The following is a 72,089-nucleotide window of genomic DNA, read 5'->3' as shown; positions in this document are numbered from 1 at the left end:
GGTACGCTTGCCAACGAGCTGCATGGCAGGTCAACATATGTCTGGTCAAGCGGCTGATGTTTTGGCCACGTGAGATACGCTTGAGACATATGTTGCAAATAGCAGCGGTGCGATCTGATGCACTTGTCCCAAAAAAGGCCCACACCAAAGAACTTTGAGAATAACGCGCAGAGGCAGTGCCCTGCACAGGTGGAGCTCTGTGGTGTGATTCGGTCGGTGTGCTGCCATTAAGCTGGCCCCCGGAGGGCATCCTGCCTCATTGGACATGTGCCTCCTCCTCCTCCTCTCTCCTACCAGGCACCCACGTGGAGTCAGTGCCCTCATCATCCCCTCCCTCTTCATCGCTGGAGCAAACCTGGCAGTACTCTGCAGCTTGTGGAACATGACTGCCAGATTGCTGTCCTTCTTGAGCATCCCCTCTCTCTGCGCTCACACTACTGCCTTCCTCTAGCTGAGAATCATCATCAGAGCCTACAAAACACTGGGCATCCTCCTACAAATGTGATAACTATATTACTCCAGATGTTTCCCTTCTCCACTCTATTCAATGGTTCTGTGTTTTTTCTTGACCTTGTGGTTGTTTTAATGAAAGATACATCTGGGTAGCCACAAACTTTTAAAGCACTCCCGAGATATCTGTGATCTTTGTGTTTATTGTTACCATTTCAGCATGATGTTATGATGTTGCAGTATTCTTATAACAACTACCCCCCTAGTTTTGTTCTAGTGGGTGGTGGGAGTTAAAAAGCAGATACTGGTCTGCGTGGGTGGGTTTCTTGTAGACTTTATTGCTCACGTTACCTCCTCCCCCCTCCTTGAGATATAACACAACGTACAATTTGTTGACATGACTGTGCAGTGCTACCTCAAGAGATGCCGCTGAGTTGTTTTATTATTTCTCTGCACATCTGAAGGTGACACCTCACTCACCCAGCACTTACCAACACACATTTGAGGTACTGTATTTAAACATAGCCTAAGTGAAAAGAGAATTGGCAAGTTTACTTATACAAATAATAAGACAATCACGTTATATCTTTTCAGTCAGGAATGAGTCATTAATGATAATATTATGCAACTCTAGGTGGCAAGTAGTATGTTCCCATATGATTGTGCTCAGCATATTCAGGTTTAACCTTAGTAGGGGATTTCCCCTGACCCATAATGTATTCTATTCATAGGATACAGGTGTAGGTTGCAATTTTGGGTCAAATGAGCATAGTTAATGAGTTCAGTATGTTATTGTTCCTCTGGGAACATATCTCCCATATTAGCTTATAACTGTATTTCTTAAAGAATAGCCTATCAGTCCATTGGATCTTCTTGGCCCTGTGGGGGGGAAACATAGCGACCCCTTTTATGTGTGTGATGAACCCCATTTTTCCCAGTTGCATGGGATGAGTTAGGTATGGAAGAGGTAGATGCTGTTCTTCTACACGAGGTTGTAGCTGCAGATGTTCCATCGATCATTTTAAGGTCAAGTAAGGCTTGTTGAAGTTTGTTCGGTGATCTACAGATGTGTTTGGTACCTTTGTAGCTGAAGCGTATGGAGAATGGAAAACTCCATTGCTATGTGATGTTATGACATTGTAATTCCATTAAATGTGATTTCATGGCATGTCTTTTAGAAATGGTTACATGAGAGAGATCAGCGAAAATCTGAAAATTGTGACCCTGGAAGGTCAGGTTGTCTTTCTCTCTTGCTACAATTAAGAGTTTTTCCTTTGTGTGATAAAAATGGAACTTTGCTATGATGTCACGTGGGGGTCCATCTGCTTTTTTAGGCATGAGAGCTCTGTGCATCCTGTCCATTTCCAGCCTTTCAGTCGCTATTTCTGGTTGCAATTCTTGGTATAATGCTGTTATTGTGGCAGATAAGTCAGTGATCGATTCAGGTATGCCTATGAATCGTAAATTGGACCTTCTTGCACGGTTCTGATAATCTTCCAGTTTATTTTGTAGTGTAATGTTTTCTTCTTTAAGAAGATCTATTTCATTCAAGTATTCAAGTGTTGAGTTTTCTATTTCTTCAACTTTAATTTCCAGCGCAGATGTGCGATTTCCCAATTCTCTGATTTCTTTAGTCAGGTTACTGGTTATTTGTTCTGAGGTAATCTTTAATGCTTTGTTCAGCATCTTCTCAAAGTTTCATAAGGCTTTGGGATGCAGTTAATTCATGTAAAGATTTCTGTGACAGAAATAATTCAGTGTCAGATTCTTGTGAGGAGACTTGCTGAGACCACTGTGTTTTTATCCTGTTTGCTGAGGTGATTGTGCCTGTAGCTGAGGAGACTGGCGCCATTTTCACTGCAGTCTTTGCCTGAGCTCCTCCTCTAGAGGTATTTTTAAACTTATTCCGGGCTCCCCCAATACCATTTTTAGTCCAAATGATTCTCTCACCTCACAGGAATGTTCAGACAGAGTTTCTGTAAGAAATAATTTGGCGGGCTGTCTTTGTTTAGCAGTTCTCCTTCTTCACAGAGCAGAGCTCTAGTGGGACATGTCCATTGAGCTAGACTCTGCCTCCTGAGCCCTCAGCAGCAGCATTTCAATTGTTTTCCAATATACCTGCTTGCTTCAAGCCAGTTCTCCTCCCTTTCCTCCCCAGCCTGCAGACCAATTTCTTCTTGCACTGTTGCATCAGCCAATCGAATCGGACTCAGCCAAGATGGCTGCTCGCTGCACTGGAGACACTCCATAGATGAGCATTGCAAAGTGGGCAAAGATGGCTGCTGCACTTCTGTATTATTTCATTTTAAATTTAACCCTGTCCACACTGCAGAAGGATAATATAACAGCAACTTATTTTCAATATCAAGATCTATAATATTATGTTGACATTATCACACAAATATTTTCTGTATTTTACTACTAGTGTGACATTACTATGTTGTGACCTCTCAACTTTTGATGACTGTCTCCAATCTAGTTACTTCAGATTTCATTATCCACATAAAACAAGGATGTCATTAATGGTCAGCTCTACTATAGAGAAGTAATTCCAGAAATCTACAGGACATTTACTTGTATACAGCAGAAAATAGAAATCTGTGGTCAGTTTGGGCTGGCTGTTAACAATCTAGCTGTGCTACAATTAATAGAGCACTATTGGTAGCTTAGGGCAGAGTAGGCGCTTTTCAAACTCCATCGATTTTAATAGCTACTAAACTTAGTATTGTTACTTGAAGAAATGGCAGGGCATTACAATGAAATGAAGAAGGATTTAGTAATGTAATTGTATAAAGCCTTTAATAGTATGCCTGCTCCAGATGTGCTATTGTTCAAAAGTTTAAAGGTTATGGGTTATTTTACATTTTCTGCTTTGACTGCTTAAGTTTCAAAAGAAAGGCTAACATTAAAAAAAAGTTTCAAAGCCATTGGATAGGCTTCCTGTCTGTCTTTAATTACCCGATAAAGTCATGTATCAGGAAACTGCTTTACATTTTCATGGCCAAAAAAGACCACCACTACAGCCATTTCCCTTTTCAGCACAAAAAATAAATTTAACATTCCAGTTTTGTTTTCAAAGAGTTTTGATAAACAGCATCAACAGAGGGAACAGAAAATAATATTGTTAGAATAATAATGCATAAAACATCAGTCAGAAACTCCATGCATAATTCATAAAACATCAATCAGTAATTTTAAACTGTAGGGTATTTTCTGATGAATTTATTAAAACAATTTAATAGCATTTCAGGTAATTACTGAGAACTTGCTATCCCATAAGTTATACCTACTGTCAGGGTTGTCTTAAAATCTAGGGCCTAATTAGACAAGTAGACAGCTTTGTGTTATTTTTTATATAATCTGTTACCTTGTGTCCTATATGATGTTGATGAAGATGATGATGAAGATTGACAATGATGATAATTTACATTTTACATGCTTTCAGATATCCTTAGGCCAGCAGTTAAGAAATAGTCCTTACCAGATTATTACAATCACAGCATTCACTGCTTTATCAAATATACAGCATTATTTTCAATCATTAGCTGGTCAAGCAATGTGACTTTTGAATCTCGTATGTGTCAAAAACTGTGATAGAAGAGTAGAATTTCTACTAACCAGATATTTTATATATTACTTTTTCTGTTTTATTCCTTTAGATTTTTTTTTGATATTCTCTGATCAGCAAATAAATAATGTAGCCATGTTTTTGAGCATCTTTTACCACCTGCAAGTCCTTGAGGCACTAGAGTGGTTTATAAAAACATTGCTGTATAGCAAAGTATAAGGCTCAGAGCTTGGAAATCCTTGTAAAATGATGCTTACTGGCTTTCAGCTACAGACTTAATTTCATACAAACAGAAAATGGGTTTCTGAATCTTGATTTATTTTTTTTGTAAATGACTTTAAATAAGAAAATAAGGAGAAGTCTGATAATGACCAGGCTAACATTTTTTTCTGCAACACTTGCTGATTCTATGCAGAAAGCAGGCTCATAGTTTAAAAGGACACTAGCTCCATAATATATACACCTGCACTTTATTAAAGCAAAGTTTATCTTCATTCTTGCAGATGTATAGATATGCGCAGATGGACCCTGTCACATTTTTATTTCTGTTTTCCCATTGGAAAATCAACCTCTCTTTTTGTACTAGTGACCATTCTAACTGAGACAGAAAGTGAACAGATATCCAAAATTATAGTTTTCCCCAGTCCAGAATAAAAGGGGAAAGCTTCCAATGGGAACACCTATACCAGGGAATCTGTTTTAGCAATATGAAGTTGTTTCTAGTGCCTAGTCACACTGGTAATTCTGCCTGATTTTTATCCTGTAAATGATTTCTTATCCTATCACAGGGCTTCATACTTGTCTATATTACTTATTTGATCTTACAATGTCAAGACATGCTACAAAGATGACCTAATTTCTCTGTCACCCTGCTTAGTCCACCTATTAGCATGCTCCTTATCAGCACATACAGTAAACTGATTGATTCCTTGTGTTGCTTCACCCTCTTCCTTTCAGTTGTGCTGTGCATTCTAAGGCCTAATTCGATTTGCAGAGACCTAACCGTTTTCATAGAGGGTCCTATGAGTAGCTCAGCAATGCTATTAATCCCTTTCCTGACCCAATGCGTCATCTGGAGATCTGGTATGATCTCCGATAAGCATGCAAGAGGTATCTGCATTGAGGACAGAGGAGTGTTGGTGTGATGCGTATCAAGTAAAAGCTTCCAGGCCTGTAAGGACGCTCGTATTGTTGGGGCCAGGGAGACATTAGGCGTCCATTTGAGAGTGTTAGCCATTAAATAATTATAGGTGTTGGTACCTGAAATGTAATTCCTCTAGCTCCTGCCATTTCGTTTTGGGGGAATTTGGAAACCACGATCTCAGTTGCACGAGAACCGAGGCCGTGTAGTAATCTTTAATTAATACATTTCCCACCCCCCCCGCTCTCCTCACCGCTATCGATTTCTTAAAGGCCCATCTTGCTTTCTTCCCTTTCCACAAGAATTTATTAATTATAGATTGCATTTTGGTAAAATATGAGTTGGGGACCAGAATGGGTAATGCCCTGAATAGATAGATGATCTGTGGTAAGATCACCATTTTAAACGCTGCCGAACGCCCTGACCAAAGCAGCTCAGCCTTTGCTAGATCTTGAAGTTTTGACAGCAGAGAGTTAAGAAAGGGTGTATAGTTGGCCGAGAAAAAGCAGTCAGGAAGATCCTGTGCTGTGTATTCTATTGCAAGAAGCCAATACCAAGTCAATTACTTACCTTGCTTACTCTGAGTTTTGTGACATTTTTGGATAATAGCAAAGAATATAAAGGCACACACATGCAAAGTGGATCAGTTGGATTTGTTTACTGGTAGTTTTATGACAATTAATTAAACCACGAAGAGTTTATAGCATACAATAGGTACAATCAATAAGCTGATGGCAAACCCGATTAGGAATAAGCAATTAGAATACTCCAAGAACATATAACCAGCAGGATGCAACCCTGTGTGGTGTCTATGGCTACAAAAGGGTAGAGGAGGGACTAGGCTTCTGCCAAACCCCTCCCTTTAGTCCCACAGACACCACAGCCCCAGTAATGTGTAAACTCTTAATTCACACTAAACAAAATACCTTAAAGTTCATATACCTGACAAATAAACAAAAGTCCTTGGTTAATATTTGGGCGTAGGTAGACACAAAGTGTTCTTATACCTTGTGTGTGTGTGTGTGTGTGTGTGTGTGTGTGTGTGTGTGTGTGTGTGTGTGTGTGAGTGTGTTTACTCTATAGTCCTTTGAAAAAGAAGGTTTGGGAGAATTTTGAGTCTTTAGCTAGCTCTTTTGAAATGCGCACAATGTATCCTGGCTAACAAGATGTTCACTAGATTCTCTCTCAGTGTGAATTAAAAGTTAACAAGGGTTCTCTTGCAAACTTGGTGGACTGACAAAGGCAACTGTGTATGCATGCAGTGTCCTTTGTTGTACAAAGAATGGGAAAGTGCCCGCTTACCAATCCCAGCGACCTTTAGTGTTGAAGAGTGGCATAAGGACTCCACCGCAGGCCTCTATAGAGTCTGGCTCAATGGAATAGCACCCGACCCCGTGTTGCACCATGCTACCGTTCAGCTGGATGTCGGGTGGATGTGATGGCCTGGTTGGATTCCAGGCTGAGGGTGCCACTTAACACAGATGAGCGACTACAGGGACTTCCCTTTTTTTTCTCTTGAGTTGTAGCAGGAGCTGGAATGAGCTCCATCCCTACAAGCACTTCCAGTAGTGGATTCTTTGAGGATCTGTAAACCACCCCCCCCCCCCCCACATTTTCCAGAGAGCCTGAGCGACACATCAAGTTGTTACAGGTTGCAGTGGATGTGATGATGATGTCCTCCAGGCTGCCACCGAATGGTCAGAAGTGGTTGGCAGTTGGTCATGCCAGTCCAAACTATAACTAAGTGCTTACTGGTTCACTTTTATTACAATTAAAAGCAAAGTCTTTAGAGCCGGATTCCCATGGAGGGGTTTCAACTTCAAAAAGTGTTAACAGCAAAAACAGGTAACAAAAACTACCAAGCCATCTAGCTTATTCTTCATCATCACTGATGCTCTTGTCAGGATCCTCCAGACCCAGCTCTCTGGCACTCCTGGCTCATTCAGAGTTTAGTTACAGCACTTCACTGCTCAGTACCACTCCTGGCCTCTAGTTAGGGGAAGTCTTTGCAGCCTGTGCTCTCTCACTCCTCTGAGACTTCTCTTCGTCTCCTGGGTTTGCGTAGTCACCTCAGCTCTCCCAGTCCCACTTATGCCGTGTACAGAAGACTGGACTTTCCGGCAGACTAGGTCCGAAGGGACTATCCCATGAGACAATCCGACCGTGTGTGGGCTAGTCCGATAGTTTTTCAAAAAAAAATCTGATGGACCTAGAAATAGAACATGTTTCAAATCTATCAAATGAACTTAATTCTGACTGACTATAATCAGGAAAAACGTTTGTCTGTGTGCTGGTCCGACGGACCAAATACGACGCAAGGGAAGCTATTGGCTACTGGCTATTGAACTTCCTTGTTTAGTCATTACGTTAAAAATGAACAACAGACTTTCGCACGGACTTAGTCCATTCGTGTGTGGCCAAGTTCGTCGGAACTCCCCCGAAAGTCCGTCGGGAAGACCGTCAGACCTAGTCTGCCAGAAAGTCCGGTCGTGTGTACGCAGCATAAGTTGTCCTGACTTTCTCAGTCCTATTGGTGAGGAATCTCCTTAGCATGGAGTGCAGTCTCTCTAGTATATCACCTCTCTTAGTGGGAGCTCTACTGTCTCCTGGCTGGAGCACATAGCTCTCTCCTGATAGGGCACCTAAGCTATGTCTAGGCCTTGCTTTTAATGAGCATGCACACCTGCCCACTCACGCAACTTGCAGATTTCCAAAAAGACCTGAACTCAGAATTGAAGGCTTCATCCCACCCAAGATGCTTTGAAGCCTTTAAAATCCAGGCCCTGATCTGGGATTAAAAAACCCAGAGAACACTGACAAGCTGGTCTCTTACGCTCAGACAAAATACTCTGGAGTCTCGTACTCTGCCTTAGTTTGAATCTTTTGTGTTTTCTGTCTATCCTTTTAGATCAAGTGCTGCTCAAGCTGTTGGCGCTATATAAATCCTGTATAATAATAATATTAGAGATGGAGGGGTTACAACTGCTATCAAATTATTTATTCTGTCTGTGTTGTCCTACTGGGGACTTCCCCTCGCCTTTATGGGGAATTCCTGTTTTAGACAGTTGTCACTGAAACATTTGTCCCCATTGGGTGATTTACCTACTTTTTTGCACTGTTGACAAAGCTAAAGTTTTGGATTACTCCCTAGTTTGAGTTTTGCCTTTACACTAAATCGTAGGAGCAAAAGGGCTGAGCATGCCTAGATTGTCATAAATTAATTCTTTGTTGTTATGAATAAAAGACCAGGATAAGATGAATAAAATACATACAAAGCAGACAATTATGGCTAGTAGGTTTTATTACTCGGTATGGTTGATAAAGGTTTGCTATTATGTGGGATACTTGTATACCAAGGATGACATGTTTGTTTTATTTCAGTAAGTAACATTAAGCCCTCAACTACATACAGGGGTCACATCTTTCCTTTATACCATATTAATACTTTATATAAGTAATCTTATGATCTGGGAATCACTTATGCTGACTTGTTTGTGATGCTGTATATCAAATTGATGGCTATTGTCTACAGATGACCATCAATATTTAAAAGCGTAAGAAATGAGAATTCTCTCACTGCCATTTCTTGAATTGAATCCTGGCTTGAAAGTGATACAGAATGTGGAAGTGCTGTGCTACTATAAAGAAAATATACAATAATAATGTCCAATGTGAGTTATACATCAAATCAAATCAATAAAATGTCCATATTGTACAGTGTTTCAAAGACAAAATAAACATCAATCAAAAAATATTGTTAGGTGAGTCCAATAAAGTTTATATGCAACCGTGAAATACAGTAACAAATACTTCAAGCAAGTGAAGAAGGTGTGTGCAAGTTAAAAACCTCCATCAAAATAGAACCTCTTTGGGTATCTCACCCTGATATATTGACCCTTATAGTAAAGGTCAAATCACACTCCCATCAATCAGCTTAGGTAGTGGGTAGATGGATCAGTGTAATTCACATTCTCAAAAGACAATAAAAAAACAGCACTACTATTTTTATTGAAAAAATAATATGCCACTCACATGTTACATCAAGAGTAAAGTGTATATGTCACTTTAAAATCCAGTATTCAGTGTTGCTGGGGTGGATGGCTGCAGGTATAATATGGGTATAATGTCAATTTAGGGACCAGTAACTATGTCTAAGCAAGCTGAGAGTAACAACCCCCGGGCTACACCCTGCTCGTTCCATTGTAATAACATCATCAGGGGCCCCGAAATGTGCAGGGTGTGGCCTGGCCGGGGTTACATGGAGCTTTGCTGAGAGCGAGTTATCAGCCACTGGAGATGGATTGACAAATTACATCCACAGCAACTCTGAATACAGAATTTTAAAGTGATACATGCACTTTAAACTTCATGTAACATGTGAGCAGCATTTTACTTTTTGGTTTTATCTATGAAAATAGCAGTGACCACTAGGCTGGATTTTATTGTCTTTTAAGCATGTGAATTACACTGATCAATCTACCAACAACCTTAGTTGATTGAAGACGATTATGGTCCCAGAGGAGATAACAGGACCTGGGTGAGAATACTCCTGCTGAGGATGTAATAATCGAATTGATTATATGGTTATATAGGGACCGTGATTTGACCTTTGTTGTTAAGGTGAATATATTGAGGTGAGAGCATACCCAAAGGGGTTCTATTTTGGGGGTGGTTTCAACTTGCACACATCTTCTTTACTTACTTGAAGTATTTGTCACAGGATATCACGGTTACTTATGAACTTTATTGCACTCACATAAGAATATTTTTTGGTTGGTGTTTGTTTTGTGATTTAATCACGGCACAATATGGACATTTAATTTTATTGATTTATTGTATCATACACACATTGGATATTAATGTTGATTATTTTCTATATAGTAGCACAGCCCTTTCAAGGACGGGGCCAGGAAGCCAACTGCTTCGTCCTTAACAGCCGATGAGTCATCAGCTGTCAGCGGGGTTCTCCGCCGACAGCTGAATGTAAAAAATAAATGCTAGCAATAAAATATAAAAAAACAAAACAAAACAGCCATTCAGGTCTACTATGGATTCCGAGGAGACCAGCCCCACACCAAATTAAAAAAATCCATGAAGCCGAAGGGCCTGGTATGGATCTAGGGGGGGTCCCCACGCGTTTTTTTATATTTGCCAGGAATTTTTCTTCACATTCAGCCATCAGCGAGGAACCCCACTGAGAGCTGATGACTCATCGGTTTTTAAGGATACGGTGGCCAGCTTCACAGCCCCCTCCTTAGCAAACAGCTATGTACAGTGTCCATCGATGATGTCCAGCGCAGCGCATCCTTTCTTCACCGGAGACACAGCGGTGTCTTAGCTGAGGACGGGGCCACCCATCACGTGACCCCACCCCCCTCTGACACAAGGGGAAACCTGGGGTTCCCCAGTGACATGCGGGTGACCCTGCCCCCCTCTGATGTAACGCAGGTTTCGATTACATCAGAGGGGGTTGGGTCACCAGCACGTCACTTGGGAAGCTCGGGTTTCCCCTTGCGTTAGAGGGGGTGGGGTCACATGACAGGTGGCCCTGTCCTCCTCAGCTAAGAAACCTGTCAGGCTGCCGGGATTCCCGCGGCGCCTCCAGTGGAGACAGGATGCACTGCGCTGGACATCATCGTTGGACCCTGGACCTGGAGAGAAGAGATCATCCATCGCTGGACCCCTGAGAGATGATCACCCATCGCAGGATACCGAGAGTGGATTACCACTGCTGGAATCTTTTTTTTAATTTTTTTTATTTTTAATAAAGGACTTATCCCAATGGTGTCTGTGTTTTTTTTAATAATTTTTTACACTTTCTTTGTGAAATGGTAGGGGTAGAATGTACTCGTTACCATTTCAAATGGGGGGGGGGGGGCGGGATCTGGGGGTCCCCTTGTTAAAGGGGGCTTACAGATTCTGATAAGCCCCCATCCGCAGACCCCCACAACCACCATGCAAGGGTTGTGGGGATGAGGCACTTGTCCCCATCAACATGGGGACAAGGCGCTTTGGGGGGCTACCCCCAAAGCACCCTCCCAATGTTGAGGGCATGTGGCTGGTATGGTTCAAGAGGGGGGGGCACTCTCTCATCCCCCCTCTTTTTCTGCAGCCTGCCAGGTTCTGTGCTCGGATAAAGGGTCTGGTTTGGATCTTTGGGGGGAACTCCGCGTCATTTTTTTTTAATTTGATGCGGGGTTCCCCTTAATATCCATACCAGACCTGAAGGGCATGGTAATTGAATTTGGGGGGATCCCCACACTTTATTTTTTTAATTTTTTTATAAATGACTTTCAATGACTGTGGAGCCGACAATTCATTATAGCCGTGAGTGCTTTTAAATTACCTTTTTTCCTTCAGAAATTACACTTTGTGCAGGGACAGTTCTAAGCATGGCAAACATGCGCCCCTTTACAGGCATACGTTACACACCTCCTAGGTACAAAATTTAAAGGAATATTACACTTTTATCAGTTCACTTTAATCATTATTAAAATCACTGCTCCTGAAAAAAGTCAGTTTTTAAAACTTTTTTCTGCATTGACACATGTCCCCTGGGGCAGGACCCAGGTCCCCAAACACTTTTTATGACAATAACTTGCATATAAGCAATTAAAATTAGCCCTTTAGATTTTTCATGTTCGAGTCCCACAGACTTTAACGGTCTTCAGATGTTCAAACAAATGTATTGCCTGTTTGCATGTTCTGATGCCAACCAAACTGGGGGGTGTTCGGCTCATCCCTGGTGAGGAGTACAAAGACAAGTGTGTCTTGCCTACAGTCAGGCATGGTGGTGGGAGTGTAATGGTCCTGGAGCTGCATGAGTGCTGCTGACATTGTGGAGCTACAGTTCATTGAGGGAACCAGGAATGTCAACATGTACTGTGACATACTGAAGCAGAGCAATATCCCCTCCCTTCAGAGACTGGGCCAGAGACTATTTCAACATGATAACGACCCCAAACACACCTCCAAGACGACCACTGTCTTGCTAAAGAAGCTGATGGTAAAGGTGACGGACTGGCCAAGCATGTCTCCAGACCTAAACCCTATTGAGCATCTGTGGGGCATCCTCAAACAGAAGGTGGAAGATCACAAAGCCTCTAACATCCACCAGCTCTGTGATGTCATCATGGAGGAGTGGAAGAGGACTCCAATGGCAACTTGTGAAGATCTGGTGAACTCCATGCCCATGATGGTTAAGGCAGTGCTTGAAAATAATGGTGGCCACACAAAATATTAACACTTTGGGTACAATTTGGACATTTTTACTTAGGGGTGTACTCACTTTTGTTGCCAGCGGTTTAGACATTAATTGCTGTGTGTTGAGTTATTTTGAGGGGAAAGCAAATATACACTGTTATACAAGCTGTACACTCACTACTTTTCTACATTGTAAAGTGGCACTTCTTCAATGTTGTCACATGAAAAGATATAATAAAATATTAACAGAGATGTGAGGGGTGTAATCATTGAGGTACTGTGTGTGTGTATATATATAGATATATATATATATATATATATATATATATATATATATATATATATATATATATATATACAGATAGATAAAATCAACTGTATGTTCAGCAGCCACGTGGGCTCTGATCAATAAAATTACTATCATATTTAACATTAGATTTGACTAGGAGCATCACCTGGATTGTATCCCGATCAGCATGTCAGAGAAGGCTCCATTGCTGCCAAGCAACCTGCAGGGAGCTCAACTATCTACATCCAATTGTATAGGCTCTCAAGTGCATGAACCCATCAGCTCCATAAAGTAATCAGCACTTGGTCCTAATGTGCTGTAAATAGTAGGAATGGGACAGCAACTCTGAAAGTTCCACCACTGGTCCACAGGGGTAGGATTCCCCCATCCACCTGGAATGTGTAGATATTGGAATTGGATCATATTTTCTTTTCATTCAACATAATAGTTGAATGAAAATAAAATGACCAATGTATGGGCTGCCTAAGTGCTAAGGCCAGCCATAGACAGTTTAAATCTCTGCCAGATCAGCAGGAACTGTCTGAGCCATTAATGGACAGGCTGAATGTACCAACCTGATCAGTCAACTTGGGTACTACCAGCCTGCTGGATACTCTTATTGTTATCGCTAGCTTTTGCTATAGCTACTAGTGATAATCACTGTCCGTCGGGAAAAGACAATTGCTCGGCAGGAGGGATTCCCCTTCCCCTGCCAGCACTGTCTGTGTTGATGGAGGAATCATGCTAATATCTTTCATGCCATCTATGGTTGCAAGAAAGAAATTTGCACCCTCTATGGGCTCCCTAACTGGAACTGAAAGTTTGTGAAGAACGGGGGGGGGGGGGGGGGGATAGATGGGGGAGTGAAGGGAGGGACAGTTCATTGATCACAGTGTACTGCAGTGTGAACACTCACCCACGGGTCGAGGCTGGAAGCAGGCATCATTGACACAGCCAGGAATCTGCAGCTGCTGATTTTCATATTTCCTGCCCACACACCCCCTCTTTCAGATACAGCTGCACGCCGGGGATAGTGGGGGCAGGACGGGCAGACACAGGAGGAACAGGGGCAGGAGGAGGAGGAGCTGTATTCCTCTCTGCTCTCCTATCCGTAAGGGGAGTGGGGGGATGGGTGTGTTCGCTTGGCTGTGTAAGAGTTTCAGAAACTTTCGGCTCAACTTCAGACACAAGTCTCGGAACTTACAGGCTGAATCCCCTGTCCTACAGACAGGAGAAATCAGTCTGTTTTTTCAAACTGTCATTGAGCTAATGGGAGGCTTGGGGTCCCCCACAGTGGTGGAACTCCAGGGCCCCGTCGCAAGTGCGACTTCTGCGACCCTGGTAGTCCTGCCCCTGCGCCAACGAATGGATGAAAAATGGACGAATGGTCCGTATGTGTGAAAGGGGCCTAAGGAAGTTACATACTCCCAGTGAACATGAGAAAAACTGTATTAAGGCTGGTTTCAGAAAATTACAAAAACATTCAGATTACAATATTTCAGTGATATTTCATTCATCTACTTAGGTGCAGTGTTTGATTGATAGCATTGGTAGCTCACCTATTGATTTCAAGTGATGCCTGAAACGTTTGTTTGATAAGATATGTGCAACAACAATGCAGTCAACTATTGCAACTAATCTGATTCAGCAGTCAGCTTTTCTGTAGTCAAATACTGTATACTTTTTTTAGGTGCTTATCACTTCATTAGGCACTACATCTGATCAGTGTATCACACCTTTCTACCCATTAACATTTTAGATTCACCATTCAAAATGATTAAAAGTAACACTAGAGCTGAATATTTCAACATGTCTTCAATTCATGTAGTTATTTTCATGACCTCAATTGTTAAGAGTGTTGCTTCTTCACTTGACACATCTTATTCCTTTATTAATTTTATCCACATTTTGGAATTTTTTTTGGAAGGAAATTGTTTCAGTGTGACTGTTGTTCTAAGCTATCACAGATGAGCTCTAATGTTAAAAAAACACATTCCCTTTGGGGAGATCTGCAAAGCAACATTTGCAAGGTTAAATAATGAAAATAAACACATTGAGGCTAATCTCTCTTCAAAGAAAATACTTCACTGCAATGGGATAACACTTGGAAAAGCAGAGACTGTGACCTAATCTTGCTCTAAAAATGTACAAGTAATTGTGGTAAGATAAATATAAAGGGACACATAGAATAGACTACTGTGACTAACAACTGGCTGTCAACATTTTTAAGGAAAAAGGGCTCAGATGGCCCATCTCAGATGAGATTTTTGGTACAGGACATTCCCCGCTAAAAATAAATGCTTCGATTGACAATTGATACCAGTTAATTGTAATATCCCACATAATAGTTAAAGGAAGTCCAACAAGGACACAGATAAATCATCTCAGTAATGCCGCACACACGACCGGAGTTTCCAGCAGAAAAGGTCCGACAGTCTTCCCGACGGACTTTCAATGGAGTTACGATGGGCTTCCGAACAAACGGACTTGCCCACACATGAACGGACTAAAGTCCGTTTGAAATTCCGTTCGCTTTGAACGTGATGACGTACGACGGGACTAAAAAAGGAAGTTCAATAGCCAGTAGACAATACCTGCCCTTGCGTCGTATTTGGTCTGTCGGACCAGCATACAGACGAACGTTTTTTCCGATAGGAATTGAGTCCGTCAGACAGATTTGAAACATGTTCTATTTCTAGGTCTGTCTGATTTTTTTTTAAAGAAAAACGATCAGACTATCCTACACTCAGACTATGCAACAGAATGATTCCGTTTGACAAGTCTACCGGAAAGTCCGGCATTAGAGGTTTTAACCCTTTCCTAATCTTTTCAAAACCAAAAATGTAATGCCACGTACACATGTTCGGAAATTCCACCAGCAAGAGTCCGATGAGAGCTTTTGGTCTGAAAATGCGATCGTGTGTATGCTCCATCAGACTTTTGCTGGTGGAATTTTGACCAGCAAAAGATTGAGAGCATGTTCTTAATTTTTCAGTCTGAAAAGGTTCCTATCCGAAAATCCATTCGTCTGTATGCAATTCCGATGCACAAAATCCCACGCATGCTTAGATTCAAGTATGAGATGGAAGCCCTCGGTCTGGTAAAAACTACCATTTGTAATGGATATGGCACATTTGTCACGCTGACATTTTTTAAATAGTTTAATGCAGCGCATTCTCTTCTTCTTTAGAATGCTAGAAGAATTAAGTTGTTTTGCTGCCCATATTCACACAGAGTTCTCACAAAATGATTCCTTTAATATTTCTTGTGATCTCATGAATAATATTCTTTTTTTTTTCATCACATCTCCATAATAATGTTTTTTTTTTTTCTAAAGATTTTTTTTTTTTCCTGGTGATCTCCATAATATTATTTCTCGTTTTGTGTCTCAAGTTACCACAACACCATTATTATCTTGTATTTTTTTAACTAAAGGAGGTTGGTGTTGGTGTCCCTTGTTAATTTGACCTTATATTTTTTAAATGTACCTGCCTTCACAAACTGTCCTTTTTGAAGAAAAACACATAGGCAAGTATTTTCAGATTTTCAGATAAAAAAATCTTCATTTATTCTGGCTCATAACAAAATAAAGAGGAAGGCAACGCTGGAGAAACTGCTGGAATTTGCAAAGCCTTTCTACCCCAGGACACACATCAACTATTTGGAAAAAATAAAATGGTAGCTTGAAAAGTCCATATAATAGTGAGCACAATCTGGCCCAGGACTCCCAGAGATCAGGAACAGCAGCAGATGACATATATGTCCCCAGTAGGCATGGGCTTTATGTTCGGGAAAAATATGAGCAAATAAATTTGGGGTGTTCGCGGCGAATTCGAAACAGTGGAACACCCTTTAAAAGTCTATGGGAGAAATCAAAAGTGCTAATTTTAAAGACTTATATGCAAGTTATTGTCATAAAAGTGTTTGGGGACCTGGGTCCTGCCCCAGGGGACATGTATCAATGCAAAATGAAGTTTTAAAAAACTGACATTTTTTGGGAGCAGTGATTTTAATAATGTTTAAAGTGAAACAATAAACGTGTAATATTCCTTTCAATTTTGTACCTGGGGGGTGTCTATCGTATGCCTGTAAAGTGGCGCATGTTTCCCGTGTTTAGAACAGTCCGAGTGGAAAATTACATTTCTAAAGGAAAAAAAGGTAATTCAAAAGTACTATCGCTAGCGCCAGCTATAAGAAATTGTCAGCCCGGCAATACACATAAAAGTTCATTGATAAAAACGGCATAGAATTTCCCCACAGGGAAACCCTGAACCAAAATTTTAAAAAATAAATGTGTGGGTGTCCCCCTAAATTTCATACCAGGCCCTTCAGGTCTGGTATGGATATAAAGGGGAACCCTGCTCCAAAAAAAAAAAAAAGAATTAAACCAAAAATTCAGATCGTCTGTATGCGGGCTACGATTATTTAGCTAGAATAACACCTAAAACTTAACATCCACATGTAACTAGCCACAAAAGATTTTTTAACTTAAATTAACACTTCATATTAACCCTAACCTTTCACAGCAATCCCATTAAACTATTTATATTTATCCATTGCCCTCACCCTACCTCAGATTTTTACTCTAACCCTTAACCCAACCCCTAGCCTGATGCTTAAAATCCCGACGCTTAAAAGACCAACATGGTATCATTGCATTGCTGCTCCCTTTCTACCTGTTGAGATGTTGCATCATTTAACCACTTGACCACTGGGCACTTAAACCCCCTTCCCAACCAGACCAATTTTCAGCTTTTGGTGCTCTCACATTTTGAATGACAATTACTCAGTCATGCAACACTGTACCCATATGAAATATTTGTGCTTTTTTTCACACAAATAGAGCTTTGTTTTGGTGGTATTTAATCACCGCTGTTTTTTTTTTTTTTTGCGCTATAAATCAAAAAAGACAGAAAATTTGATTAAAAAAATAAATAATTATTTGTAGAGTATTGCAGTATTGCACAGTTTTGGCAGAGTATTGCACAGTGTTTCAGAGTTTTGGCAGAGTATTATACAGTGTTGCAGAGTATTGGCAGAGTATTGCACATTGTTGCAGAGTATTGCACAGTATTGGCAGAGTATTGCACAGTGATGCAGAGTATGGGCAGAGTATTGCAGAGAGCAGTGCTGTGGGCACTACACATCCAGCCCACAGCGCTGTTGCCATCTCTCCCCACTCACTGTACTGATCGGTACAGAGAAGGGAGGGAGGAGCCGGCATCATGACGTTATGCCGTATTTTTACAAGTGATCGCTCTGTCATTTGACGGAGATGATCACCATGATCCATGATGCAGAAGGACCCGGCGGTCGCGGATGTTACCGGGTGCGCGCCTCAGGGGGGCGCGTGGAAGCAAGATTCTGTGAGGACATCCCATGGACATCCACCCAGAATAAGCCGACTGCGCCGTAGCCATCTTTCGGTTATGGCCCGGCGGCATGTGGTTAAACCAGTGATGGAACAACCATTAGAGAAGTCAGTTGTATTTCCAATATTCTTCTGCTTGCAAAGTTACAGCTAACAGCTGAAATGCCAGTGTGACATAGCCCTAAAAGTAATCATCACTAAATATTTAAATTCCCCAATCCCTATATACTGTATTGCTAATCTTATGGTAATTCGATTGGTCCAGCAAGCAATTGAGCTGCAAGTTTTAAAATGACTTGCTAAGCTATTGCTAGACTTGTCAGGTTTCATAAGTTTGTTGCACAATTGCATCAAGTCTGTATTGCATGACTCCAGATCAACTTTCTTTGCAAACATTGTGCAAGTCTGCTGCAAGTTCTGGTTCAGTTATGTTGTGCAATAGTCATCCCACCACAGGGGTCACTGTGACTTTCAGAGCTCTTGCTGTAGACTCACCACTGCAACTTTGCTCTTACTAGAGACTTGCCACGCAAATTTGCTTCAAATTGGTGTCAACTAAAACTTCTGGTGCTCTGCAAGTGTACACATTGTTTGAGCTATAAACAAAAAAAGACCAACACTTTTTGAAAATAAAAACCAATATTTTTTATTTTTTGCTGTAACATATATCCAAAAATATATATATAAAAAAAATGTATTCATCACTTTAGGAAAATATGTATTCTGCTACATATTTTTGATAAAAAAAATCCCAATAGGCATATATTGATTGGTTTGTGTCTACAAAATAGATTTATGCAATTTTTATGTCATTTTAATTTTTTTTAATTTTGTTTACTAGTATTGGCGGTGATCAGTGATTTTTAGCGGTACTACGACATTGCGGCAGACAATTGGATTGTCTTGGATTGGACACTTTTGACACTTTTTTGGGATCAGTCACATTAATACAGTGATCAGAGCTAAAAATAGCCACTGATTACTGTATAAATTACACTGGCAGGGAAGAGGTTAACACTAGGGAGCAATCAAGGGGTTAAGTGTGTCCTAGGGAGGTGTTTCTAACTGTGGGGGGAGTGGACTGACTGGAAGTACAGAGAGATTATTGTTCCTGATCACTAGGAACAGACGATCTCTCTCTACTCCCCTTTTAGAACAGGGATCTGCTTTGTGTACACTGGCAGATGCCTGTTCTGGTTCTCTGTGGAGCGATCAGTGGACATCGCAGCCACCGGAAGACATCTCGGCCACTGGCCAAGTGTACCGGTTCTGGCTATGCACGTACCTGCTATAGCTTTTACATGAAGCTCCATACCGATATGGCAATTTGCGCCATAGAGCCGCCCTGCCACAGTATATCTGCGGCGGCTGGTCAGCAAGTGGCTAAAGAGACTCTTCCCAACAATCTCGTCTCTTAAAGTGACCTGTGCCTACAACCTTGCATCTTAAAGGAAACTATTCTGTTAATTCCACATATTAAAGAAACAGAGCCTTGTAATTAGTGATGGACGAACTTCCGACGGGACGTTTCGCGAACGCGGCCGATAGTACGCGAACCGTAACGTTCGCGACGGGCCCCATTGACTTCAATGGGAGGCAAACTTTACAAACCTACAGGTCAAATTTGCAGCCACAAAATAATTACTAACTGTGCACACATAGTCCCACCACATGGCCAATGACATAACACATGTATGAGGTGAATCTGGGATCGACAACTACAAGCATTCTTTTTTTACATGTGAAATTCTGACAATTCAGGACTCAGGAGCGCATGAAGGCAATGGAGGAGAGGGAAGGTCAGGGTAGGCTAAGAAGAGGGTGCAGCACTGACACCTGCACCGTGATAGAGTGATCTGACACCAGCACCGTGATAGAGAGCACTGACATCAGCACCGTGACATAAAACACTGACATCAGCACCGTGATATAGAGCACTGACACCTGCACCGTGAAAGAGTGATCTGACACCAGCACCGTGATAGAGAGCACTGACATCAGCAGCGTGACATAAAGCACTGACACCAGCACCGTGATATACAGCACTGACACCTGCACCGTAAGCAGCCCCAGGAGGAAGTCAGCATAGCACAGGGATGGTGGGAGCCCCTCATAATGAGCATAGCACAGGGATGGTGGGAGCCCCTCATAATATGCACAGCAGAGGTACAGCCACAGGAGTAAGTCAGCATACCACAGGGATGGTGGGAGCCCCTCATAATAAGCAGCCCCAGGAGGAAGTCAGCATAGCACAGGGATGGTGGGAGCCCCTCATAATGAGCATAGCACAGGGATGGTGGGAGCCCCTCATAATAAGCAGCCCCAGGAGGAAGTCAGCACAGCACAGGGATGGTGGGAGCCCCTCATAATGAGCATAGCACAGGGATGGTGGGAGCCCCTCATAATATGCACAGCAGAGATACAGCCCCAGGAGGAAGTCAGCACAGCACAGTGATGGTGGGAGCCTCTCATAATAAGCAGCCCCATGAGGATGTCAGCATAGCACAGGGATAATGGGATCCCCTCATAATAAGCAGCCCCAGGAGGAAGTCAGCACAGCACAGGGATGATGGTAGCCCCTCATAATGAGCATAGCACAGGGATGGTGGGAGCCCCTCATAATATGCACATCAGAGGTACAGCCCCAGGAGGAAGTCAGCACAGCACAGGGGTGGTGGGAGCCCCTCATAATAAGCAGCCCCAGGAGGATGTCAGCATAGCACATGGATGGTGGGAGCCCCTCATAATAAGCAGCCCCAGGAGGAGGTCAGCACAGCACAGGGATGGTGGGAGCCCCTCATAATGAGCATAGCACAGGGATGGTGGGAGCCCCTCATAATATGCACAGCAGAGGTACAGCCCCAGGAGGAAGTCAGCACAGCACAGGGATGGTGGGAGCCCCTCATAAAAAGCAGCCCCAGGAGGATGTCAGCATAGCACAGGGATGGTGGGAGCCCCTCATAATAAGCAGCCCCAGGAGGAAGTCAGCACAGTACAAGGATGGTGGGAGCCCCTCATAATGAGCATAGCACAGGGATGGTGGGAGCCCCTCATAATATGCACAGCAGAGGTACAGCCCCAGGAGGAAGTCAGCACAGCACAGGGATGGTGGGAGCCCCTCATAATAAGCAGTCCCAGGAGGATGTCAGCATAGCACAGGGATGGTGGGAGCCCCTCATAATAAGCAGCCCCAGGAGGAAGTCAGCACAGCACAGGGATGGTGAGAGCCCCTCATAATGAGCATAGCACAGGGATGGCGGGAGCCCCTCATAATATGCACAGCAGAGGTACAGCCCCCAGGAGGAAGTCAGCACAGCACAGGGATAGTGGGAGCCCCTCATAATAAGCAGCCCCAGGAGGAAGTCAGCACAGGGATGGTGGGAGCCCCTCATAATGAGCATAGCACAGGGATGGTGGGAGCCCCTCATAATATGCACAGCAGAGGTACAGCCTCAGGAGGAAGTCAGCACATCACAGGGATGGTGGGAGCCCCTCATAATAAGCAGCCCCAGGAGGATGTCAGCATAGCACATGTATGGTGGGAGCCCCTCATAATAAGCAGCCCCAGGAGGAAGTCAGCACAGCACAGGGATGGTGGGAGCCCCTCATAATGAGCATAGCACAGGGATGGTGGGAGCCCCTCATAATATGCACAGCAGAGGTACAGCCCCAGGAGGAAGTCAGCACAGGGATGGTGGGAGCCCCTCATAATAAGCAACCCCAGGAGGAAGTCAGCACAGCACAGGGATGGTGGGAGCCCCTCATAATAAGTAGCCCCGGGAGAAATATGACACCGCTCAACCTCTTCAAACAGGAGGGTACGGGCATATAGTACGGTGTGCTTTTTTTGTACAAGGATGTGAGCTGAATGAAGAAAGAAGGTCTGTGTGCTCGAATAAAAAAATAGTTTATAGACATATACATGGTCTAATGGTCACATGTGTTGAATTCCTCCAAGATCCATGCCTCATTCATTTTTAGAAATGTGAGGTAGTTAACACTGTCGTGAGCTAGGCAAGTACGCTTATCGGTCACGATCCCCCCTGCTGCGCTGAACGTCCTTTTGGACAGGACACTGGACGAGGGGCAAGCCAACAGTTCGATTGCAAATTGGGCAAGCTCTGGCCAGAGGTCAAGCCTGCCCACCCAGTAGTCCAGGGGTTCATCACTCCTCAGAGCGTCCACATCGGCCGTTAACCCGATGTAGTCAGACACCTGATGGTCTAGGCGTTCCCTGATGCTGGAACCGGCCTCTTCTTGCAGGCGCTGTTGGATTGGTACCCGCAACTCCTTCTCTGTCAGTGGGAATTGCTTCTCTGCCAGCGCACGCAAAAGCAGAATGCAGCAATTCTCGAAGCAAGGCCTGGAAGTGCTCCATTCTGACGGCGGTAACATTTCCTCCATTTTGTGTTTGTACCGGGGGTCTAAGTACGTTGCCACCCAGTACTGGTCCTTGACCCTTATGCTTTTTATACGGGGGTCCCTATTAAAACACTGGAGCATGAAGGCCCCCATTTGCACTAAACTGGAAGCGGTGTGGTGGGCTGGCTCTTGCTCATCATCCAGGATAATGTCGTCCTCTTCATTCTCCTCTCCCCATCCACGCACAACAGCGATCCCAGAAAGGTTTAAAGCATGCTCTTCTTGCTCCTCCTCATCCGCCCCGGCACCATCCTCCTCTGACTCCTCTTCAGACTCCTGTTGTTCACTTGTCTCAGATAGAGTAGACCCCCTGGGAATTCATCCAGCATTGCAACTTCCTCATCTTCCCACTCCTGCTCCTCCACAGCTTGATCAATGCACGCTGCATAAAGAAGGCATAAGGTACCATGTCACTGATGGCGCCATGGCTGCGACTGACCAGTTTGGTGATCTCCTCAAATGAGCGCAGAAGTCTGCATGCGTCGCGCATGAGCAGCCACTGGCGCAGTGAAAAAAAAATCCAGCTCCCCAGAACCTGTTCTGCCGCAGAGTTCATACAGGTAGACGTTAACTGCACGTTTCTGCTGGAGCAGCCTATCAAGCATATAGAAGGTTGAGTTCCATCGCGTCGGACAATCGCAAATAAGACGTCTGACCGGCAGATTGTGTCGCCGCTGAATGTCAGCAAGGCGAGCCATGGCCGTGTAAGATCTTCTGAAATGGGCCGAGATTTTCCTTGCCTGCCGCAAGATGTCCTGGACCCCAGGGTATTTGACAACGAATCGCTGCACGACCAAGTTTAATACGTGTGCCATGCATGGCACGTGCGTCATTTTGCCCTGTTTCAATGCGCTAAGCAGATTGGCACCGTTGTCACACACCACTTTACCAACTGTCAAATTGAGCGGTGTTAGCCACTGATCTGCCTGTGAACGCAAAGCTGAAAGGAGTGCCGGGCCAGTGTGGCTCTTGGCTTCCAGGCACAACAGACACAGCACGGCATGGCAACGTCTCACCTGGCATGTCGAATAGATTCTGGGGAGCTTGGGCGGCGCAGCGGAAGAGAGACGCTAGCAGTGGAAAAGGAGGAGTCAGCCGAGGAGGAGAGGGAGGAGGATGGAGTAGGAGGAGGATGAGGAGAAGAAGAGCCAGGCCTGCATGCAATCTGTGGCGGTTAAACCAAATCTACACGGGTGCCACGGGTTACATGCTTGACGGCATTCAGAAGGTTCACCCAGTGGGCAGTAAAAGTGATATACCTTCCCTGCCCGTGTTTGCTAGACCAGGTGTCTGTAGTCAGATGTATCTTGGCACCGACACTGTGTGCCAGAGATACATTCACTTGCCGCTGAACATGGCCATATAGCTCTGGAATGCCCTTCTGTGAGAAATACTTCCTTCCTGGGACCTTCCATTGTGGTGTTCCAATGGCCACAAATTTTCGAAAGGCCTCCGAGTCCACCAGTTTATATGGCAGTAGTTGGCGGGCTATCAGTTCTGACAAGCCAGCCGTCAACCGTTGGGCAAGAGGGTTATCCGGCGTCATCATTTTTTTACGCTCGAACATTAGGCCTATGGAAGACTGCCTTTTTGCAGAAAAACGTGAGCTTGGCGTGATGGAAGGTGGAGTGGAGGACAATTGTGAGGAGAGAGGAGAAGTAGAAGACGAGGCTGGACGGTGAGAGCCTGGAGTGTGGCTTTGTGTGTTCCGTTGCTCCCACTGGGCTCGGTGATGGCAGCTCATGTGCCTTCTTAAGGCGGTTGTCCCTAGGTGAGTGTTGGGCTTACCGCGACTAATGCGCTGACCGCAAAGATTGCAGATGGCAACACTATTGTCAGCAGCGGACACGTTAAAAAAAGCCCACATTGCGTCCTGGGAGCGCCAGATGTGACCGTACATGGTCGATGACTCGCTCCTGATACATTAGCAGTCTGCTTTGTCCCTCCTGTGCAATGTAAGTTATTCCTGCTTCTCCTCCCTATCTGCTGGTCCATATCTCCCTCTGAACTCCCCTCCTCTTCCTCTCTTGTGGGCACCCACGTGACATCACTAGACACGTCATCATCGATGTCACCTTCCCCACCGCTATAATTAGAGATCTCGGAGTAGGCAGCAACGCCGGTGACCAACCTCCTCCTTGGGCTGATCTGGGTACTGTCGTCAGACTGCTGAGTGGCGGTTGTTGCTACCTCCTCTTCCTGATCCAATGCCAAGAGTGGATGCGCATCAGAAATGTCTTGATATGGATCGGAAAATAATTCCTGTGACTCAAGCGGAAGGTATGTGGTGGTGGTGTTGTTGGTGGTAGTGTCTTTGGGGGTGCACATAGCAGAGAGTGAAGAAGAGGGTGCAGATGGAGAGGATGAGGAGGGTGCAGAAGAGTAAGGCTGAGTGAGCCACTCAACCAATTCTGGTGCTTCCTTTGACGTAATCGCACGCACCTTCTGCAATTTCCCACTTTGGCTCAAGCCTGTTGCTCCTGCCCTACCCCTACCACCCCTGCGGAAGGGCCTGCCTCTTCCTCTGCCTGTCATTTTTTAAATTACCCTGTGACAAAACTCTCTACAGAAGTGCAGTTTGTATGTGGAAGAAGGTATATAACACCCAACTTCAATCTGTTGTTTTTGGGGGCCTCTGGTCTATCACACCAGTTACAATACTTTTTTTTTGGATTGCGTTTGTCACTCTTTGTAGTATCGCTGCAGAACCGCTCAGCAGTCACAATGCTGCACAGTGGAAACGCACTATACTATGCTTTCTATATGTGCAAGTATTTTATACGTGTATTACACAACTATATACTGCACACCAAATAGTACACCTATACCAGTCCTTAAGGACCTTTGTGGAACTAGTAGGTTGTGATTAGCAGACTGTACCTCAGGCCCTATACTGATAAAGGACTGCTGCAGAATAGGGCAGCAGTCAACAGTAGTACACCTCAACCCTATATATTGTGTACCTATACCAGTCCTTAAGGATTAGCAGACTCTACCTCACTCAACCCTATATACTGTAGTACGCTATACCTTACCAGTCCTTATAATGACCTTTGTGGAACTAGTAGGTTGTGATTAGCAGACTGTACCTCAGTCCCTATACTGATAAAGGACTGCTGCAGAATAGGGCATGTATGTTTATCCTCCCAAAGATCTTATACAAATTCCAGATGATGCCGATTGAAATCCCTGCTGGTTATTTTTCAAAGTTGAAATCCATATTGCTTAAATTTATTTGGAAGAATAAAAAACCAAGGATTTCCTATTCAATATTAAAACAGGGAAAAAAGCGAGGGGGGCTTGCAGTCCCGGATATATACAATTATTATAAGGCAATAGTGCTGTCTAGAATTGTCGAATGGGTGGGCGAGACAGGAAATGAGAAAAGGTGGATACACCTAGAATACACATATAGTAAGGCACAATTAGATAAAATAGTATGGAACCCTCCAAAATTTAGGACACCTGATGTAAGAGGCACTCTGCTGGGGACACATGATGTAAGAGGCACTCCACTGGGGACACCTGATGTAAGAGGCACTCTATTGGGGTTACCCGATGTAAGAGGCACTCCGCTGGGGACACCTGATGTAAGAGGCACTCCGCTGGGGACACCTGATGTATGAGGTACTGTACTGGGGACACCTGATGTAAGAGTCACTCCACTGGGCATACCTGATGTAAGAGGTACTGTCCTGGGGACACCTGATCTAAGGAGGAACTCCGCTGGGAATGCCTGATGAAAGAAGGCACTCTGCTGGGTGCTCCTGATATAAGAATGGGCTCTGCTGGCAGCACCTGATGTAAGGATGGACTCTGCTGGCAGCACCTGATGTAAGGACAGACTCTGCTGGCGGCACCTGATGGCATCTGGTGGCAGGTGACATGACAGGTGACACGCTCAGGGGTCCCACTGATTCTGCATTATGGTGAGTTGAATGATTTCATTTCATATTACAGTGTAATAATAGAAATAATGTGCTTCAATCATCTTGACACCATAACAACCATGGGGTGATTGAAGTATCTTAATCTGGGGGCGTGGTTTGGAGCTCGGAGCGGATGGCAGCAGGCTAGAGGAGCTCCGTTCTACCCTCAGCCCTGACAGCGCAATATTCACCATAACCACCGGAGATCATGAGCAGACCCACCCGCCACAACTCTGGAAGCCGCTCCCGTCGTTCCACACCGACCCCGGGCACCAGGAGCATCCCGGACATCTTTAAAACACAACCTCGCCGCAGCAAGGCCCTATACAAGATGGCGCTGCCTCGTGGTGAGGACGAGTTCAGCGAAGATTCCCAATCCGCATATGAGGAGGAGGTAAGGGAAGCACAGGCGGATCACCCACTCACCCTCACAGACATGATGAAGATAGCCGCAGATATTAAGGGCACTTTTTCATCCGCCATCACAGAACTGAAGGCAGACGTTTTGTCTATTTCAGAGAAGCTAGAGAGAGTTGAGAAGGCTGGCACTCACCGAGACAAAGCTATAGCACGCCTGGACAAAATCACTGACTCGCACACGGCCCATCTCATTGCAATGAATAGACAGTTGGAGGATTTGGACAATAGGGGGAGAAGGAACAACATTAGGGTGCGAGGCATCCCGGAGTCGGTTGAAGCCAGCAACATCCCTTCTGCTCTCCAATATGTGTTTAATGAACTGTTGGAGCGCCAAACCGACACCCCAATTGACTTTGTGCGGGCTCACAGAGCCCTGAGAGCCAGGCCTGCTGATGCGGCCCCCCCACGAGATGTGATCTGTTGCCTCCCGGACTTTAAATTGAAAGAGGACATTATGGCAAAAGCAAGGCGCAATGCCCACATCACGTTTAATGACACTGAAATCTCCATTTTCCAGGATCTCTCACCCATTACTTTGAGCAACAGGCGTGCGTTGCGCCCCCTGCTGGAGGCCTTACGGAGACAAAATATCCCCTACAAGTGGAAATTCCCCTTTGCTTTGAATGTGACTTACTCGGGCAGACAACTGTACTTGCGCACACCTGATGATTTACCAGGTTTTTGCCAGGACATTCAAATACCCCTGATTGAGCTTCCTGACTGGTACAGGGACTTTCACTATGCACCTGCTTCCCAATCCTCACGGGGGTCCCCCCATTCTACCCCCTCTAAGCCCCCACACAAAAGGGGGAAGTTCCAGAAACAACCTACCCCAGGCTCCAGCGCTACTCCCCGACGCTCCTCCGCGCCTAGAGCCCTACAGATGAATCCGGATCCAGAATAAGGTTAGTTCGGCTACGGATGTTCCGCCCGAATTTTAGTGTTTAGGGACGGCCAAGACCAGACGAGCACCTTGAGTCGACTCTTCGGATACAAGTTTTCGTTTTAACGTTCGCTGACAGTGGATATTTTTTTCCTTACTTCCTTGACTTCTGGCATCTTTTCTTTTTGTTCGTACGGTTGGTTCGTTCTGTCTTTAGGCTTACTTACCCGTAGGAGAATGGCTGCTGATCGTATAGTGGCCTACCGTTCGGAAGCACGAAGGGCGCAAGCCGAGTTTTTCTTCTAATTTTGTAACCTTACAGAGCAGCCCTGACTGGTCAGGCCTTAAAGACACATTACCCCAACATATGCTGGAGAAGGACTTGATCACCTGCGCAAGTGCGACCTATGGTTTAATGTCGCCTGATTTCTGCATACCGAGTTTGGAGACAAGTCATATTGTTACGCTCTTATAGATGGATGTCGTGACTCGCAGCAGCGGTCAGCTGAACTGACTATTACAGGTGCCACATGGTGGCTTTATTGTGGCTTTTCCCGTTACTGGGAACTATGGTTATGGTGATATGTATATGTTATAATTTGGTTAAGTTTTAGCATGTTAAACATGGGGCTGGGGGGGTGCGGAGAGCAGCAGATACTTTGGAACAGACCACTTGTCCCGGATTGTCTGGGATCTGGACTGTTGACGTTGTTCTGGGTGTTACTCCCACTACCCCCACAAGGGGCAACGTGAGTTGGCTCCGTGATTGACTTTCCTAGCTAGCTAGGGTTGTCGTCCGGTAGGCCAATTCACGGCCCCACTTCTCAGAAATCACCCCTGGGGGCTGCCCTCCAGAGGTTAATTACCAATTCTCTTGACCCACTTCCTTGGTGTCGGTTAGTGGGCCCCCCCTCACCCTCACCTTTACCGCTACTTCTCCCCCCTTCCTACCTTTTTACTCTACACATTCTCCTTCTCCCTCTTTCCTCTTCTCTTTCCTGCCCCCCCCCCTGCTCTCCCTGCCTCCTGTGGCTTTCCCCCTGCTCCCCTCCTTCATCTCTTTTTTCTGATTCTCATTTTCTCTCTCCTTTACTCGACCCCCTTCCTGCTACACAATGATTTACTCTGCTCTAGGTGGGAATCCTACCGTGATTTCGCACAACGTGCGTGGTCTCAATACTCCACAAAAAAGGTCGCAACTGCTACGCCACTTGGGGAAGGGGAGACCGTCCTTTGTGTTTTTGCAGGAAACACATTTCAGGGCTAGTGAGATCCCTAAATTGACGAACCAATGCTTCCCTAAAGCTTTTCATGCAGCTAGCCCTGACTCGAAAACTAAAGGGGTCTCGATCCTGCTGGGTCGAGACTCTGGCTTCGAGCTCACTCAGCAAATGGCGGATCCTGAGGGACGGTTCCTCTTCCTCAAGGGAACGGTAGGGGAGCTCCCCATCACGCTGGCGAATGTCTACTTCCCAAATGTAGCACATGTGAGTTTCTGTCAGAAGTTGATTGATGAGCTTTCTGGGTTTGCCGTGGGGTGCGTACTCCTGGGGGGGGGGATTTCAATATTTCGTTGGACCCCCTTCTGGATACCTCAGATGGCAAGTCTGCAATTTCGTATCGTAAACTTAAAAAAATAAGATCTCTGCTGCATTCTATGGCGCTGATGGACTCGTGGCGGGTCAAGCACCCCCAGGGTAGAGATTTCACTTATTTTTCAGCTATCCACAACAAATACACTCGCATAGACTTTCTATTTCTGACACAAAGGGACCTACCCACTATACTAGACGCACACATTGGGACGAGATCGGTGTCTGATCACGCGCCGATCTCCCTGACCTTAACACTACGGCCGACCCGTCGACAGACGAGTAGCTGGCGACTTAACCCAGCATTGTTGATGGACCCCACGACCTTGGAACAGATAAGGGAGACCATACAACACTATTTCAGTGAAAATACGACTGCTGACGTTTCCCATATGACTGTTTGGGAGGCACACAAATGTGTCCTTAGGGGCAGACTGATGGGCCTGGCAGCACAGAAGAAAAGAGTAGCGGAACAGGACTTAAAAGATGCTTTTGCAAGAGTGAGGGTTCTGGAAGCACAACACAAGAGATCAGCGGCAGTGGCACTGGCTGATGATCTTCTGCTGGCACGCAGGACTCTCCAGGATAAGTTAGACCTACAGGCCAAGCGGATCGTGTTCTTCCGTCGGGGCTTTTTCTACGAGCACGGCAACAAAAGTGGCAAATTTTTGGCACGAGCATTGAGAGGAGTGCGGACCTCCCATACCATTACCCAGATCAGGAACCGCGAGAATCGACTGATACATGATACAGGCGGTATTGCGGCGGATTTTCATGGGTTTTACTCGAAGCTGTATGACATTCCGCCCCCGCATAAGCCAGCTCGGGTAGAGGGGTCGAGACGCGAGATTATAGAACAGTACCTTCAACGCAGCGGCATGCCGGGTCTCTCGGCAGAGGATGCCGGGGAACTGGACAGGCCTATTACAGCCTCGGAGCTCACACAGGCTATCCAAACATTGAAAACCGGGAAGAGCCCAGGCACAGATGGCTTTTCAGCCATTTACTATAAGACCTTCGCGCATCTTTTGGTGACACCCTTGTTGAAGGCCCTGAATTCTCTCTCCGCGCTCCAGGAGGTTCCACCAACCTTTAACTTAGCACACATTACGGTGCTCCCCAAGCCGGGGAAGGACCCTAGTGCCTGCTCAAGCTACCGGCCAATTTCGCTGCTTAACTTGGACATAAAGCTCCTGTCGAAAATTATAGCTACAAGGCTGAACACACTCCTGCCCGAACTGATTGGTCCGGAGCAAGCGGGCTTTATGCCCGGGAGAGAGGCCCGGGACAATGTCATCAAGGTGGTGGATCTCTTGCATTGCATGGGGGGGAGCGCTGTCGAGGGCCTTCTCCTGTCCACGGACGCGGAGAAGGCCTTCGACAGAGTGGCGTGGGATTTCATGTTCGCGGTGTGCAGGCGGGTGGGTTTTCAGACGCGACTGCTGGCTTGGATCTCGGCGCTATACCACCGCCCGACGGCTCGTCTGAAAATAAATGGGTCCCTTTCCGAACCTGTAAACATACGTAACGGCACGCGCCAGGGTTGCCCGTTATCGCCAATATTGTTTATCCTCGTACTTGAGCCATGCATTCGCATGATCAATGCAAACCCATCAATTAGTGGCCTTAGGCAGGGACTCGCACATTTCAAGCTTGCCGCCTACGCGGATGACCTTCTATTCATACTGACCCAGCCCCACATTTCGATCCCCAACCTATTGACTGAATTTGAGATATTTGGATACCTTTCAAATTTTAAAATTAACTGCGAGAAATCGGAGGCGCTGAACATATCCCTGGGTCCTGCGTGTCTGCAGACTGCCAAGTCTAATTGCCCCTTTAAGTGGGTAGATCACAAACTCAAATATTTAGGAATCTGGCTCACGCCCAACTCAGACAGTCTCTACACACAAAACTTCCAACCCCTCCTGGGCGACCTGCGTGCGGACCTTCAGGCATGGCACGCTCACCCGTTGTCTTGGTTCGGGAGGGCGGCTGCCATTAAGATGACAATACTACCGAGGGTACTGTACCTTTTTCACACTCTTCCCATTAAACTGCCTAGACGGTTCTTCATCCACCTGCAAGCAATAGTGAGAAATTTTATATGGGCCAACAAGAAACCTCGAATTAATCTTTCCACCTTGACTTTGCCGAAGGCAAAAGGGGGGATTAATCTACCAAACTTCAGATCCTACTACTATGCGGCACACCTGGTCCGCATTTTTGACTGGAACTGCCATGCCACGACCAAAGACTGGGTGGGTTTGGAAGCCATACTGACGACACACCCTCTGATAGGGCCAACTTTAGAAGTCTTTGGGGACACATCACGTCGGTGTGGATTGGCCTCCACGCCAGGTCCCTTGACGCCCCTGGCTCACAACCCTTCATTTGCGTCTGGGCACTCTACGGTGTCTTTTCCACATAGGGCCGACGGGACACCCACGACTGTGGCACACTGCTTGGAGAGGAACAAACTTAAGACCTTTCAGGTCCTGGCGCAGGACCTACAGGCAAAACACTTCACATACTGGCAATACAGACAGCTACATGATTATGTCCACTGCGCGACCAACAGATCGCACGTTTTGAGAGAACAGACGTGGTTTGAACAATTGTGCATCACGGGTGAACCGGTGAGAAGGGCGACATCCCTGATCTACAATTGGCTACAGACCTCCAGGACTGACCGCTCGATCAGACATAAACAAGACTGGGAGAGGTTTTTCTCCAAGACCTTTACGGACGAGCAATGGAACAATGCATGCATATTGGCACACAAATGCTCTATAAGCACTAGCACACAAGAAACAGCGTACAAAGTTTTGACGAACTGGTACCTTACCCCAGTTAGACTTAATAAATGGTTCCCAGGCACGTCAGAGTCCTGCTGGAGATGTGGAGGTGCTGGGGGTGATATGTTACATATATGGTGGGATTGTCCGAGCCTACGGGAGTTTTGGGACGGGATCTGCACGCAGATTCGTGCCATCACGGAGACGGGCCTTGCCCTCACGCCTGAATGCTGTTTACTCCACATCTCCAGCTACTCGCTAAGAAAATACAAAAAATCAATGGTGCGCCACTTGCTGAATGCCGCTAAGGCGATCATTCCTAGACACTGGAAGTCCACGCGTCCTCCTTCTTTGAGAGAGTGGCTGTCAGAAGTGGACTCCCTGTATAAAATGGAGGAAACGGTGGCGATAGCTGCCGAACGGACCGACAAATTTCACAGACTGTGGAGACCTTGGTTTACCTTCAAATACTCAGACACTTTTGCGAAACTTCAAAACGGTTGAATCCCTAGCAGCTATACACCTATCTGATAAGTAAGATGGTCTCATGTGACATAACCTAGGCCCTATATCTCAGTTTTCAACTAATAAGCATATTGGCCTGTGGTTTTGTGTTGGTTATAATGTAACACCTCTGCTACCGCTCTGAAGTCAGCTAGTGTATTCAGAACAAGTTATTGACAGGCTTTCGCTTTTTCTATTTCACGCCCCACCCAATATGGGGTGCGCTATGCTTTTTTCAGGTCACGGCCCCCCCCCTTTTCTCTCCCACTCCTCCCCCCCCCCCCCACCACTTTTCTTTTCATCCCCAATTTTCTTTTCTCTCCTTTCTTTACAGACACTCAAAACTTACCCCCACCAGTTGCAAGTGTCTTAATGCCTGGATTATCGGGGGTTTCTGGTTGATTATTTCATCGGATCCCGCACTTACAGAGGTCTTGATTTACATTAGGGGGGGTTTTTTTCTCCCCCTGCTGCTTTATGTTACCAAAATATAAGGTACTCTGTAGCGGTCTTTAGGACTGAACAATATGTTATGTTGTGCATTGTGGGCTTGAACCCATGACTGTTTCCTAGCTTTTTATTGTACTGTATTGTGATGTCAAATGCCTCAATAAACTTTTATTGGTTAAAAAAAAAAAGTATCTTAATCTGCTGATTGTTAAACTCTGGAATACACATTGCTATTTTAATGTAGGATCTGGGGCTGCTTTCCCTCCATCTCTCTCCCTCTACCCCTTTCCCTCTCCATTACTCATTCATCTCAGACTCTAACCACACCCCATTTGAGGCACGCCCATTTAAGCCACACCCGCTATTCAGCGCAAACCCACACCCATTTCTGGCGAGAGCGTTATGTGCGCCACATTTTTTCTTTTCCCTATGTCATGCCTACAAATGCATGCCCCGCCCCATAATTATAGTGTGACTCCGCCTACAGCCAAAAAAGTGTCCCGAATTTTTTTTTATAATGTTGACAACTATGCCTTTAAATCACCTGTATCAGCATATCACCAGTGTTCATGATAGAGTTGATACCTTGTGTGCTACTGCTTGACCCAGCTGATATCTGCTCTGTATATTTTGTGTATGACCTGACTAGTGTTGACCCTGCCTTGCTTGCTCCTGATTCAATACCGTTTGGACTCTGATCTACCTGTGTATGACCCAGCTTGCGTAGACTACACTTTGCCTGATCCTACTGTAGTGCCAGACAGCATTACTACTTGGCTGCCCAGCCAACCTCTACCTTCATCTGCAGCGGGGAACTACAAGCACCAACCAACCTCCTACTTTAATCTGCAGCGGTGAACCACAAGGTACAGCCAACATCAATCTTCATCTGCAGTGGTGAACTACAAGTTCCAGCTGATCCACTCTGCTTATAACTGATCATGGTATGTGCTCTTGTTCATTGAAATCTTTGCATAATCAGCACATCTGAACTGTTACCTGTTATCTGCTCCTAACCTGACACCTACCCACAAAGAGAGAGAGGAGGTCCTCCCATCCTACCCCTTACCTTTGCATCATGGGATATGTCAGAGGCACAGGGGGTGCCTGGGAGAGCTTGCGAACCTGATTTTAAGGTCCGCATGTGGATATTACCACTATGCAGGTTACATGATAGAGGCTTTGTGAAGATGCCTACAGAACGGTAAGTCTAAATCAGTTGGTGGTGTGTATTGCTGAGCAAGGACACCAAGCAGTAAATCCATTACACATGCCTCAGGACAGGAACAATATTGTTTTTACTTGGAAATTAATATATGAACTTTGGATCAGTGTTTTCTTTCCTTGTTACAGTGTCACCATAGAAAACCTATAAAAAGAAAGTATGGACTTAAAAAAAACCCTAACATTTATACTCACCTAGGTGAATGCAGCTGTCCCCCACTGTCTCTGAAGTGAGAGCTGGGCAAATGCCGCACTGCCCTCCAGCACTTACTGGAGTGCTGAACTATGGAGGTAGCAGGAGGGGCTGGATCAAGCTCTCAGTGGATCAATGTGAGGCTGAGCCAGATGCTGGTCCAGGCTTCCGGGTGTATCCCAGCCACCTGGACCAGCTGAGTGATGTCAGCCAACATGGACTTTAGCTGGCTGTTGGCTAAAAACTGATCACAAGGGTGCAGAATAGGGTTGCCACCTCATCCCTTTAAACCCGAACACATATTAATTACACAGGTTCTGTGGCTGATTGAGGTGGTAATTAAACTCACTTGGTGCCTTATCTGCATCAAATTAGCCTCAGAACCTGTGCAATTCATATGTGTTCGGGTTTAAAGGGATGAGGTGGTGACCCTAGTGCAGAACGAACTGAACTCCTGTGACCTACAGGAGAAGTAGAGCCAAAATAGCTTTGGCTATACTTCTCCTTTAAGAACTTACCTACAAAGATTTTTATTAGGATAAATAAATCAATTTTTGCGTAATCATTTTTAGCATATACTGTTAATTTTCGAACAAATCATCAATAGCTTGGATCAAGCCTGTAGGAGGAAAAAACTGTTTATGTCATCAAATGATTTCCTTCTACACTGCAATTAGAACTGCTCTATTTTCTAAATAGTAAACCTATTAAGTTACTTGCCTGCAATATGATATTTCTAGAGTTATTGGTTTCACACTAACCCACAATTACTTCATGCTGAATAATGAATAGCTTTTGCAAATTAGTGGAACAGTGATCATGGTAAAATTATCTCCACCATATGCAAATCTCTAGGTGGTGCAAGCATGCAGCACTGAAGAGGGCAATTATCTAGTAATAAGCTGAGTGTTTTGGTCGGCTACTAGTTCATCAGCAAGTTTTTTTCACGTAACAGAAATTACTGCCATTAAAAATAATTATATTGATTTTTAATTTACGCTCTGTGTTAATGATCATCTTAATGGATATTTATTTATTTACTTTTTTTTTCAGGCTTACGTAAATGTCCGCTGTTAACCCACATCAAGACATTCCTTTAATTAGAAAAGTCTAATTACTTCTGATAGCCAACAAGGAGTATATTCAAAGAGATCTTTTCATCTTTCATGTATTAATGGTCTGCAGGAAATGAACTTTAATAGAAAAGACACATTAATACCTGCAGTGTAGGTTATTGTATACAGATATTGCTAAATTGCAGCATTAATATAAATACATTACATACATTTAACCTCTTGCCGACCAGCCACCGTCATTATACTGCGGCAGGTTGGCACTGCTACGCAAACCGCCGTAGGTGTACATTGGCCACTTTAAGAGCTATAGGGGCCTGCGCGCGACACCAGTGCACGTGGCCGGCGACTGCGATGTCTGTCGGTGACCCGCGATCTCTCCTCAGAGAGACAGAACACGGATCTGTAAATGTAATCAAACAGATCCCTGTTTTGTCAGGGAAGTAGAGAGAGATCTGTGGTTTCTAGTGATCAGGAACAGCGATCTCTCTCCTCCTCTAATCAGTACAGACCCCCCCAGTTAGAAACACCTCCCTAGGGAACACTTAACCCCTTGATCGCCCCATAGTGTTAACCCCATTCCCTGACAGTGACATGTATACAGTAATCAGTGGCTATTTTTACCTCTGATCGCTGTATAAATGTCACTGGTCCCAAAAAAGTGTTAAAAGTGTCTGATCTTTCCACCGTAATGTCGCAGTCCCACTGAAATCGCTGATCACCGCCAATACTAGTAAAAGAAACCAAAAACTTTTGTGCAAACCAATAAATATATACTCTTATTGCGATTTTTTTTTTTTTTTACCAAAAATATGTAGAAGAGTACATATTGGCCTAAACTGATGAAGAAATGTTTTTTGATGGATATTTATTATAGCAAAAAGTAAAAAAAAAATATTTTATTTTTCAAAATTGACGCTCTTTTTTGTTTATAGCGCAAAAAATAAAAAACGCAGAGGTGATCAAATACCTCCAATAGAAAGCTCTATTTGTGGGGAAAAAAAAGGCATCAATTCCATTAAACTGAAACGATATCTTTGCAAATCATAAGGCAACATGCACACTAGGTGTTTAGCTTGTGTGCGGATAGTCCCAGCATTTTAGTGTGCCCAGGATGCATGCAGTGTCTAATCCTGCTGCCTGGCAAATTATATGGTAGGCTGAAAGCTACTGCAGCTGGACAGTGCTGAATGCTGTACTGAGTGATACTTGAATTTAGGGCCCTTTGGGTTCAAGGACAAGTGCCCAGAATGCAGACACAAACTCATTTTCTAGTGATTAGGTGTTTTCATCCACACATTGATATATAACACCACACCACCTGCTACCTGTTGTAATTTATTCATTTAAAAAAGTGCTGTGTCTGCTCAAACACACCCACTTCAAGCTCTTTTTTTCACACAAAGAAAGCACAATATTTCAATACTTATGCCGCATACACACGACCGGACTTAGGTCCGACAGACTTTCGATGGAGTTCTGACGGAGTTCTGACAGAGTTCTGACGGACTTTCTGAATGAACAGACTTGGCCACACACAATCACACCAAAGTCCGACGGATTCAAATGTGATGACGTACGACCGGACTAGAATAAGGAAGTTCATAGCCAGTAGCCAATAGCTGCCCTCGCATCAGTTTTTGTCCGTCGGACTAGCATACACACGAGCGAATTTCTCGGTAGGAACTGGGTCTGGCGGAGTTCTGGCAGAAAAATTTGAAACATGTTCCATTTCTAAAGTCTGTCAGACTTTTGCAAATCAAAAGTCCACTGCAGCCCACACACAATCGAATGGTCTGCCGGAATCATTCCGTCTGACTTTTGATGTTGAAAAGTCTGGTCATGTGTACGCGGCATAAGACATATAAGACAACATACAACAGAAATTTCTGACAGACAATAGTGATTGTAGCCATATTTGGGAAGTTTCAACAACTTGAGTGCCGTCTGTGCAATAAACACCCTTGTGTATTGTGTTTTATTTTCATTTTTTTCACAGGTGAATGGGTAGGGGTACATTGTACCCCATACTCATTCACATAGGGTGGGGGGCCCCCCCTTCCCCAAATCACCCCCACATTTTGAGGGAACGCGGCCTGGTACGGCTCAGGAGGGGGGGGGGGGGGTGCTCGCTTGTCCCCACCCTCTTTCCTGACTGCCCAGGTTGCGTGCTCGGATAAGGGTCTGATATGGACAGGTGGCGTGTCCTATGCCTACATAAGTTTGGTAGTAGGTGTCCCTCATTTCCATCTCAAAATGTTGGGAGGTATGGGTATAACAGAGATTGGCAAGGTGTTCAAGAGGTGCAACTGCTGCCCCCTAACACTTCTTTTTTTTTTTTTTACTTTCACTTTTACCTTTTTAAAATTGCTGAATTACATTTTTACATTGCAGAACCATGGATCAACTTTGAGCCAAGCATTTGGCTTGCTGTTTTGGTGTGTCCCTAATCTCAATGGGCGAGTTTGACAGCCACCTGTTAAAAATGTTGAGGTCACAAAGCAAAGCATTGTGGTAGCGGCATGTGTACAGTAGGAATGTTCGGGATCCCACATGCCCGATCCTGCCAGGAAGCTGACACTGCACACTGCTAAACACAGGCAATGACACATTTCCCAGTCTGCAGCTGCACAGATCAGGAAATGTCTCACTGTGGTTAGCCATGCGCAGTGTCAGCTTCCTGGTGGGATCGGGCAGGTGGGATCCTGAACACACCCGAGCCCATCTCTAGTGTACACCCCTGTCAGGCTATAATGTCAGAATTCTGGTGGGTGGCCAGGGGGCAGCTCAACTGTCTGTTTTTACCACCCTCCATCCACTAGTTTGAAAGAGCCCAAACAAAGACAAAAAAAATAAGAGAGTTGGTCAGATAAGGAGTAAGGCCTCATTCACACAACTGTGAAAAAACATTCAGATGCATACAGTGTCCATTTCTGTATGTACAGTATCAGAATGGCAGACTATAGAAATCTATGGCCCATTCAAATCATCTGTAATGACCTGTTCCATATAGACGTGTGAAAAACAAAATGGAACTGAGATTCATTTGGGGTTGTGGATCCAGTGCTTTTTAAACGTGTATGCATATAAAATTAATGCAGGTGCATGTGTACACTCATATCCTATGGTAAAAAAAAAAAAAATAAATAAAAAAAGGGAATTCTATGTAACTATACAGGAAGTGTCCAGTCCTCTACAATGATTCCCTGTGAGCAGAGGTGCACTTAGGCTCGGTTCACACCTAAACCGACCACAGATCGCACATTAAAGCTGTGCGTCCCTGTCCTCCATTTCAGAGACGAATCAGGGCCGAATCTTTGCCTGAATTTGGCCCTGAGACAGAGCCAAAGATGCACAGTGCAGTGTGCTCCGCAGCTGCCTTGGACATACTGTATGTGAACCGGCTCCATAGAGAGCCTACATCCAATTCGCATAGGTGTGAACCCAGCCTGATTGTGCCATGTTGCAGGGATGGCAAAAGGCTTCACACAGGCTCATCTAATCGCTGCTGAGCCTGCCATATGGAACATTGAGGACCCTATTTGCTGTGATTTACAACCACATTATTACATATACTAACCATTATGCTTGTCACACTGTCATGGTTGCCAGGTCATGGCAATTGTTTTATTTTGGAAAGCATAATGAAGAAAAACCACTATCAAATAAACAAAAAACACAACACAAGAACTATGTTACTAGAAGCTTTTTTTTTATAATTGATAGAAATGCACAACATAGGTATTCCTTTTCTCAAGACACTTGTCCCTCTGTGGGAATAAAAGCAATCTGCAAAAGAAATTGTAGGCAGTTCAGGAGTTCACTGGTTATGAAAACAAATTATATGAAATCATGAAACTTGTCCCTCTGGGGACATAAAGTAGTCGGAAAAGTCATTTTGAATGCTCATAGCATACAGGGGGTTGCAAATTTGTGAACTGAACATCCTGACCCGGGATCCATGGCCTTAGGTCTGCAGATGCTGTCTCTCAATCTGTGACAAAGTTGCGGCGTATGGTGAATGCAAGTATGTTGTACAACTTTAATTGCATATCTTGTCCTATAGTGGGCAGGAATATACACCACTTAGAAGTTGGGACTCCAAATGCATATGACGTGCCTCGCTAGGTTGGTGTTTAAGGATTTATTCTCTAAGTATACAATCACCCTAAAGCCTGGTACACACAACAAGTTTTTCTTCATTCAGGCCAGTGGGCTGAACAAAAAACACTGAACAGCTCGGGAGGAGGTGTCTGTACTAACTATTCAATATTAGTACAGTGATCTCCCCACTGTGCTACTGTGTTCTGACAAGGGGACTGCCCCCTGCCAGAACACACCAGTCAGTGCTCGCAGCCATTGGCTGAGAGCGCCGATTGGATGTCGATTGGTTGCTGGTTTTCCAGCATGCTTGTTTGACAGAAGGTGAATGAAAGGTCCCCCATCGGATAGTGTCTGTCCCGTACTGCGCAGGTGCAGTACTTGCGCAGTACGGAGGACAAAGAGACGCCGAAAGTTTCCGAAGTTGAACAGCTGACCATGAGTTGTACACAGCGCCTGCCCACTTAATAGTCACCGCTTTATAACAGGGCCCCTCGCTGGCTCTCTTCGCTGGCCACGCTTCAGGCACGGCCTCGCTGTGCTCTCCATATTTTTATTCTAACTCTTTGGTTGTGGGGCTTGAACCTGGACTCAGTGCACAGGCGCTGTGTAGAGCTGATGATCAGCTGTTCAATTTCAGAGATTCTCGGCGTCTCCTTTGTCCTCCAGACAGTATTCGACAAGACACCGGCCATGAGATTGGCTTCTGTCAAACAAGGTCCTGTACACATGGCCCGAAATGTTAACCAGTATCTACTGTAACGGGTGATTTTGTACGATATTCCTCTCCTATGTACGAGGCTTAAAGTGGAGGGCCACCCTGAAAAAAAAAATACATTAAAAATTTTAAAAAAATCTGAAAAAAAATGAAAATTTTTTTTTTTTAACTTACCAGAAATGCCTGTTGCTAGGCACATCATCCTAATCTGCCTCTTCCTCCTCCGCGGAGATCTTCTTTCTTCTCTCCTCCATGCGGCGTCTTCTGGGTAAGGGGTCGCGCTGTGTTCTGGGAACTGTGTGTCCCAGAACACAGCGCGCCCCATTCACAAAGCCTTAGATAGAATGGCGGCGCCGGGACCCGAGAGCCGAGGGACGGGTCGGCCTCGGGCGGCCAACATCGCGGGCGCCCTCGACAGGTAAGTGTGCTTATTAAGTCAGCAGCTACAGTGTTTGCAGCTGCTGACTTTTAATTATTTTTTTTTAAACCGGCCCTCTTCTTTAAGGATGCATCAAATTCTCATACAATCCAAAAGTCTCATATGCCACAAATGACAAATGTCAAACTTGGCTCAGCGGTTCCAGATAGTGTTCTTGTAGTTGGATTGTTAGGATATCCTCGTACAGTCTATGGAACATCGCAGACTTCCTAAAAATGCAGGAATATTTTTGACTTCCATACCCCCCCATTGTCAATGACAGTAAAGCAAAGATGGAAAAAAATTTTTTTTATAATTAAAGCATTTGGCATTTTGACTTTCACATGTCTCCCATACTGGACACATAAAGTTGGGAAACTATGTATTTTCCCAAAAAATTTCTTCCAACTCTTCCCATAGCTTCCCAGCTTCCCATAGCTTAGGCATAATGATCTGGTGAAGCTCCTCCCATATTACTATGCAAGTTTTCCTGGTCACCATTGACAATGTGCTCACACCCCTTAGAAAGTAGAGCAATGCAAAGGCCTATTCAGTTACCATAAACCTACAATAGCAAAAAATAATCAAGAACTAAATAAATATAAGAATAAAATTGTCAAATAATCCATATATATATATATATATATATATATATATATATATATATATATATATATACCATATATATTAAATACACAGTATATATACATACATGAATTTTCTGCAAAAAGCAATTACTGTACATTACAGCGGTGTTGTACATAAGCCAGTACAGGTGCTATGGTGTTCACGTCCCAAGTGTCCTTATAATGACTGCAGGAAGCACAAGCATGGTATTCTGAAACTTGTAGTTTCACAACATCTGAAATGCCAGTGTTCACATAATCTGGGTATATACTGTTTAGTTCATACTGCACTCACTACCTATTATCCTTAACACTTTACCAGACAATATATAGTTGTGCTCATAAGTAGGGATGGGTGAACGGTTCGGCCCGAGCATAAGTTCGGGCTGAACTTTGGTTGTTCGGATGTTCTGCAGAACACCGAACAATAGGCGGTGTTCGGGGCAAATTTGAAAGCTGCCGGAACACCGTTAAAGTCTATGGGACATTAACATGAAAAATCAAAAGTGTTAATTTTAAAGGTTTATATGCAAATTATTGTCATAAAAAAGTGTTTGGGGACCCGGGTCCTGCCCCAGGGGACATGTACCAATGCAAAAAGAAGTTTTAAAAATGGCTGTTTTTTTCGGGAGCAGTGATTTTAATGCTTAAAGTGAAACAATAAAGGTGAAATATTCTTTTAAATTTCGTACCTTGGGGCTGTCTATAGTATGCCTGTAAAATGTAACATTTTTCCTGTGTTTAGAAAAGTCCCTGCACAAAATTACATTTCCAAAGGAAAAAAAGTAATTTAAAAGTACTCGCGGCTATAATGAATTGTCGGTCCCAGCAATACAGATAAAATAATTCATTGAAAAAAACAGCATGGGATCCCCCAGTCCATTACCAGGCCCTTTGGGTCTGGTATGAATATTAAGGGAACCCCGAACCAAAATTATAAAAAAAAACATTGTGTGGGGGTCCCCCCACATTCCATATCAGGCCCTTCAGGTCTGGTATAGATTTTAAGGGGAACCCCGCACCAAAATTAAAAAAAATGGCATGGGGTCCCCCCAAAAATCCTTACCAGACCCTTATCCGAGCATGCAACCTGGCAGACCGAAAAGAAAAGAGGGGGGGGGACGAGAGAGCACCCCCCCTCTTGAATCGCCTGAGGCCACATGCCCTCAAGATGGGGAGGGTGGTATGGGGTAGCCCCCTAAAGCACCTTGTCCCCATGTTGATGGGGACAAGGGCCTCATTCCCACAACCCTTGCCCTGTTACGTAAACGGGTTGCCCCACCCCCCTCTGACGCCCTAGGAAATCTTGTTCTATTAAATCTTGTGCTAGCTAGTTGCATTTTGTTTATTTGCCTGTGTATATATAAGGTCTGAAGAGGGGAGCTATGGAATGAAAGGGAGGGGAAAGAGTCATAGTGCTGAGAATGGTCATAAAAATATTTGATAGTGATTTAGAAAATGGAGGTCCACGTTTCCTTTCAGTGTTTTTAAAATCCTCATTAGGAAGCAAAACATTAATGTATAGAATGGTCTGGTTGGAGAAATTATATCCCACAGGTGTGCAATAATCATTAATCTTGTGTTTTTATGGTGTGTCCATGAGGACGTAATTTCTGCTATGTCTCACCAATGTAACATCCCTGGTCGCACTTGTTGCATTGAAAGAGGCACCATATTACTGTAAGTGCAGCTGTATGACACTTTGTCATATACCTGTCATATACCTGGTTGAGGCCTAGTTAATAAGAGGGCTTCCCCTAAACCTCTTGTTCCATTTTACTTGGGGTGAATGACAGGGTATAACAAGGCACAGAGTAGCAGAGGTGCATGTAGGGTAGGGGTGTCAAACTCAGTTTCATTGTGGGCCTCATTAGGAGTATGGTTTCCCCTTAAAGGGCTCTATGTATCCAGGATGCACTACGTACAGAGTGCAGGGTTCAGGAATTATGCTACGTACAGAGGGCAGAGTTCAGGAATGCGTGACGTACTGAGTTCAGGTTTTGGGTGTGCACTATGTATGGAGTTCTGGGTTTAGGGGTGTGCTGTGCAGCAAATGCAGGGTTTAGAGATAAGGTATGTAAAATGAACCCCCCCACCACCTGGCCCTGCTCTAACTCCCTATACAGGAGGATCCAGTGCAGCCCAGTGTAGGCAGCTCTCTAATACCTGTGTATTTGGCTCTGGTATACCTCCCTGTGTAGGTGGCTCTCCCTCTCACATTGCTATCCCTGCCATGCCCCACCATGAGGGATCTGTTACATCCAGAAGCTGCCAAAAGCAAAGCTGTCCCTTGTAAACACAGGAGGTTTTTAAGGTGCTGGAACAGCAGGCAGGAGGCAAGGTCATGTCACAAGCCAGAGTCAGCAACAAGGCTTCAGAAACAAGCAGGGTCAACAAGCAGGTTCAGGATACGGATACACACACGGATCAAGTCACAGGCAGAAGAGCTGATAACCATTCAGCAATGATCCTGAGCCCTGTAAGGCCTTAAATAGACGGACTTTGGCATACGCGTGCACCCGGGCGCATTGCATGTGTGCACCAACTGGAGCACACCCACGCATGTCCAGTCCCGGGAATGGCACCAAGCTGCCTATTTAAAGGACGCTCTGATGGGTGTTAATCGCTGGATGTGCATCAGCCACCCGTGCTCCTACATTCCTGCTCCTGTTGTCTGATCTCCCATTGCTGACCCAGCCTGCTCCATCCTGAACTTGCTTTGTGGATTCTGGATTCTGAACTCAGCTTGCCTCAGACCATGCTCTGATGTTTTCCTGTTATTGACCTTGGCCTGCTGCTTAACTATGCTTACTCTTGGTCCTTGTGTATGCCTCTGGCTTGGCTACTGACTATGTGATTGCTATCCAACCATGCTGACCCTGGATTACCATCTGACCAGTTCCTTGATCTCAACTGGTACCTGCATCTACCTTTGACTGTGCGTCCTCGCAAACTCTATATCAAGCTTCCAAGGTCCAGTATCCAGATGCCTTCATGTGGGCCATTTCCCTTGGTCCTCTTCCAGTGTGCCTGCACTGCTGCTAACTACAGTCTGGAAATTACCCATGCCTGCTACCTGATTACCGGCACCCATACTTCTTTGTGCCCTATGTCTCTGTCCCCACACTCAGGGTTACTCACAGACCCCCAAAGCATCCTCACAATGTTGAGGGCATGTGGTCTGGTACGGTTCAGGAGGGGGCGCGCTCTCTCGTCCCCCCTCTTTTCCTGCGGCCTGCCAGGTTCTGTGCTCGGATAAAGGGTCTAGTATGGACATCACACCATTTTTTTTTATTTGGCGTGGAGTTCTCCTTAAAATCCATGCCAGACCTGAAGTGTCTGGTATGGATATTTGGGGGGAACCCCACATAATTTTTTTTTATTTGACGCGGGGTTCCCCTTAATATCCATACCAGACCTGAATGACCTGGTAATTGAATTTGGGGGGAACCCCACGCTTTTTTTTTATCAATGACTTTCAATGTTGTCTGTATTACAGGGAGCCGACAATTGATTATAGCCGCGAGTGCTTCTAAATTTATTCCTGCAGAAATTACACTTTATGCAGGGACAGTTCTAAGCAACGGAAACATGCACCCATTTACAGGCATACTATACACACCCCCCAGGTACGAAATTTAAAGGAATATTACACTTTTATTGTTTCACTTTAAGCATTATTAAAATCACTGTTCCTGTTTTCATTGATACATGTCCCCTGGGGCAGGACCCAGGTCCCCAAACACTTTTTATGACAATAACTTGCATATAAGCGTTTAAAATTAGCACTTTAGATTTCTCCCATAGACTTTTACAGGGTGTTCCGTGGCTTTTCGCAACAAACACCCCAAATTGTTTGCTGTTCGGCGAACGGGCGAACAGGCAATGTTCGAGTCGAATATGAGTTTGACTCGAACTCGAAGCTCATTCCTAGTCACTAGAAGTGTATTTTGTGGTAAATGATGTATATTGTGGCGCTTGTTCAGGAGATCAGTTGTATCTTGCAGCTTTAGCAAATTTTCAACAAGGCCTGAGATTTGTTTAGTAAGTGTGTTCATAACTTTTTACGTTTTAATGGGGCTGCCTAGACTTCTGCTGAGTGGGGACTGCCACACACTGAAAATCAGCAGGTCCTCACTGAACGGGTTTAATTTAAGTGTATGGCCATGTTCTATTTTTAATATTTTGCCAAAGCTGTTAATTATCACTTTTTTCAGCCTTAAAAGAAGGGGGTATGCCCTGAAAGCTTGTCCTGAAATATTACCGGTTACGTAAAATAATGTATGTGATATATTTTTTTCTAGCTGTGTTGTTGACAGACAGGGAGTTCAATACTGGTCAGGATTGAGTCTGGCTGCGATATTAGGGATATGGGATTACGAAAGGCTTGAAATCAGTATTTTAAATGTCCACTTCAAAAAGCCAGTTCAATAATAAGCCCATAATCATATAGGGGTTTATTTGCTAAAGCTAGAGATTGCAAAAATCAGGCTAACTTCTGCATAGAAACCAATTGGCTAATCATTTGATTAGTGGGTCTCTTTGGATGCTAGAAATATGCTTGACTCTACAACCATAATAACAACAAATGCTTCTCAGAACTTTGTGCAATTTTCTTTAAATCTGTGAAGTTTTCATCAATAACAGAAAATGAAACTAATCTATCCTTAGTTTCCGTAACTTCAGTTCAAATTTACTGAACTGTTCCTGTTTTGCATTTTTTACTTTTTGACACATTGATGGACCTAAATGTTTCCATTCATAAGTTGACACTGTTTAACCACTTCCCGTCTGGCCTATAGCAGATTGACGGCCAGGAAGTTGTTCTGTTATCCTGACTGGGCGTCATATGACATCCAGCAGGATAACAAGCTGGGGCGCGCCCACAGGGGGGTGCACAACGCGGCGATCTCTGGTGCTGTGTGTCAGTCTGACACACTGCCTCTCCGATCGTAGTAAAGAGGCTCCTTACCACATGATCATCTGTAACCGATCACAGCTGATCACAGCTGATCATTGCATGAACCAGGAAGTGCTGGTAAATGGCTTTCCTTGGTTCGCGCTGACAGGGAGAGCTGATCGGCGACTCTCCCTGTCGGGGGGGGGGGGGGTGGGGGTGTCTGTGCTGATAATCAGCACACTATTAGCACAGCCCCCATGAGAGGTGCAGATCATCTGCCAGTTAGTGCCCATCATTAACACCAGGTAGTACCAATAAAAGTGCCAATCAGTGCCCATCACAGTGCCAATCAGTGCCCATCAGTAATACATCTCAGTACCCCATCATCAGTGCTGTCCATCAGTGCTGTCCATCAGTGCTGTCCATCATTGCCGTCTATTAGTGTCCATCACTGCCAACTATCAGTGCCCATCAGTGCTGCCTGTCAGTGCCACCTATCAGTGCTGCATATCAGTGACGCCTATCGGTGCCCATCAGTGCTGCATAACAGTGTCGCCTATAAGTGCCCATCAGTTCTACATATCAGTGCCTCCTCATCAGTGCCACCTCATCACTGCCCATCAGTGCCACCTCAACAGTGCCTGTTGGTGAAGGAGAAAACTAAATTTTATAACAGAAACAAAGAAACGTTTTTTTGTTAAAAATTTTGGTCTTTTTTAGTTTGTTTAATGAAAAATAAAAATCCCAGTGGTGATCAAATGCCACCAAAAAAAAAACCGTCCATTGGCTCCAGGTGCAGGCATCATCATCTTTACTAAGGCAAACAGGAAGTGAAGCTTGTGGCTTCACAGCCTGTTTTCTTACTGTGCATGCGCGAGTCAAGCTGTGCTTTCTGAATGGTCCTGCTGTCTTGTGGGACCTGTATGTCCCCCAGAAGTCAGCAGGGGGGAAGGAGGAGGGTCCAGGCTTTGCTAATATAGAAGCAGTCATTATTACCTTTGTAAAGGACAAAATGCCATGGTTTTAGGAAAGTGCTTCTATGATCAGGAAATAGACAGACAACTTTGCAACTCAAAAAAAATATAGAAATCCTCCCTATAATCCAGCATTTAAATGTTAAACAAGATCAAAAGAAAACTCTTAAAAAAGTGTCTTGGCAGAAGGCATTCTAAGGAAATGAAAGTATATTTGTAGAATTTTCAGTTTTATCGATACTTCAAATCACTAAAATCACTTTTTTAAATAAATATGATTAAGAAAGTTGTTTTCAATCCCTTTAAATTTACAGTTTTCATTAAAATAATACCTGGTGATCCTACTATGAAGGTTCAGGTTAAAGCCACCTCCCATGTTGTGGTGGCAATTGTCTCCCAATTTTGCTCCTATGTTGTTACCCTTTCACAGGTGCTTCAGTCAAGACTAAGGCCCCTTTCACACCGGGGCGGGAGGTGTGTTGGCGGCACTTTTTCTGTGGATTTGTGGCGCTATTTGGCCCCTAGCGGGGAGGATTTACCCCCTGCTAGCGTCCGAGAAAGGGTTAAAAATCTGCATGATGATTTGCCGGCGGTATAGCCGCGCTGCCCCATTGATTTCAATGGGCAGGAGTGGTGAAGTAGCGGTGTATACACCACTCTTTCACCGCTCCAAAGATGCTGCTAGCAGGACTTTTTTTTACCTGTCCTGCTAGCGCACCGCTCCAGGAGAGACAGCAGCGGCTGTTTAAGGGCGCTTTGCAGGCGCTGTAAAGGGGTCTTAAGGAGGCCTTGACAAAACAAATTATGCAAACATGGTCCACTAATGGCACTAATAATTTTCCAATTCAGAGCAATGAAGGGATCATTAGCTTCTAAAAGTAAAAATTAAATGAGCAATGTAGAAGAAATTATGCATAGGTGAAAGGATACTTTGAAGATCTAAAGCAGGGATATGCAATTAGTGGACCTCCAGCTGTTGCAGAACTACAATTCCCGTGAGGAGAAGCAAGACTCTGACAGCCACAAGCATGACACCCAGAGGCAGAGGCATGATGGGACTTTTTGCTACAGCTGGAGGTCCACTTATTGCATATCCCTGATATAAAGTATGGTAGACATGGTTAAGATTTAGAAAATCCCAAAAATTTATAAAACTACTGAGTATAGAAGAATGTGAATAAGAAGGAAATGTAAGAAGTAGGAACAAGTATTCATGATTATTGGGTATTTATCCTAGTTGGCATACTATCAGGGGCTTTATTATGGTGCTAGTGACTAAAGCATGGAACAGTCGTATAGTTGGAATGGGGGGATCTGGTGTTTATTACAGTTGATTAGAAGAGAAGCTATTTAATTGTAATATATTTAATTGTTATTGAAACATATTTGTAAGTATTTTTAGATGCTTAAATTATGGCTGCGTAAATTAACGATTAATTCCTCGATTAATCGTTAATTTTTTTGATCGATCAAAATGTTATTGATCGGTAGGCTGCCTGCCCTGGGGCCACTTTGAGCCAAGCTGTGGCTGCAGCGCAGTGCTCCGCTTCCTCCTCCTCTACTATATGTCATACACAGTCTGCAGGCATCTCCCACTGTGTGTCTCCAAACTGAGTGTGAAAACTTTGGCCGCACTGTGAGTTAAGTCCCACCCTCCTCCTAGATCAGCTGGTGTGATAGACGCAGTGTTCTGTCTATCACCCAATCTGATCAAGGAGGAGGGCGGGACTTTTCTCACAGCGCAGCCAAAGTTTTCACACTCAGCTCGGAGACGCACAGTGGGAGATGCCCGCAGACTGTGTAATCCAGGCACAGGCACTGACTACAGTGAGGCTGCGATTATGGGCACGGTGAGACTGCATTATGGGCACGGTGAGACTGCATTATGGGCACGGTGAGGCAGCCATTATAGGCACGGCGAGGCTGAGATTATGGCCACGGTAAGTATGAGATTATGGGCACAGTGAGACTGCGATTATAGGCACGGCGAGGCTGCGATTATGGGCATGGTGAGACAGCATTATGGGCACGGTGAGGCTGCGATTATGGGAACGGTGAGGCTGCGATTATGGCCACGGTAAGTCTGAGATTATGGGCATGGTAAGGCTGAGATTATGGGCACGGTGAGGCTGAGTTTATGACGTGTGATGTCCTAGCTATGCCCTGCTATGTCCGGCTTCGGCCGTTGCCATAACAACGGTGCTAAATCAGCTAAAAGTAGTTGGATCTGTATGTGCATTATAATTAATTGAAATTAGTCGATTAATCGATTAAAAAAACACAATTAATCGAGCATGAACATTTTAATCAGTAACAATAATATAAATAATAATATAATATAAAGAGAATAAAAAAAAAGACTAAAGGAGACCTTGTACAAATATATTGTGCAGACATGGTCCACTATTGCAATGAATCATTTTCCATTTCAGAGCAATGATGTGTTGACAATGCTGTAGTTGGGGGGGGGGGGGGGGGCTACCTTAATGCAGGGAATGCATGAAGGTAAAAACCCATAAGCCTTTACAAACACTTTAAATCTACTCCATAAACACCTTATGTAGCGCATTGTTTAAATACTTATAATACATGCTAGTACTACTATAATACTTACAGCTTGGACCAATATAAGTATGCATATCTTATACATAAACGATTGCTGTCATATCAACGATCTTATGAGGCATGTGTCCTCTGACCAAATTTAAACCAGTGACAAAGAGATGGTCTCTGCCCCCACCTATAACTGGCCTTCACAGCAAGGAGCACATGGAAGGGCAAACGCATGAAAGACAAAACCAGATAAAATTCCCAGCTCAACTCACCAACCAGTTAGCTTAACAACTGAATTAACCTGTCCAACAGTATGCATTAAAAACAGGGGTTTAGGGGGGCGTGGCTTGGCCGCTGACCGGAATGGCCGCATAAGCGCTGAGCTCCGCACATCCACACAGCATCGCTAAGCATCCAGCGCCATCCGACACTGCACTTCGTCCCACGGAGCTCCAGGGATCACCCCGCACCACCGGGGACATGACCCGAGGCAGAACCGCCGCCCACGGAGCGAGGAAACTTACAGACTTCTACATGAAGCCGCCCGGCGCGCAGGCCCAAGATGGCGCCGACTGGGATGAAGGCCTCACATCGCAGCAGACGCCGGCGGCCTTGGCGGGACCCGCAGCCATGGAGAATCCCCTTTCTGACATGGAGGAGGCCGGAGATCAGCAGCGTTCACCCTCCATGTCGTCGGCTGATAGAGGTAAGAGAGCAGCAATCTCCCCAGCACACTCTCCCTCTAAGCCTCCCCTAGTGAAGAAGCAACATGGCGCTGAGACCTGTAGTCCCACAGGAACACTTGGTGACTCCAACTCATCACTGGCTGCATACCACACCTCAGATAGCCCTGCTTCTGAACACACACTGAAAGCCATGCTACTCTCATTGCAGGCAGACATGCAGAAGGAGCTCAGATCCTCCATTAACCATTTGCTGGACAGAGTGGATGATATGGAAGACCGCATAGATCATATTGAGCACCATCTCTCTGCCGCTACCAGCTCTCATAATACTGTGGTCGACATCCAAGATGAGCATACCACAGCTATCCACCAACTGCATCTTAAAATCGCAGACCTCGAGGACCGCTCGAGACGGAACAATATCAAAATTAGGGGAGTCCCAGAGACTGTGTCAGCCCCAGATATCGTCCCCTACCTGCACCAACTGTTTCACAAGCTCATACCGGCCCTTACGCCACAGGATCTCCTCATTGACAGGGCACATAGGATCCATAAACCACAGCACCTACCTGATTCTATGCCCAGAGATATCCTGGCCAGGATACACTTCTTTAACACCAAAGAACAGATCATGAGGGCCGCTAGAACCATTCGCAACCTTCCTGATCCTTTTGCTAAGATTCAACTTTACAACGATATCTCAGCCGCCACCTCACAGGCTCGCAAGGCCTTCTCCCAAATTACTGCGATACTGATAGAACACAAACTCGCATACAAATGGGGGTTTCCCACCAAGCTTCTGGTAAACTACCAGCAACAACAAGTCGCATTTCTGACCCCCAAAGATGGTTTCAAGCAACTGCACAATTGGGGCATAGCCCCCCATGCACTCCCGGCTCCGCCTCTGAACACTAGATCTGTGAGGATCCCTCCAAAATGGGCAACAAAACTTAAATCCTGAACCTCCGGAAAACTGGGGGGCCGCCCCACTGGGCAACCCCCCCCGCTCAACAGGTGTCTGACTTTCCAGGTTGAAGTGGATGTCTGCTTCTTTCCTTTTTGAAACCCCCCACGCCGAACTGCCACTGAGTGCCACGCACACGGCATTAACCACCCCCATACCCCCAATTTGCTATTGCAACGAACTTCCAGCTAATTTTATCTTATTTCCTCGGAAGCCATCTAGATCCTTGGCTTCGCCTCTATATCTTCCGGTCATAGATTTAGAGGCCTTAATATTGATTGCTTTATATATTGCATTTTCGTTATTGTTCTCCTTTTTTTGTTTTCATTTTTATCTGTGTTACTGTTATAATACCTGATTATCTCTACTTCAAATCAACGGTTGTTGGGTACATTCTCTATATACAGAGTTTCTGTTTGTAATTTGTTTTTTTTGTTATAGGTCCGTCAACCTCAGTACCATTTTGACAACTTAACTTAGCAGCACATGTCCCTTAAAATCACATCCCTTAATGTTAAGGGACTCAATAGTCCTTTCAAGCGTTCTCTTTTATGGAGGGAAGCAGCGTCTTCCCGATCCGATATTCTATGCGTACAGGAGACACATCTATGCTCCCGCAACCCTCCACAATGTACCAATAAACGATTCCCCCATGTTTTTCATTCCTGCACTGACAAAAAAGTCAGAGGAGTACTAATCGCAGTACGCTCTACGGTGGCGCTCACGGTCGCCAATGTAGAACAAGACCCCGACGGACGGTACCTAATTCTGAACGCCTGTTTTAATAACAAACCCTTGGTGATTGTGAATGTATATGCTCCTAACACTCACCTGAAGCCCTTTCTTAAGTCCATTCTTGCCAAAATTCAGCACTATCCGAAAGATCAAATCATTCTATGCGGAGATTTCAACGCGGTACTAGACCACGCACTTGACTCCTCATCTCCCCAAAGGAGAAGGTCCTCCACCCTCTCCTCCTTTTTACATCTGGAAGAATTCTATGACCCTTGGAGGTGTCAACATGGTACTGAGAGAGACTATACGTTCTACTCTAATGCCCAGAGATCTTATTCGAGGATTGACCTGTTCTTGACATCCAAAGTGCTACTACAAGCAGTTACGTCCACTAATATTGGCGTAATATCATGGTCTGATCATGCCCCCATCTCTGTGGTGCTCAGCCTCTCCCCTCCTACCACCCCATTCACAATCTGGCGCCTGAATCCCAACCTGATCAGCGCTAAGGACATTAGGGAACAGGTCAAGACTGCTATAGACGATTATTTCACTCTAAATCAACATTCTGTGCCCAATCCCACTACTTGCTGGAATGCTCATAAGGCGGTCCTACGGGGAATTCTATTGAAGCTAGGGGCTCAGGAGAAGAAAAAGCGATCAGCGACTCTTAATGATTATCTGGATAGAATTAAGTCCCTAGAGAAGAGCAATATGAATTCGCCCTCTGCACCTGCCCACGCAGAACTCAGTAAACTGAGGTCAGAACTAAGTACTTATCTTCAGAACAAACATGAATTTTATCTCCGAAAGCTTAAGCTGACCTGGTACTCCCAAGGTAACAAATCAGGGAGAGCTCTGGCCCAACAATATAAAAACAGGACATTCCAATCCACAATCTCCCATCTAATAGATTCTGAAGGCAATAGATTGACTAACCCCAAAGACATAGCCAACTGCTTCGGCGCATTCTACCGACGACTGTACAACTTAAAAGACTCCATGACTGAGACACAGCCCACTGAAGCGACTATCAAGACGTTCCTCTCTAGTATTGACCTCCCTTCCCTGTCCCCTTCTCAAGCTGCTGATCTGGCCTTACCTTTCTCCCCCCTTGAAATTGAAAACGCAATTAAAAGCCTCCCCCTACACAAGGCCCCAGGACCAGACGGTTTTGGAAACGAATATTATAAGACATTCATAGATGTATTGACCCCGCATTTATGCAGCTCCTTTAACCACATGTTGGCCACAGGGGAGATCCCCACGGAATCCCTGGAAGCAACCATTTCCACCATACACAAACCTGGGAAGGCCTCACACGACCCAGCGAACTACCGCCCTATTTCATTACTTAACACCGACTTGAAAATGTATGCCAAACTACTGGCCACCCGACTTTCACAACACATGACTGCCCTCATACACCCGGACCAGGTGGGTTTCATACCCCGCCGTCAGGCCTCCGATGGGACCCGTAGGTTTGTAGATCTTATCCATTGGGCAGAGCACAGTCGAACACCTTCTCTGCTGATATCACTAGATGCGGAGAAGGCGTTCGACAGAGTCCATTGGGGTTACCTTGAGGCAGTTCTGAAGAAATTTGGCATAGAGGGCGAGTTCTTACGAGCGATCCTAGGTCTATATACCTCGCCTACTGCGAGAATCCGCACTTCAGGCATTCTCTCAGATCCCCTTAGAATTACTAATGGTACTCGTCAGGGCTGCCCACTCTCACCTTTGATCTTTGCACTAGTCATGGAGCCTTTAGCGCAATCCATCCGCACACACCCCCATATATCTGGTATCAATGTGGGAGACACCTGTCACAAGATAGGTCTTTATGCGGGCGATGTCATCATAGCTATCTCTGACCTAGTTAGATCCCTGCCTATCCTGACTGACGTTCTACATAATTTTAGTGAAGCATCCCTGTACAAATTGAATCACTTGAAATCTGCCATGCTTGGCATTGAGATTTTTCCTGCGCTCAAAGCAGAAATCACTAAAATATCACCCTTCTCCTGGGCCCCCGGTTCCTCTTTGCAATATTTGGGCATTCAACTAGTCTCTCCCTCATCTGTTTTACTACGAACTAACCTTACCTCCTTACATATGAAACTGAACAACCTAACCTCGAATATGACCTCTTTAAAAGCCTCATGGGTTGGTAGGATAGCACTGACCAAAATGTTTCTTCTCCCACATATACTTTATTTCTTTCGAACTCTTCCGCTTCCAATTCTTTCAGCAGACCTAACCAAATTACAGCGTACAATGGACTCGTTCATATGGGCAGGACGTAAACCCTGCTTGAAATCCACTGTCCTGCGCACTCCCTCCTCTTTAGGAGGGATGGGATCACCAGACATTAGAAAGTACCATAAGGCAGTCATTCTAGACCAAGGGAGACAACTGTGGTCACAAGACCCCAGCACTAGGTGGCACCAAATCAAAGCTGCAACTCTCCCGGCCGATCCACAACTGACCCTAGCTGCAATTTGGCTGTCTCTCCCTATCGCACGATCCATCCTTCCAACTGTACGTGCCTGCCTAGCTCAATGGAGTGCAATACGCCAAGATCATCAAGGTTTACACAGAGACGCACTTAAAAATCTACCCTTATTAGCGCTACAACTTCTCTCTCCAGACCTTTCGATCAAGCATTGGCATGTGGCAGGTATCAAAACAATTGGAGCCCTGTTTCTTGGTACAGATCTAAAGAGTTTTCAACAACTGATATTGGAATTTAGTCTTTCACATAAGGCCTTTTACATCTACCTAAGGCTCAGGCATATCATCTCTCAAAGCTTGACGTCTCCAGACCCTACCTCCAAGGACCTTCTCCGCCTTTACAATCGTCCTCTCGCTGTCTCAAAGGGCATATCCTTCATCTATAAACTTCTCTCCAGTCCTACCACGTCCTCAAAATCCTCGAACATTCTCTATTGGGAATCCCTGTTACACTGCTCTTTCCCTCTGGAAGACTGGCATCGAGTACTGCGCACCCCACTAGTCGTCTCCAAAAATATAACGCACTGGGAAACGGTCATGAAACTGTTTCATAGATGGTACTATACACCGCAAAAACTGGCGACCATCTTTCCCACTTCTCCAAAGTGCTGGAGGAATTGCAACTCCACCGGAGACTTATTACACATCGGGTGGAGCTGCCCGGTTATTGGGTCCTTCTGGCTACAAGTTTCCTCTCTGGTCCAGACACTGACCAACTCTTCCCATCAGCTGACTTCGCGTATGGCTCTATTTGGTCTGGATACCCAATATTGGCCTCCTACTAGTCTACCTATGGTGCACCATGTACTAATCTCTGCGCGCCTGCTTATAGCACGTGCGTGGAAAAATCCCCTCCCACCAACACTATCTGAGCTTATAAACACGCTCAATGTTCATTGCCGCATGGAATTTCTCTTTTCCAGAGTAAACATGACAGAAGCTAGATTCAACAAACAGTGGTCCTCCTGGTTAGCACACCCAAGCTGCGTTCAGCTTGGGTAACACGTAATCTAACACCCTCAGACCAAGTAGAGCCGGCAGTGACAGTCACTGGTTTAATGTACTAACCCTTATATATTATATGTAAGTTAGCTGTGATTCTCCTGCAGTTCTGGTTATCTGACTCAGTCATCTCAACCAACTTTCTTTTCTACCCTGTTTGTTCTCTTTTCCCTTTTACAATCACTTTGGGACTAAGTTCCACTCACATTTTATTTCACTGTGGTTGGGCGTGCCGTCCCCACTCGGCACTACTCATTGGGGTGTCGGCGGGGGACGGGATGCCCCCGGACCTACCAGATCTAGCTATAAAGAATGCGTGGTATACAGCAGCTGTATGCCAGGCCCATATGTTTCTATGCTAGTTACTCAAGTTGTTTTGTATATCTGGGCATTACTTGCTTATTTGTTTATCAACCCCCTGCAACCCTTGTACAACGGTTGGTATCAATGTTAGTTAATGTGTTATATCACAATAAAATCATTTGAAACTAAAAAAAACAGGGGTTTAGCACAAGACCATTGTTACTGGTGTAAATTTGGTCAGGGAACACACTGGGCACCTTTGCTGCCATTGTGCTATGTGCTGGGTGTCCAATGTGCCTCTGTGCATTTAAGAAGCATTGGGCCACCTCCAGACCCACCTGTCCCTTGTCTATTCATTGGAGTGCATGTGCTCCCATTGTGGAGACTCTCATCCTTTTAGACGGGTTAGGACTTCAAATGATACAGGGTGCCATGAAGAGGCCTTGCAGCATACGCATGCGTTTGCAATTGTGTGCTAACTAAACCCCTGTTTTTAACGCACACTGTTAGCCCTTGTACACACGGTCGGAGATTCCGACAGAATGTGTCCGATCGGACCGTTTTGTCAGATATTCTGACTGTGTGAGGTCCACATCGGACTGTTTCCGTCGGACATACTCCGATCATGTGTAGAGAATTCCGATCGGACAAAGTGCCACGCATGCTCAGATCAAATTCCTACACCAAAGCTATTGGCTACTAGCGTGAACGTAGTCCCGTCGTAATGAAATAACGTCATCAGGCCAACTTTGTCTGACCGTGTGTATGCAACAGTTTCGGACAAAATCCGTCGGACAAAATCCGATGGATTTGGTTGTCGGAATCTCCGACCATGTGTACAAGGGCTTAGACAGGTTAATTTGGTTGCGGACTGGTTGGTGAGTTGAGCTAGGAATTTCCTCTGGTTTTGTCTTTCATGTGTTTGCTCTTCCATGTGCACCTTGCTGTAAAAGCCAGTTATAGTTGGGGGCAGGGGCCACCTCTTTGTTATTGTTTTACAGGAGCCTGCATATTATCAAGGCTCGTACACATGATCAGACTATCCTATGAAAAATATCACTTTCAAAGCGAGCGTGTGATAATCTGATTGTTAGTACACAGCTTTCGAGAGCCGATCATGACAATTCGTGCAAAATCTGATGGGACAAGCATGCAAATTTTTCTCTTATGATACCAGATCATATGATTTTCAATTGATCACTACAGTTGTCATTGGTGCATACAATACAAATACACAACATCTCTTCCAAATTTTTATTCTGTCATACGAGAATTTTCATAACTTTAGCAAACTCCTCATTTTCTATATGAGCATAGCATGCAAAAAAAATAAGAAAAGGACGATCATTTGTCCAAAAAGCTCATCGTGTGTACCAGGCATTACACATGTGATTAGTGTATCACAGGTGCAATGTCAGGCTTCCACAGACTCTTCTTCCAGCTCTCTGCTGCTACTGAAATACATGTTTTCATTTGGAGAGATGTAGGAAGTGTCAATGGACTACAAATGCAGTGATTACTATACTTGTATTTCATTAGGAACTACAAGTCTGCGTGCTGTGGTAGAAGGAACTTGTATCTCTGTGAATGAATAACATAGCTGTATGGGTAGAGCCCCTCACAACCATGCCGATTTAAAATGTGACAGTGGGTGCTTAGCAACAAGTTATTTTTTCCCCTTAAAGTGATACCAAAGTCTTGTTTTTTTTTTTTTTTTTTTATAATAAACATCTTATACTTACCTGCTCTCTGCAATGGTTTTGCACAGAGCAACCTGGATCCTCCTCTTCTTGGGTTCCTCTTTGGTGCCCCTGGCCCCTTCCTACTGCTGGGTGCCCCCACAGAAAGCAACTTGCTGTGGGGGCACCCAAGCAGACAAGCTCCTGACCCACAGCTCTGGCTGTCCATTCACACAATGGGAGCCATGGTTTGGCCCAGTTCCCTCCCTCTCCTGATTGGTTCACTGCCTGCGATTGACAGGAGTGGGAGCCAATGGCTCTCACTGCTGCCAAAAGCCAATCAGGAGGGCAAGTCCCCAGAGAGACAAGGCTCTCGTGGATATTGATTAATCAAGAGGGGTCTCAGGTACGTATTAGGGGGGCCTGTTTTTTTTACTTTCATGTATAGAATGCTTGAAGGTAAAAAACCTTGTGCCTTTAAAACCACTTTAAATATTGTACGTGTGTATCATGTAACATGATGCAAAAGGTGGAGTTAGCCTTTAAAAACTTTGTAATTTTCAAATAGGAGAACAAAAAGAAAATGATGCTTTTCTAGTCGAGTTTCACTTTCCTTTTTACTCTGGCTGGAAAAAAGTCGACAATAATAACTTATGTGATCCCGTACATGTTTTTTTGTCCATTGCCAATAGATGACGCATCTTTATGACAGTTGCTGCTAAAGTTATCCTTAGGAATAAAAGGTTTTTCTGGCGCTGACATACCAGCCTTTATCGTAAAATTCCCATGTGACAGGAACTATCTTTTAGTTGGCATGTTTGTGTATTTAGGAAGACCACCGTGTGAAAAAAACGTAAAATGCAGTTCATTTAGAGAAATCTTATGTTGTTTGAGGAACATGACCATGCAACCTCTGTAGGCAATCATGAGTTTAGCTAGAAATGAAAGTGTTAAAATTGCAAGTCTAGTATTACTGCATTTATGGATCGCTCATTAACTTCCAGGATATCTCACTAGATACAGTAGTGTAGGTGTGGGGCAGCTTACAGGGAGAGAGAGAGGGCTGAGCACAATGAAGCACTGTCTTTATTCAGCCCTGCTGCTGTGTAAGCTACTGTATTGCTGCAACCCGTTTTGACCAAGCCGTCCAGACTAAAAGCCATAGCCCTGTGTGAATTGCAAACAGACCCCCACCATGCAGGAAAATACCTTAATATATAGTCATGTTGAAATAGGGCTACATTCTTCCAAATCCCTGTTAGATTTTCTTAGTGACAGATAACATTGGACCCTTGGGAATAGCCATGGATCAAATGCAACCTATAAGTCTGAAACATACCTTTTCACTTTTATTACGTGGTGCTGTGGTTTACAGGTACATGGTTATATAATTTTACTAGTCTGACGCAAGAATTATGTCTCAACTTTTGATTTCCAGTTCTCTAAATGGCTTAATCAACTGAGCAGGCCAGAAAAGTATGTTTTTCTCTTTCTAAAGAGTAAACTCTTATGTGGAAAGAAACCTTCATTGATAGCAACAAAGAACTGTATAACAGGTCTGACACAGCCTTTCCATCCTAAATATATCACATTATTTTCACCATTGCTACTAAGGAGTACACTGTACTGCACAACACAGCCAGTTCTCTTATATGAGCTGTTACCTGCAGAGGATCCCCAGAGACTACTGAACACACTTCCAGATATTACAGCTGACGTGTGAAGGTTTTTTCCATTGTCAGATTTTTTTTTCTTCTACATATTTGTTTTCTGTTAAACCTCTTCCTCGTATTTTTTTTCCCCGCTGCTACTATTAATTATTTTAAGTCAAAAAGATTCCACAGCTTATTTTACTTGGAAGAGAGATGCTGCCTAATTATTCTGTTCAGACTCAAATCTGAGCACAGTGTTAAGAAAGAGCGGTTATCCCATAACCTTATGATCCCCTATACGTTTGTCCCTAGGAAAAAGGCAATTTCGCTGAAAGACTTTGCAGTGAGATGAGTGGATTGATTTTGCAGACAAATTAATGATATTACCTTCTGCAAAATTTCACAGAAGTGGAGACTCTTAATTTCACTTTTAAGCTGCTTAGGTGAAATTAGTTTTTTTTCTTTATTTAATGGGTGTGTTTTTTTTTTGTGGGGTATATTTGGGTGGTTTAGTTTATTTCATTCAGTGTTCTTTGTATTTGTGCTTTTTCCTTTTTCTGTGTGTTTAGTCTTTATTTGTGTGATTTTGCATATATATATATTTATGGTGTAGAGCCCTCTGACCGATACGGATAAGGATGACAAACAAGGATAACATAAACTCGCTTACTTGAAATGGACCTGAAAGTGTGCCTTGGTCTAACGTACGGTATACCAAAATAAGGGGGCATACCTCAAAAATGAAATGAATATGAAATGATGAAATGAGTACTCCGATGAGGAGTATGCTGGAGAGAAGCCCTGATAAAAGGGCGGGTGGGCGGGTATCGCGCACTGGAACCGACGAGGAAGGATGGGCGAACGGCGGGTTATATACACGACCGGGCTCCTCCCATAATTTCAGGCCACCATACTGGCCTTTCTATTTATGGTGTAGAGCCCTCTGACCGATACGGATAAGGATGACAAACAAGGATAACATAAACTCGCTTACTTGAAATGGACCTGAAAGTGTGCCTTGGTCTAACGTACGGTATACCAAAATAAGGGGGCAAAACACTCAGGTAGGGAATACATTTTATTGAACCAAGACTGTTACTGGGTGAGTTTGACGAAGGCCTGGGCCATCTCCACTTGCGGATTGGGTATGTAACGGGCAAAACAGGAGGACTTCCATCTACCCAACTTTTTGATAATATGGACCGGGACCCCTTGGCGGGAGGCCGTCGAAGCTGCCCCGATACGAAATGAATGTCCAGAGTAGTGGGCAGGATTGAGGTGAAGGATGCCCAGGAGTATCCTGACATGTTCCATGAACTGGGCTGCGTTGAGAGGTTTCGTGTGGAAGGGCAGAAGCGGGCCAGTCCCTGGTTGATCGGCCAAAAGGGTCAACAAGCGGGTGAGAACAGTGACCGGGCACCAGCGGTTGTAGGTTTTATAGAAGTGAATGTCCATGCCTGATCCAAGCTGCTGTGTCTTGGAAACCGCTAAATGTAGGATGAAGTGGTCCTCGAACCTGATTAGATGGTGCTTGCACAGCATGCGTGCCGAGGGGCTACTGCAGGTAAACTCGCCTGGTCGCAAGAAGCTGTAGAAGGCCAGATGTATGGCTGCTTGCAGGACGACACTAACGTGGAGACCGAAAGGTGAAGAGGCCAGAATATCTGACATGTCCCTGAACACTTCACCTGTGATAGGCAGCCGTTTGGTGCTGGACACCGGCCGACGCTTCTGAATGCCGCGCATGAGAGCCCGGACGGCGTGGTAAGTGAACAAGGAGGGCTTAGTAGGGTCCTGAAGGGACGTGAAATGTTGTACCCCGGCCAAGTACAGCCGGATCATATTAAAAGACAATGCCAACTCCGAATGGCAGTAAGAAATGAAGGCAAGGACTTGTTTGACCCGGGAGGACTCTGTGCTGTGAGACGATGCGAAGCGGCTAAAGGCCCTCCAGGCTGATTGATAGGCCTTGCGGGTATTGTTTGAGAGGGAGAGATCAATGAGTTGAGTTGCTGCTGAGAGGTGTGGGGCTAATCCAAGGTCAGTTGAGACCAGTCCGGGATAGCCGCTGATGTTGGTCCGGCTCCGGGCACCTGGTCAAAAAACGAAACAAAGTTAAAGCGGGAGAGGGCATCCGCTGCCTGATTAAATTTACCGGGGACAAAGGAACAATGAAGGTTGAACTGAAACAACAATGAGAGCTGGGTCAGTCGCCGCAGGAAGGACATAATCTGTAGAGACCTGGACCTGCCTTTATTAATGATCTCCGCAGTGGCCAGGTTATCTGTAGAAAAAACCACCGTCTGGCCCGACCAGCTGCGGCCCCACGTGTGTGCAGCGGCTACAATGGGATATAACTCGAACAGGGAGGACGTCTCAGTGAAGCCAGGAATAGCCAGTATCTGGGGAGGCCAGGGGGCTGCGAGCCAGAGGTTGCCAAAGATCGCCGCAAAGCCCGTGGAGGCCGCCGCGTCGGTCACCACCCGAGGTGAAAGGGAGGACACGGAGGGGACGAACAGGGACACTCCATTCCAGGAAGATAGGAATTCCTCCCACATGGCAAGGTCTGCTATAGCTGTGGAATCCAGGCTGAGTACTTGGTCCGGGTCCTGAGAGTGGGACAGTAAGGCTAACAGGCGTGACACGAACGAGCGCCCCTGAGGGATGATGCGCATGGCAAAGTTAAGCATGCCCAGAAGGGATTGAAGCTGTCTCTTGGTACAAGTCCTGGCACGGGTGAAGTCCCTCAGGACCGTCCTGATGCGGGTCAGTTTATCCGGGGGAAGGCTGGCCTGCATAGTGTTAGTGTCTAGGCTGACCCCGAGAAAGGTAATGGCCTGCGATGGCCCCTCCACCTTATGCTCGGCAATGGGGACGTTAAGATTATTGAAGACTGCCCTCAACTTACCCAGATCTTGTGGAGGAGAGCCGGGTGACTCTATTAGCAGGAAGTCATCCAGATAATGAATGACTTCCTGACACTGGGCTACGTGCAGCAAGATCCATGCGAGAGCCTGCGCAAAAGTGTCGAAGAGCCAGGGACTACTCTTGGATCCGAACGTGAGTTTAGTGGCGAAGTAGTACCGCTGCCTCCACTTAATGCCATGCCAGCACCAGAGGGATGGATGGATGGGAAGAAGCTTGAAGGCGTTTGAGATGTCGGCCTTGGAAAGCCAGGTACCTGTGCCTGTTTTAAGAATGACCTGGATGGCCATGTCTACCGATGCATATTTAAGGGAGAACTCCTCAGAGGGGATAAGGGAATTGAGGCTGGGGACCGTGGAGGAATGAGGCGCTGACAAATCATAAACCAATCGGAGTTTATTAGAGAACTTGCCCTTGACAAGCCCAATAGGGCTGACTCGCCAGGTGTTAAATGGGGGCTGTACGAAAGGGCCGATGACAAAGTCCTGGTCTAACTCAGATTGCAGCAGTAGGTCAATGGCTTGTTCATCCGTGGCTGCCGACCGTAGGTTCTGGCATTCGTGCGTGATGTGAGGGAGAGAGACAAGTCCAGTATGAAAACCATGCGTGAAGCCCTGGACGAGGAAGGCGGATAGTGAGGGGGTAGGATGACTGGTGAGGTAGGCACTAAGCCATGAAACGTTGAGCCGGCATAGTCAGGACCTCTTGAGCGGCTTGAGCTCACACATCAGCCGGGGGTGAGCTCTATGACACTGGGTGCACACATGGAGCAGCCTACACTGGCTAAAATTGCACGACCCACTGTTGTAATTGTTGCAGATTGGTGCACCGCCCATGGTTTTGACTGGGCGCCCAAGCTTATCGGTCTGTGGCAGGCGTGCCGGTGCCTGTAGGCCCTGAGCGGCACTCGAGGTAGATGGACCGTCTAAGGGCGGGGCTGCCACTGAGCTAGCGCACCAAGCTGACGTATGAGTTGCTGACTGGCAGATCGCACACAGAGGGGACCGTAGCCCCGCGAAGTGGCGGCAGAACAGCTCGGTATCCATGTTGCTCCAGTCCGTCGGTGTCTGGAACTGGGAGAGCCTGGCAGCTGCTTTAGCAGAGAAGGAGCGGTGGTAATCATAGAATGAAAACCCGCCGTACTTGTAACCCAGGTCAACTACCACATGGAGGTACCGATCCAGCTCCTCCCTCCTGCCAGGGGAAGCTGAGCAAATGATGTCCCTCATCATGCCGAAAGCCAAGGTAAACTCGGTGATAGAGAGTTTCCTGTCCAGTCTGGAATCCTTGGCTTTGAGGACCACTGAAACGTCCCCCCAAGTATACGCCTTGTTCTCTGCCAGCTCATGAATAGAGATGAGGAGAGAAGCCAAATTGACGTCTTTGCCCTCTAAGATGTCCTTCCTGATGTTAGCTGACACCAGATGGGATGGGTACACTATTGGTGCACACCCGGAGATACCTGCGGAAGGATTAACAACTGGCTCGGATGCTGGTACTGGCAGAGGAACGGCGGGGTGGGTCTCGAGGAGGGCCACTCGATTCTGCAGTTCTGACATTGAGGTTGTGAGGGACGACACCAGGGTGTGAAGCTGTGAGATTGAGGAGGCGATGGAGCCCAGGGAGGCCTGCTGGGCAGAAGCCTCAACCGCCGCAGGGGGAGGAAACAGGAGCCTGAAAAGCTCGGCCTTTCTGGCTGTTGCTGGAAAGGGCACGCCCCTGCGTCTTAGCTCGGCTGTGAGCCTGGGAATGGTCCACGCTCTGAAGGCCCTTTGGCTGCCATTCTCTGAGACAACAGATGGAGATAATGGAGCCGTGAGGTCCTCGCTGCCAGCCTGGGACATGGTGGCAGAATGCGGGTCTAGCGAGGCTATAAGTCCTCTGATCCGGGTTTTCTCCTAATATGGACCTATAGGGGTGACATGGATTACAACTGGTTGGAGACTCCTAAAGAAAATACATTTTCCTTCTCTTTTTTTTTTTTTTTCCTAAAGAAGGATGATCGTGCTGAAGAGCATCTCCTACCAGAAGATATGCTTACCTAAGGAGGCACCGTCCGACCAGGTGCAGGCTGGACCTACTGAACTCGACTGACCTGAGGAGATGAAGGTGAAGTTTTGTTTGAGACTCCCACCTGACGAACGGCTAGCTAACAGTGGAGGTGAGATTTAGACATGAGATGAAACGACAGAATGAAAGAAACAAATGAAATCTCCTCCTCCCTTTGCTTTCCCCCTTTAATTATTATTTCCTTTTTTTTTTTTTTTTTTCAACTCCATAGCGAATGAGGCTGACGAGCCAGGGCCCCCCGATAAAAATCCAACGTTGAAGAATCAACTGGACTAGAAGCGGGAAGCGATGAGTGACCGTGAAATGAGTGAATCTGCCATGACAGAGATCCGAATCGCCATGCCACGAACTTGCGACCGAGCACGAAACGGATTCTGGAGCATGTACTGAAATGAGGCCAATCCTGGGGCACGCCGGGATGAATTTGGTCCACGAATGTGACTATTCGTACCGGAACGTGATAGGTGAAATGAAATGAAACCCATGACAAAGACTGGAATCAGAAGGCAAGCCCATGAACCTAACAGATGAATCCCGTCTTTGGAGCATGTACTGAAATGAGGCGTAGCAGCTGGGCACACCGGGACGAATCGGTGCATAAATAAATGCAACAGGATTCGAATCGGAGCGTAATAAGTGACAGAAATGATATCCCATGACAGAGACAAGATTCCACAACTGGACTGACGGTAACAACAAAGAATCCGACTCTGGAGCATGTACTGAAATGAGGCGTAGCAGCTGGGCACACCAGAACGAATCGGTGCATAAAAAGCGACAGGATTTGAACTGGAGTGTAATAAGTGACAGAAATGATCTCCCATGACAGAAACAGGATTCAATGACTGGACTGTAGGTTACAACGAATCCGTCTCTGGAGCATGTACTGAAATGAGGCGTAGCAGCTGGGCACACCAGGACGAATTGGTGCATAGAAGAATGCGACAGGATTCGCCTTGGAGCGTAATAAGTGACAGAAATGGTATGCCATGACAAAGACAAGAATCAGGGACCGTGCGTGAACCTGCGAGTGACTCAGTCTCTGGAGCATGTACAGAAATGAGGCCGAACCCTGGGGCACTTCAAAGCGAATCGGTGCACCTGAGGTGCGACAAGATTCGCGCCGGAGCGCGGCTAGTGACAGAAATGACTTGAACGGTAGAAATGAGTAGGACTGAAATGATTTGAACGAGACAACATGAGATACATAACACAACTGTATGACTGATGAGACATGTCGAACTGGGGCAGACCAACCAATACGTGCGGACTGCTTGCTTTTGTCGTAACAAGCAGTCGGCTGTGAGTCGAACGATTCGACCGACACTGAGACATGTCGAACTGGGGCAGACCAACCAATACGTGTGGACTGCTTGCTTTTGTCGCAACAAGCAGTCGGCTGTGAGTCGAACGATTCGACCGATACTAGAATGGAGCCGAACGGTTCCGAATGTACCTGCGAACGAATCGCCTGACGTGGCGTGATAGACCGAAGATGATAACGACTACATCGAAAGTAGAAACCGTGACATGCGTACGAGAGCCACAATAAAACATTTGAGCGGTTCGTGAGTTCAGGGAATGTTTGCATTTGTAATACATAAAAGGGGGTGCCGAAGCCCTACCTGCGACAGCCGGCCCGACGTGTGACGACAAATACGATGGCAAGACGACACTCCGACGGCGAAACCCACGGACGCTGATGAACGGGAAGATGGTCAAGACGGAGACGAACAACGCGGGAACTCACGAACGGGCTCACTGCGTCTGGTCTGGATAGTCGGCCCTTGATATCTGACGTATCAGGTATCGCGCACTGGAACCGACGAGGAAGGATGGGCGAACGGCGGGTTATATACACGACCGGGCTCCTCCCATAATTTCAGGCCACCATACTGGCCTTTCTATATATATATATACACACACACACACATATACACACATTCACACCTACACACATACATATATATATATATATAAAATTTCAAACGCGAAAGTACACAAATAAAGACTAAACACACAGAAAATGGAAAAAAAGCACAAATGCAAAGAACACTGAATGAAATAAACTAAAATGTATTTTGTTAATTGTGTGTTTTTTCTTTACCTAAGAAAGTAAAGGACATCGATAGGTGGTACTAATAGGTGGCACTAATAGGTGGCACTGATGGACACTGATGGGTGGCACTGATGGTCAATGCTAGGTTACACTGATAGGCAGCACTGATAGGTGGCACTGATTGATGGCACTGATGGGCATTGATAGGTGGCACAGGTGGGCACTGGTAGGTGGCAATGGTGGGCACTGATTGGGACATAGCTATGCACTGGCAGGTGGCACTGGTGGGCACAGATACTCGGGTTATGTCTTACCCTGTTCGGGACCGCTGTCCCTCTGACACAAGCCAGTGATTTGCTTTTTTTTATGCTCAAGCTGTCAGCGCGAGCAAAAATAAAAGCAGATTACCGATCTTTTGTTTACATCACATGATTAGCTGTTCCAATTTGTGATTAGATGAGTCTCACTGACTCTGTGATCACAGAGCGCGCTGCGCAGGGGCATACAGGCAGCTCATGCAATTAAGGTGCAAAGCGGTTAATAATTTATATTTTATATTTCTATACTTACATTCTCTGTGTAATGGTTTTGCACAGAGCAGTCCCAATCCTTGTTTTCTCAGGCCCCCCCGCCAACACTCTTCTTCCTCACCAAGTGCCCACCATAGCTAGCCGATTGCTATGGGGACATTCATGCAGGCCCTCCCTCCCTACTGGTTGTGATTGACAGCAGTGGGAGCCAATGGCTCCGCTGCTGTCTCTAAGCCTATGGGAAGGGAGAGAGCTTCTGCTCTTGTGTACATCACTAGATTGAGATCAGGCTCAGGTAAGTATAAGGGGAGCTGGAGAGCAGCGGCATTCAGAAGGCTTTTTAATTTAATGCAGGGAATGTATTAAGGTAGATAAAGGCATTCGGTCTTTAGAACCATTTTAGCTGCTCTGTGTTTGTTGAAGATCAGAGAGTAGAAATGTAGGTAGACCTGAAACCTGTGTGCAGGCAGGAAACATTTCTGTGTTTATTATGAAATGAAAGTAGTAATGAAGAGAACAGATATTAATTTACTGATAATGAGGAAATCATTGCATATAAGAATGATATTGGCTCTTTTATTACCAAATGCAGTGCCTATTCTAACCTAGTAGGCGATCACAAGCATCTGTACCTGTTGTTGTATTTACTATGCAGAACATTTTCAATTGAAAATTGTTATTTAAATACTAATTATTAGTTTATGTTGAGAAAACTCATGTTTTTTTTTATACACGTTCTTCCTTCTCAAGCCTTCATTTACCTTATTATAAACATACCTGTGTATAATCTTTTGAAAGCCCCAGTGGCTCTCCATTATTAATAAAACTCTGTAAAAATCTTACATTTTTATCTAGTAGGACTAATATTCACACATAAGGAAAGGTGCTTATGCCTCACTTATGTATCATTAACAATGTTTATCCTAAAACAACGGCTCTGCCTTCTGAAGTGATGGAAACCCATTAAGACAAAGTAGTTAATTTTGTAATTTTTTCATAATCTATTTTATTAAAGTTACTGAACATTACAACAAAAAAAAATTATACAATAGTCTAATAAACAAATAGGATAAGGCTCAAATTAAGATACAGACTGCAATTAAATTGTAATCCTTCATATTACAATAAGTACAATGCTCAGTAGAAATCATTTTAGATAATATTTACAGCCCCAGTGTGAAGAAAATTAAAAGATAAGAGGGAATAAAAAATGTATGATACCTTTATACTTACAAAAAAATAAAAGAATCTAGCTACTTTGGAGTATTTACAGATTAAAGTAAAAAACTGGAGTGCAACACATAGGGATTGATTTAGTAGTTGCGAATGGGCTGTTCATTTTGCACATTTTCACCCTGCAAGTGAACTTTCCCTTGGCTTACTGAATTATTATTATTATTATACAGGATTTATATAGCGCCGACAGTTTATGCAGCGCTTTACAACATTGGGGTAGACATTACAATACAATACAATTCAAGACAAGGGGAATCAGAGGGCCCTGCTCGTTAGAGCTTACAATCTAGGAGGGAGGGACAAGTTATACAAAAGGGTAATAGCTGTGGGGGATGAGCTAATGGAGACAATAGTGCAGTTGTTAGATGGAGGCAGGATAGGCTTCTCTGAAGAGGAAAGTTTTCAGGGATTGCCTAAAAGTGGATACATTTGGAGACAGTCTGACAGATTGGGGTAGTGAGTTCCAGAGGATGGGCGAGGCTCGGGAGAAGTCCTGTAGGCGGATATGGGAGGAGATAATGAGGGAGCTAGAGAGCAGGAGGTCTTGGGAGGAACAAAGTGGGCAATTAGGTTGGTATTTTGAGACTAGGCTAGTGATGTAGCTGGGGGCAGAGTTGTGGATGGCTTTGTAAGTAAGTGTTGGTATTTTGAATTTAATTCGTTGGGCAAGTGGCAGCCAATGAAGGGATTGGCAGAGAGGGGTAGTAGACACTGTGCGGTTTATAAGGTGTATGAGTCTGGCAGCAGCATTCATGATGGACTGAAGGGGGGATAGTAGGGCTCAAGTCACATGGGAATGGAGTTCCTGTACTTTTTCCACAACAGGAACTCAGTTCCCATTAGCAGCTGCGTCCTGCATATGCTGGTTGCAAGGCTGAACAGCGCCTCCGAGAGAGAGCAGCAAGCCACAGACACCACACCAGACAGAGCCACACTTACTGCTGGTAAGGATCCAGCCTGTGTCCACTGCCCAGTCAGTGCCAGACAGTCCCGGGGCCACCGCTGACTACTCCCACAGCCGCTCTAGCACATTGCCAGCAGTGCATCCCAATCTGCCAGACTTCTCCAGTTCAACTTCTCCTCTCCTGAGCTGAGCCTCCAAGTCCCCCCGCCCAAGAGATCCACCGCGAGTTTGCTGCCTGCCAGTCAGTGAGCATGTTCCCCCTCCGTTCTGCTGCTGTCCCCCACTCCCCCTCCATTCTGCTGCTGTCCTCCACTCCCCCTCCGTTCTGCTGCATTCCTCCACTCCCCCTCCATTCTGCTGCTGTCCTCCACTCCCCCTCCATCCTGCTACTGTCTCCCCCACTCCCCCTCCATTCTGCTACTGTCTCCCCCACTCCCCCTCCATTCTACTACTGTCTCCCCCTTCATTCTGCTGCTGTCTCCCCCACTCCCCCTCCGTTCTGCTACTGTCTCCCCCACTCCCCCTCCGTTCTGCTACTGTCCCCCACTCCCCCTCCGTTCTGCTACTGTCCCCCACTCCCCCTCCATTCTGCTGTTGTCCCCCACTCCCCCTCCATTCTGCTGCTGTCCAGCACTTTCCCTCTGTTCTGCTGCTGTCCCCCACTCCCCCTCCGTTCTGCTACTGTCCCACCCTCCCCCCCCCGTTCTGCTGTTGTCCCCCACTCCCCCTCCATTCTGCTGCTGTCCAGCACTCCCCCTCTGTTCTGCTGCTGTCCCCCCCTCCCCCTCCGTTCTGCTGCTGCCCCCCTCCGTTCTGCTACTGCCCCCCTCCGTTCTGCTGCTGTCCCTCTCCAGTTTTCCTCCATGTCCCCTTCCGTTCTGCTGTCCCCCTTCGTTCTTGTGGTGATTATTCTGTTAGTTTGACAAGTTAACTTATTTTGTTTTTGTAAACTGGCACTTTACAATAAATGTTGCACTGTATTTTCTGTGAAATATATATGCATATGAGCGTATCTTTTTTTTTTTTGGTGGGGCAGTGAATCTTGGGTGGGAGTTCCCACACTTTTTTCCCCAGGACTTGACCCCTGGGGGATAGTCTATTTAAAGGTGAACCAATGAGGAGGGAGTTGCAGTAGTCAAGGTGAGAGATAACCAGGGAGTGAATCAGGAGCTTTGTGGTTTCATTCGTTAGAAAGGGACTGAATAAAGTAAAGCTCTGCTGGCTTCTTTCATTTAATTAGAGCTGAAACAACTAATAAATTAATCGACAACTAATCGATTAAGAAATTAATAGATTACTATTTTCATAATCCATTATTTGGCCAGTAACATAATGGGGTTAAATAAAACTAACTAAAATTAGCCCTTTATAGTATAAAAAGAGCAAATAATCGCTACTGTAAATATTTCTTTTACAGTTCTACAGTAAAAAAATGAACCCCTTACAGTAATGATTATCTGCTTTTTTGTACTAGAAAGGGCTAATTGTAGTTTTTTTAACCCCATTATGTTACTAAAAATCTTATAGTGGACCTGGTTCACATCTATGTGTTTTTTGGTGCTTTTTGCAGAAACGCACTACAGTTTATCTACATGCTTTCCTATGGGACATGTTCACATCTATGCTTTTTTTGTATTCCGAAAGGGTCAGGGATGTTTTTTAACGCAAAACTGTGCTTTTTTGGTTCAATATACTTCAATCGAGAAGCTCCAAAAAAACATGTAATGTGTTTTTGCAGCAATTTGTGTTTTTTAATCTGCCCAACAGAAAATTGGGCAAAAAAAAAAAATGCAAAAAATGCAAATCGCAACAAAATTATGTGTGCAAAAATAAGAACGCTCAGCAAAAAGCACTGCAGAAACAGATCAAAAGCAAACTGCATGGGTGTGTACCAAACCTTATGCTGGTCACACGGATCAATTTTCAGACGAGAATATGCAGATGAAAAATCTTTGTACATTCGCTGAATGAAAGAATGTTGTTTGAAATTTTTACTTGTTTTTAACATTCTGTTTTTAAAAAGAATGTAATTTCTGAATGAAAACCACATACGCTGTCTGAAAATTCCTTTGACCAAGAAGTTTTCTATTATTTCCAAATTTTCTCATCACTGTGGTTGAAAATAAACATTGATTTGACCCCACTAACGATTAGAAAATTGAACGAAAATTCTTAAAATGAAATTTTTTTTATTGTTTGTTTTTTTAAATAAAAAAAAAAGATCTGAGTCTGATGATATTTATCAGATTCACCCTTTAATAGTATATACAGTATACAGTATATCCTCTAAGGCCGCGTACACACGGGCGGACTGTCTGCCCAACTTAGTCCGCTGAACAGTGTTTCAGCGGACAATCCGCTCGTGTGTGGGCTTCAGTGGACTTTTTCAGCGGACAGTCTGACGAACAAAGTCTTACGGAATTTCCATAAGACAGTCCGTTCAAACTTGGTTTTGTCCGTCCAAACTTGGTTTCAGCGGACAGTCCGCTCGTGTGTAGGCAAGTTGGACGGACTAAGTATGGCGCATGCTCAGAAAGGGTTTACACGGCCGAAGGTTGCATTGCAGTGTATAGGACGTCGTTTTTCTAGTCCCGTCGTACGTGCTGTACACATCATCACGCACGCTTTCAGCGGACTGTCTGCTCATCGTGTGTGGTCAAGTCCGTTCATGCTAATTTTGAACGGACTGTCTGTCGGATTGTCTGCCGAACTTAGTTGGGCAGACAATCCGCCCGTGTGTACGCGGCCTTATAGTATATACAGTATATCTCTCCTCTAATAGTATGTAAAGTATATCTCCTCTAATAGTATATACAGTATATCTCTTCTGTCTGTTATTCTCAGAGTGGATTAGATATTTTGCTTCCTAACCATATAGTTAGTTATTTATAGTTACCACTGCATAGAGATGTTTAAGAATAAATTGCCTTTTTTTTTTATTTTACTTGTAGTCAGAGTCCTCCTGGACTGACTAGCACTAATTTACCATGACCTGCGGTGTGCCTTGGCCTGACTGGTTGGTATACCTCA

Source organism: Lithobates pipiens, unplaced genomic scaffold (assembly GCF_037356315.1).
Source record: "Lithobates pipiens isolate NorthernLeopardFrog02 unplaced genomic scaffold, aLitPip1_a1.2 Scaffold_16, whole genome shotgun sequence".
Classification (NCBI taxonomy): domain Eukaryota; kingdom Metazoa; phylum Chordata; class Amphibia; order Anura; family Ranidae; genus Lithobates; species Lithobates pipiens.
The sequence above is the reverse complement of the archived record's forward strand: the minus strand, read 5'-3'. Positions refer to the sequence as shown.